This window comes from Salmo trutta, chromosome 24, assembly GCF_901001165.1.
Source record: "Salmo trutta chromosome 24, fSalTru1.1, whole genome shotgun sequence".
In the NCBI taxonomy this organism is placed as follows: Eukaryota; Metazoa; Chordata; class Actinopteri; order Salmoniformes; family Salmonidae; genus Salmo; species Salmo trutta.
In genome coordinates this window covers 46239197-46311285 of record NC_042980.1, presented here as the reverse complement: position 1 = coordinate 46311285, position 72089 = coordinate 46239197, and the positions used below count along the sequence as shown (strand labels likewise).

The window sequence follows — 72089 nt, the reverse complement described above, 5'->3', positions numbered from 1 at the left end:
TACTTTCTTTGTTTCTCTCTCTTTGAAATCCCCATTTTGGCGTAACACGCGCCATAGTGTGTTGGCCTGTTATACTAAGTCCTAATCAATAGCCTAGACTGTGTTTTGTGTATGTGTATTTTTATCATCATTTTAGCTTGCAAGTAAATAAATAATCAACTAAGATTGGTGTGGTAAACTCATTGGTGTAGCCCGGGTTCGTGCAGATTCCCGGATTATGCGTCGTTCAGACATGAGACTAGAGGTTGATTAACTTAGCGACTGTTGTAAAATCGATATTCTGATATTCTTTGAGTTAATTTGGGAAATAGAAACTCAATAAAACAAATTTTCCCATGGTGCCCCAGGTTAATGAGTTAATAATTGCTTAATTCATTTAGTCACGCAATTATAAAACGTTAATCATTTGATGAGCAACAGTCGTCACATTAACTAATACAACGTCACGACACACCTGTATTGCAAATCTGACCAATCCAAATGGCAGAGGATGTGCAACAGAGCTGATGCCTTTACACCAGGAACCATCGCCCAAGTTCTCTATAGGACATTCCCCTGACAATATACCAAACCATGACAATAACACACCTGGACTACTGTACAACAGTATGGCTTCCAACCCTACATCATACATTTTTATAGAAATGTTGTACAAAATAAGAATTTTACGAAGCTGAAAGATGGAAAGGTGAAAGATGTTCTCACCTGAATGAGGTACTTCCTCTTCTCTGCAGGTTCCAGGGGAGGCCCGCCCTCTAATTTACTCAATAAATGCTTTACCTGCCCCAGCTGCTCCTTGATCTTTTCTGACATCTTTGGCAGATATTTCTGACCAGGAGCAAACATACATCAAGTTAATAGGTACCAGACCACATGTTTTCCAGTGTGCACTGGGTGTAGGGAGAACAGATAAACATTGGGTATGTGGTTGGACTAACTTTGATGTGATTGACCAGGGCATTGCTGAGCTTGTTGGCTAGGCACTTGGTGGATGCCTTCTCCTCACGCAAGAGGGATCTATACATTGAAAGGGAGAGAAATATAACAAACAGTATTTGATCCCAAAAATTGGCCAACAGATTTTACGCCTAAAAATGGTATAACCGTTGGCCTACAATGGTCACGCCCCCACAGATCTAATTAACATAATAAAACCATAACATCAAAATCCATCTGTTTAAGCTAGAGATATGTGCTAAGCTAACGTATAGAATTGTTTTATGATCATTTAGCTATTTGCTTTTGAATGTTAAAAAGTAAATTTACAGAAAGGTAAGAGAAGAGAGGAGAGGGACTCTCATTCATCAACACTATATGGAACTACTCTCAAAGGATATCTGGAAAAATATACTTTTTTCATAAAATCCTGAAATCAATAGTTTGGGACCCTGAACATTTTCAGATGTGAAGCCATCAAAAACAAAGATGGGTGTTTACTTAACACATGACAAGAACACATTTTACCTGAAGTGCTCATGATTTCGGAAGAATTCCAACTCCTCCTCAATGGCACGAGTTATTGACATGTTTTCATCAATTTGCTTCTGACCACGACATTTCACAATGTCATAGCCCATATTGAGAAAGATGACTTTATTGTGGACAATTTCCAACACATTCTTCTCTGCTCCCGGGTCTATCAGGTCTGGCTTTGTCAGAATGGCTTGAAGACAACTGAAAAGCATTATGATAACTGCTAATATAAAAACCCTATAAAAAATACATTAATCTATATAATTTCTTTACCCAGAGTTCTTGTGCCTTCAGGATCCACTTCTTGTGCCATTTTCAGGGCCTCTGTTGTTGCTATGTCAACATTACATGGTACCACCACCAAAATAATGGTTCTCTTATTCTTTATGAATTTCGAAATGAGATTCTTGATCTAGTAAAAAAGGAAGAGGAATGTGACAAAACAGTCAGGATGCAAGCCATTGACCGAGTTATTTGATTAATCTACGAGAGGGTATCAGACTGCTTGTTACCGTGATTTCACCCTGTTTGGGGCACTCTGTTCTTCATGGTTCTGAAGCTCAACCTTCCTCAAAGTCAACACATTCAAAGTACCTTTCACCAGAATCAACCATCATAGCTACATGTACCTTGCTAGCAATTATGGTATAAAGTCTGTACACCTGGCTGAAACAATTGGATGAGGTTTTTCCTCCATGTTAATGCTAGATCTTCATATTATTCTAATCATTATTTTCACCATATTTATTTTATTTGTGCTGGGGAATGAGGGCTGCCCTGCGTAGAGCAGGCGCAGGATAAAATGGGCCGAGGAGACGCACTGGCGGCCAGATGCGCTGAGCAGGCACACTCCTTCCTGGCTGAGTGCCAACTCTAGCTCGGCAACGCTGCGGAGCCCATACCGACCGCACCGGACTGTGCGTGCGGATGGGCGAGATAGGGCGCATCACCCCGTAATGCATCGCCTGCTCAGTCATGCCCTCTCCGCCATTACCTCCTTCCGGAATCTCGCGTCAAGCTCCGTGCTTGACTCCATGATTGGCTCCTGTTTGCTCCACGGCTCTCTCCTGTACACCCGGGAAGTTAGGTCAGGGCTCCCCCTGACTTAGCCAAACTACCCGTATGCCCCCCCCAAATGTTTTGGGGGGGCTGCCTCTCCACCTTGCCTTTCGGTGCGTATAAAGCCTCGTAGTATCTCCTCTGGCGGGCGGCGATACTCTCCAGGTTGCCTCCATGGTCCTTTACCATCCAGGATTTCCTCCCAGGTCCAGGACTCCAGATAACTCTCCTGTTGCTCCCTTCCACGCTGCTTGGTCCTTCGTTGGTGGGTGATTCTGTCACGGCGGTTAGAAGGATCGGACCAAGTCGCAGCGTGTTCGTAGTTCCACATGTTTATTAAATGTGAAACTGAATGTAATACTTAATACTTGAAAACAGAAAACGAAAAACAGTGACGCAGAGAAGAAACTCAAAATATAATCACCCACAAAACAGGAAGAGAAATACCCCTAGTTAAATATGATCTCTAATCAGAGGCAATGAGGATAAGCTGCCTCCAAATAAAGATCAACCCAAACAATCCCAACATAGAAATAGAAAAACTAGAACTTAAACATAGAAATAATAAACATAGAACAACCCAAAACACCCCCTGTCATGCCCTGCCCTACTCTACTATAGAAAATGACATCTTACTAGGGTCAGGACGAGACTACCTTCATTGTAAAACAGTGTGTTTTATTCAAATATTTGGTGATGTGAATATATTTAGAATAGTTTATTTAAAAAAGATAACTTTTTAAATGTTTTGCTATTTAAATCAATCTGAAATTTACAGAGGAGGATGGTCCTCCCCTTCCTCCTCTGAGGAGCCTCCACAGGTTAATGTACAGTATAGAATAATAAGTCTGTGTGTTTGTGTGTGTGTTCGTTCCAATCTGACCTTGTTCAACGTGTCTCACAACGTCTGAGGGTTCGTCAAATTCATTGACTTTCCCTCCGTATGAGATGACAGCCTCCCATTTCACTGTCCTGTCTTTACAGAGTTTAAGTAGCAGTAGCAGTGGGCACCTGGTGACAATACCTGGAAACAAGGAAATACCAATGACAGATCATTATACTGTATTACAGAACAATCAATACAACAATCAATATGACAGTACAGTCAACACCGGGAAATGGATGTCATGGTAAATATATAACTTCTGCAGGCTACAGACAACAAGGGTGCTCTAATGTTCTGAAAGCATGTCAGACATTTACAGTGCCTGACTAAATGGTTAGAAAACTCATGTACAGTTAACATTTTCTGTAAAGTTTTGCTGTGGTTATCAAGTTAATTTGAAGGTTCTAAACATTTCAGTAATGTCTGTGTCTCTGTGGTCCTATTGTACTGTCTGTTTCCTGACCTCGTCTGTGAACAAGGATAGTGTGAAAACTTGCTTCAGGGTTGTTTACCTAGCCAGTGTCATCAATCGGCAAACTAGCCAAATGCCCAAATCATGTCTAAGTTACACAACCACTTTCAGAGACTTTGGGTGATTTTGGAATGACATTTAAAATGCTAATATTGATTTTAATTGTTTTTTGTATGTTCAGGAAACAATACAGAATCTCACCAGTCCCTCTGGGCAACGTCACCCCAGAAAGGGTCTCAAGCACAGAGCTTTTTCCTGAACACTGGTCTCCCACCACAGCAATGGCTGGCAGTGGTAGTTCCTTATCTATCCCTATGGATCTCATGTCGTCTACTAAGTCTATGAAGGGCCGGACCTTCTCCGCCAGCTGGTCTTGGAACATCCTGATGGGATGTCAGGGATACAAAACAATGCCATTATGAATGGTTAATTTGTTGATAGACATGCATGGCTAAATTTATTATTTTACACTGTTTTTAGAGTTAGTAGCTTACTATTATTTCAACTACATGGGATGAGAAAATGTATCCCCCAAAAATGTTAATACTACACCATGTCACACTATTTACTGCATAAAAAAATCACTGTATAAAGAATCACGCCTGCATATATAATCACCACTGTATAAATAATCACCATAGAATTCAGAATATAAGAATTATATTATTGTGGTACAGTGTTGTACTGCGTAGTACTACAAGTGTGCAATAACAAGTGGAAAATGGAGGCCTTCATCACTTCAAAACCGAAAACAGAAGTAATGTTGTCCCACCTCGGTCCATCTTCATAAGACATCTCTCCCGCTGAAATAAAAGAGAATGAAAGCTAAACCATTTTGATGAAAATACAGAATAACAGCAATGCATCTGTATTTTGAACTGAAGTTATTATAATCTAAATCATCACATCACTATAACATAAGAGGAGATACAGTCTCACATGCCCAGTTCAGAACTTACAATTTGCCAACTGTAATACACTGGGTATACCAAACATTAAGAACAACTTCCTACTGTTGAGTTGCTAGATGAGAATCTTGTAAAAATGAAAGTGTAGGGTAGTAACTGAATAAGTCAAATCCATTCATAATGTTAAAGATTAGACTAGACTATTAGATTAGAATGTCTTTATCCCCTAGATCAATGTCTATTGGATTATAACCTGGTACACTATATATACAAACGTTTGTGGACACCCCATCAAATTAGTGGATTTGGCTATTTCATTCACACCCATTGCTGACAGGTGTATAAAATCAAGCACACAGCCAAGTAATCTCCATAGACAAAACATTGGCAGAAGAATGGCCTTACTGAAGAGCTCAGTGACATTCAACGTGGCACTGTCATAAGATGCCACTTTTCCAACAAGTCAGTTCGTCAAATTTCAGCCCTGCTAAAGCTGCCCCGGTCAACTGTAAATGCTGTTTGGAGGAAATTATTCAATTACCTACTGTAATGTTTAATAAGACCGAACAATGCTATTTTTACCCTGAGAATTGTCCATTGTTATATGTTAGTATTTTTTGCTGATACAGGATTGTTTTATGTGACTTAGTCATAAGTCTGGGTGTACAGATAAGAGCCGTTTAGGTGTGTCCTCAGTATGTGACATCCTGTTTTCACAATCTACAGGAATGTAGATGGGTGGAAACATGCAGGAAGGAACAGATAATGGTGGCAACGTCAGCTATCTTAATAATCTGCACAGACAAGCTAAACCAGCTTTTACACAACGTGTTCCGTCCCTGTTTCCACCCATCTGCTAAACTGCCACGTAGACAAAATAGGTTGCACTTTTTCTATAAGATGAGAGAGACAACTCTGTTCATTGGGCTTTCCTAACAATGCACTGCTGATTGGTTGTTATTGATTGCTTCATTTTTGTAAATCTTATAATAAAGTTGTTTTGAAGAATACAGCCTCTGTCCTTTTGGTTAGAATTACCACGACAGTTGGTGACGAGGATGGGATGCTAACTCCGCTTGCTGATTGCTCCTGGGAGACAGAGGTTAAACTGTGTGCAGGGGCTCCGTTAGACATGGCTCAGGTTAGCCCACTCTGACTAAAACGGAGCAGAGAGGGACACGCCTCAGACCTTCCGGTAGTGTCTGTGAGTGGATACGTCATTCTGGTCAGACAAAATAAATTACAATAACAGCTGTAATTGTGAAAGTGAAAGCAACAACAGCTCAGCCCACGAAGTGTTAGCATTGGACCTCTATTGGACTATGGAGCAGTGGAAATGTGTTCTCTGGAGTGATGAATCACGCCTTGGCATCTAGCAGTCCGATGGACGAATCTGGGTTTAGCAGATGCCAGGAGAACGCTACCTGCCCCAATGTATAGTGCCAACTGTAAAGGTTGGTGGAGGAGGAATAATGGTCTGGGGCTGTTTTTCATGGTTCAGGCCCCTTAGTTCCAGTGAAGGGAAATCTTAACGCTACAGCATACAATTACTTTCTAGACGATTCTGTGTTTCCAAATTTGTAGCAAAGGTTTGGGGAAGGCTCTTTCCAGTTTCAGCATGACAATAACCTCGTGCACAAAGTGAGGTCCGTACAGAAATGGTTAGTCGAGATCAGTGTGGAAAAACTTGACTGGCCTTCACAGAACCCTGGATGCATCTTTTAGCTGTTAGGTTCTAAATAAACAGAGTTAAAACTGACGGACAACTAGGAAAAGCTAAAACCAACTTTATCCACCCAATGGGTCCAACACCTGAAAAGACCAAGATATGTTCCCACCAGCACCAGTATTTATACCCCCCTTTAGACGGAGTCTCCTTCTTCTCTCTAAACATTACATCTTTGTTGCGCTTGCTATATTCCCCAGCCACATCTTGCCAAGTGAATGGGTCTCTACAGAATGTGTAAACGGTACAGCCAAATGGTTACTTGCATAGTAGCAATATCTGAAATAGATTGTTTCAATATAAATATAATAATATACAGTATGTACAAGAACAGTATCAATAACGATATCAGTGATAGATGAGGTAGTTAAATGCATACAATCAGGGGTAAAGTGGCTAAGCAGCGGGATAAAACAAATAGTAGCAGCAATGCGTGTGTTTTAGGAGAGAGTCATTTGAATAGAGGCACTGCAGATAGTGATGATGACTGGTCCGTCTGAACCACGCATGAACAAGGGAATCTATAATCGAAGAGACTGTTTCTGTCCTGTCCTTGACTTTGATGCAGGGTATTTGATGTCCATAGCCTCTTCATCACAAAACTTCCTGATCTTCTCAAAAAGATACGTTTGTCTAGCTGTGTCCAGTCCAGGTGGTGCTTGTATAGGCAGACCATCTATGGCTCCAGAGCATCGAAGCTGAAAAACAGGAAATTACAACAACTAAACATCAGAAGACATTGCAACCTTGCACAACATCAATTCACCTCCCAAGTTTAGATAAGAAGAATAACCTCATACAATGCAATGAAAATGATATTCACCTGAAGTGCTGGTATTGCTTCATCTGTGGCAGCGGCCAGAAGTACAGAGTCAGGTATTGTTGCCAGCCATAGCTTTCCACCAGCACCGTACCATCCTCCAGTCCAACCAGCTGTGGGATGTTGACCCCTGTCACAGTGTTGTCCTTCACAGCACCAGCAACCTCAGACAAATTGCCAATCATGTTGGAGGTCAATTATATAATCAAAACATGTTGTTTCTGCTTTACATACCAAGTGTTGTGAACGATTCCTTGTAGATACGCCACACTGCTGCTTTTGTCACATGGGATGGCAGCAGCTTTCCACCAAAGTGTTTGTGTCCTGGGTGGCATCCTGGTAGTACTATTGCACTTTCCTCTACGTAGTTGTTGATGAAGTTCACAACTCGCTGCAAGTCCTCATGCTTCAGGTGTAACCTGTGATTGCTTGGGCCAGCTCTCTTTTTGATGGGAGGCATTAGAGCATTCTTCTTGTATGACTGGTGGAGGAGAGTCAGGCGTGTTCTACTGATGCTGAAAGACAAATTCCAGATACAAATATTTTTGCATTATTATACAATAGATAGCCGTAATCACCATCAGACACACCTGGCTAACTTGATGCGTCATCAGCTAGCTAGCTAACAGTAAGCTTTAACCTCTCTAGGGAAGGTGGGACGAAATCGTCCCACCTACGTAACAGCCAGTGGAATCCTGTGGTGCGTTATTCAAATACCTTAGAAATGCTATTACTTCAATTTCTCAAACATATGACTATTTTACACCATTTTAAAGACAAGACTCTCGTTAATCTTACCACACTGTCCGATTTCAAAAAGGCTTTACAGCGAAAGCAAAACATTAGATTATGTCAGCAGAGTACCCAGCCAGAAATAATCAGACACCCATTTTTCAAGCTAGCATATAATGTCACATAAACCCAAACCACAGCTAACTGTTTGAATGATGTCTGTGAGTATAACAGTATAAAAAATGCATGTATTGTCTAACATAATGTCCTAAGAGTGTCATCTGATGAAGATCATCGAAGGTTAGTGCATAATTTTAGCTGGTTTTCTGCTTTTGGTGACGTCTGTCCTTGTATTGAAAATGGCTGTGTGTAACGTTTTGTCTATGTACTGTCCGAACATAATCTAACTTTATGCTTTTGCCGTAAAGCCTTTTTGAAATCAGACAAAGTGGTTAGATTAAGGAGATGTTTATCTTTCATGGTGTAAAATAGTTGTATGTATGAGAAATTTGAATTATGACATTTTGTTGTTTTCAAATTTGGCGCTCTGATATTTCACTGGCTGTTGATAGTGTGTACCGCTAGCGTACCACGTTGCCCATAGAACTTAACCTGTTATGGCTAGGGGGAAGTATTTTCACGGCCGGATAAAAAACGTACCCGATTTAATCTGGTTATTACTACTGCCCAGAAACGAGAATATGCATATAATTATTGGCTTTGGATAGAAAACACCCTAAAGTTTCTAAAACTGTTTGAATGGTGTCTGTGAGTATAACAGAACTCATATGGCAGGCAAAAACCTGAGAAGATTCTGTACAGGAAGTGCCCTCTCTGACCATTCCTTGGGCTTCTTGACTTTTTTTATTGAAAACTTAGGATCTTTGCTGTAACGTGACACTTCCTACGGCTCCTGGCGCAGTTTGCTTCTGAGAATCCCCGTCTAACGCTGTTGGTTCCCAATCAATTTTGCCCAGGTAGCCTCTTAGATAATAATAACAGGTATTTATACGAAATATATGCAGTTTAACTTATAAGAATACGTGCATTTGACATATTACCTAAAAATCATTGTCCATCCGTTTTAGAATATCGATATCAAATTTTAATATCCAAACAATTCCCTGAAAAATACCTCTCCAAATCTAATATATTATTTTCACTAATTCACCTTCAGAAAGCTCCATTATGACGGTTTCACAGCTGATCTTTTAGCTGTTCGGGGCTGATAACTCTTCGGGGACTGTTGGCCTTGTGTCTGGAGTTGCGCTTTAGCCGGTCGTACAGAATAGCATATGTCGTGTCTCTAAGGAGAAATATTCTGTACTGAGTTTACAGAGCAGGGGTGCCGTTTTTTTTTATATCCGTTTTTCGGACGACATCCTGCAAAAAGGGTCATATAAAGTACCCACGAATGTCTAGAGACCCAAAAAAAACACAGGCTGGTGACTCGACATATTCTGTCTGCCTGTATTTCTTTTTAATTTCCTAGCACAGCTTGGGGGTGTGCATTGTAAATTTATATCCCGGGGTGGTGGGACCGTTAGTATATGCGCTGATTAGAAATAACATATGTTTTAAACTGTAGCAGGTTGTCTAGACAAGATTTATTCTGCCTGGGCTGTTTGACTTTTTAGCCTCCACATGAGATAAATACGCATTTGAAAGGCCTGTGTGGTAATAAAATCAAAAGTGCCAAGCCCAATTGAAGAGACGCACACAATCCTAAACAACATCCCTAGCCTTTTGGTTTCAAAAGCCACCCATGCAGAGACACACCCCCCACCCCATTTTGTTTTGAAACACACACACCTACAATCACGCACACGCACACACCCCACACGCCTTTCCAGAATCCATTTTTCTCCGGGCCATGCATGTGGATAGCTCGAAATAGTCCCTTCGTTAAAGGTGAGATACAGCTTTAAAACCATTTTATTTAATTCATAAAATTTAGTACAGACCTTTTTAAAAAAGCTTGTAATCACTTAAACATTTTTACTGTGCAATATTGAAACATGCAATAATGTTTTTTATGTACACTGCTCAAAAAAATAAAGGGAACACTAAAATAACACATGCTAGATCTGAATGAATGAAATCATCTTATTAAATACTTTTTTCTTTACATAGTTGAATGTGCTGACAACAAAATCACACAAAAATAATCAATGGAAATCCAATTTATCAACCCATGGAGGTCTGGATTTGGAGTCACACTCAAAATTAAAGTGGAAAACCACACTACAGGCTGATCCAACTTTGATGTAATGTCCTTAAAACAAGTAAAAATGAGGCTCAGTAGTGTGTGTGGCCTCCACGTGCCTGTATGACCTCCCTACAACGCCTGGGCATGCTCTTGATGAGGTGGCGGATGGTCTCCTGAGGTATCTCCTCCCAGACCTGGACTAAAGCATCCACCAACTCCTGGACAGTCTGTGGTGCAACGTGGCGTTGGTGGATGGAGCGAGACATGATGTCGCAGATGTGCTCAATTGGATTCAGGTCTGGGGAACGGGCGGGCCAGTCCAAAGCATCAATGCCTTCCTCTTGCAGGAACTGCTGACACACTCCAGCCACATGAGGTCTAGCATTGTCTTGCATTAGGAGGAACCCAGGGCCAACCGCACCAGCATATGGTCTCACAAGGAGTCTGAGGATCTCATCTCGGTACCTAATGGCAGTCAGGCTACCTCTGGCGAGCACATGGAGGGCTGTGCGGCCCCCCAAAGAAATGCCACCCCACACCATGACTGACCCACCGCCAAACCGGTCATGCTGGAGGATGTTGCAGGCAGCAGAACGTTCTCCACGGCGTCTCCAGACTGTCACGTCTGTCACATGTGCTCAGTGTGAACCTGCTTCCATCTGTGAAGAGCACAGGGCGCCAGTGGCGAATTTGCCAATCTAGGTGTTCTCTGGCAAATGCCAAACGTCCTGCACGGTGTTGGGATGTAAGCACAACCCCCACCTGTGGACGTCAGGCCCTCATACCACCCTCATGGAGTCTGTTTCTGACCGTTTGAGCAGACACATGCACATTTGTGGCCTGCTGGAGGTCATTTTGCAGGGCTCTGGCAGTGCTCCTCCTGCTCCTCCTTGCACAAAGGTGGACGTAGCGGTCCTGCTGCTGGGTTGTTGCCCTCCTACGGCCTCCTCCACATCTCCTGATGTACTGGCCTGTCTCCTGGTTGCGCCTCCATGCTCTGGACACTACGCTGACAGACACAGCAAACCTTCTTGCCACAGCTCGCATTGATGTGCCATCCTGGATGAGCTGCACTACCTGAGCCACTTGTGTGGGTTGTAGACTCCGTCTCATGCTACCACTAGAGTGAAAGCACCGCCAGCATTCAAAAGTGACCAAAACATCAGCCAGGAAGCATAGGAACTGAGAAGTGGTCTATGGTTACCACCTGCAGAACCACTCCTTTATTGGGGGTGTCTTGCTAATTGCCTATAATTTCCACCTGTTGTCTATTCCATTTGCACAACAGCATGTGACATTTATTGTCAATCAGTGTTGCTTCCTAAGTGGACAGTTTGATTTCACAGAAGTGTGATTGACTTGGAGATACATTGTGTTGTTTAACCTGTTGGGGATAGGGGGCAGTATTTGCACGGCCGGAAAAAAAACGTACCTGATTTAATCTGGTTACTACTCCTGCCCAGTAACTAGAATATGCATATAATTGTTTGATTTGGATAGAAAACACCCTAAAGTTTCTAAAACTGTTTGAATGGTGTCTGTGAGTATAACAGAACTCATATGGCAGGCCAAAACCTGAGAAGATTCCAAACAGGAAGTGCCCTCTGACCATTTCTTGGCCTTCTTTGTCATCTCTTTCCAAAACAGAGGATCTCTGCTGTAACGTGACACTTTCTAAGGCTCCCATAGGCTCTCAGAAGGCGCCAGAACGCTGAATGATGACTCTGCAGTTACTGGCTGAAAAACAGTAGCGCATTTGGTAAGTGGTCGATCTGAGAACAATGAGACGGGTGCGTGCGTGCACGTGAAGAGTCCATGTTACTTTTTCAGTCTTTGAGCGAAAACAACGACTCCCGGTCGGAATATTATCGCTATTTTACGAGAAAAATCGCATAAAAATTGATTTTAAACAGCGTTTGACATGCTTCGAAGTATGGTAATGGAATATTTTGAATTTTTTTGTCACGATATGCGCCGGCGCGTCACCCTTCGGATAGTGTCTTGAACGCACGAACAAAACGCCGCTATTTGGATATAACTATGGATTATTTGGAACCAAACCAACATTTGTTGTTGAAGTAGAAGTCCTGGGAGTGCATTCTGACGAAGAACAGCAAAGGTAATCCAATTTTTCTTATAGTAAATTTGATTTTGGTGAGTACCAAACTTGGTGGGTGTCAAAATAGCTAGCCTGTGATGGCCGGGTTATCTACTCAGAATATTGCAAAATGTGCTTTCACCGAAAAGCTATTTTAAAATCGGGCACCGCGATTGCATAAAGGAGTTCTGTATCTATAATTCTTAAAATAATTTATGTTTTTTGTGAACGTTTATCGTGAGTAATTTAATAAATTCACCGGAAGTGTTCGGTGGGAATGCTAGTTCTGAACGTCACATGCTAATGTAAAAAGCTGTTTTTTGATATAAATATGAACTTGATTGAACAAAACATGCATGTATTGCATAACATAATGTCCTAGGAGTGTCATCTGATGAAGATCATCAAAGGTTAGTGCTGCATTTAGCTGTGGTTTTGTTTTTTGTGACATTATATGCTAGCTTGAAAAAAGGGTGTCTGATTATTTCTGGCTGGGTACTCTGCTGACAGAATCTAATGTTTTGCTTTCGTTGTAAAGCCTTTTTGAAATCGGACAGTGTGGTTAGATTAAGATGGTGAGGAAATGACTTTCAAAGAACGACCAGGCATCCTCTACTGATGGGATGAGGTCAATATCCTTCCAGGATACCCGGGCCAGGTCTATTAGAAAGGCTTGCTCGCAGAAGTGTTTTAGGGAGCGTTTGACAGTGATGAGGGGTGGTCGTTTGACCGCGGACCCTTATTGGATGCAGGCAATGAGGCAGTGATCGCTGAGATCCTGATTGAAAACAGCAGAGGTGTATTTGGAGGGCAAGTTGGTCAGGATAATATCTATGAGGGTGCCCATGTTTATGGATTTAGGGTTGTACCTGGTGGGTTCCTTGATAATTTGTATGAGATTGAGGGTATCTAGCTTAGATTGTAGGACTGCCGGGGTGTTAAGCATATCCCAGTTTAGGTCACCTAACAGAATGAACTTTGAAGATAGATGGGGGGCAACCAATTCACATATGGTGTCCAGGGCACAGCTGGGAGCTGAGGGGGGTCTATGACAGGCAGCAACAGTGAGAGTCTTATTTCTGGAGAGATGATTTTTTAAAATTAGAACCTCAAATTGTTTAGGCATAGACCTGGAAAGTATGACAGAACTTTGCAAGCTATCTCTGCAGTAGATTGCAACTCCTCCCCCTTTGGCAGTTCTATCTTGATGGAAGATGAGGTAGTTAGTGATGGAAATCTCAGGATTTTTGGTGGCCTTCCTAAGCCAGGATTCAGACACGGCAAGGACATAGGGGTTGGCGGAGTATGCTAAAGCATGGATAAGGGGCAGTATTTTCACGGCCGGATGAAAATTGTACCCAAATTAAACTGCCTGCTACTCGGGCCCAGAAGGCAGGATATGCATATTATTTGTAGATTTGGATAGAAAACACTCTGAAGTTTCTAAAACTGTTTGAATGATGTCTGTGAGTATAACAGAACTCATATGCCAGGCAAAAACCTGAGAAAAATCCAACCAGGAATTGGGAAATCTGAGGCTTGTAGTTTTTCAAACCATTGCCTATCCAAACTACAGTGTCTGTGGGGTCATGTTGCATTTCCTAAGGCTTCCACTAGATGTCAACAGTCTTTAGAACCTTGTTTCATGCTTTTACTGTGAAAATGGAGCGAATAAGAGCTGTGGTAAACTGGTGTCCCAGGATAAGGCATGAGTTCAGTCACGCGCGCAGCCTTGGGAGCGAGCTGAGTTCATATTCATTCCTAAAGAGAACGGATTTGTCCGGTTGGAATGTTATTGAAGATTTATGTTAACTCTTGAAGTTCTCCGTCCTGTATGCGGGATCAACATCCAGCGTAAAATCATTTCGCCATATTCATAACCGAACAATAGAAAGAAAAAAAAATGTTTTTTTTTTCAAATATAGGACTATTTTATATCGTTTTATAGATACACCTCTCCTGAATCGAACCACGTTGTCCGATTTCAAAAAGGCTTTACAGCAAAAACAAAACATTAGATCATGTTAGAGGAGTATATCGTCAAAGTATTCACATAGCCATTTTCCGACCAACCACATGCATCACAAATAACCAAAAAACAGCTAAATGCAGCACTAACCTTTGAAAATCTTCACCAGATGACACTCCTAGGACATCATGTTACACAATACATGCATTCTTTTGTTCGATAAAGTTCATATTTATATTTAAAACAGCATTTTACATCGGCGCATGACGTTGACTAACTCAAATGCATCCGGTGAAACAGTGTTACAATTTACTAAATTACTATTCGAAAACATTTTTAAAATGTAATATTGTCATTCTAAGAATTATAGATTAACATCTCGTGAAAGCACCCGCAATGCCAGATTTAAAAATAACTTTACTGGGTAATCACACTTTGCGATAAAAGGGGATGCGATACTCAGAAAAATAGGCTACCGTTACAGGTCAGCGCCATCTTGGAACAATCGCATATCAAATCTACTCTTGTATACTATTGTAAATAATCCCTTACCTTTGATTATCTTCATCAGAAGGCACTTCCAGAAATCCCAGGTCCACAACAAATGTATTTTCGTTAGAAAAAGTTAATCATTTATGTCCCAATAGCTTCTTGTTGTTAGTGCATTCTGAAGGCTGCACCAAATGTACCGTCGTCCGCGGGACTTTTCTCTCACCAAAATGCAATTTTTTTTAATTTAAGTTCGTTCAAACATGTCAAACGTTGTATAACATAAATCTTTAGGGCCTTTTTCAACCAGAGCTCCAATAATATTCAAGGGGGACGGTTGCATTGTCTTTCAAAACGTTTCGAAAGGGGAGGGTAGCCAGGGGCGCCCGCATCATAATGGTAACGGCCCTCCCCATGTGACCAAGATCAACAGCCTCTCATTCTGTCAGTTTTCACAGTAGAAGACTCAAACCACTTTGTAAAGACTGGGGACATCTCGTGGAAGCAATAGGAAGGGCTCAATGAACCATAGCTCACGGTGTGATTTATAGGCAAAGTGATGAAGTTGAGTCCGCAATTCAGAATTCCACATCCTGTTACGATCTGTCTCGGGGTTTTGACTGCCATATGAGTTCTGTTATACTCACAGACACCATTCAAACAGTTTTATAAACGTTAGGGTGTTTTCTATCCACAATTATTAATTATATGCATATCCTAGCTTCTGAGCTTGAGTAGGAGGCCGTTTAAAATGAGCACGTATTTTTTTCAAAAATCGCTGTAGCGCCCTCTATCCTAGGTGACCGTCAAGAGGTTAAAAACAACCTACAGATTGATTCTATACATCGTTTGACATGTTTCCACAAACTGTAGTATAACTTTTTAGACTTTTCGCCTGGACTTAGTAAGCGCGCGCCTTGTGGATTTGGATAGTGAACCTAACGCGCGAACAAAATGGAGGTATTTGGACATAAAGATAAACTTTATCAAACATTTATTGTGGAGCTGGGATGCCTGGGAGTGAATTCTGATGAATATCATCAAAGGTAAGTGAATATTTATAATACTATTTCTTACTTTTATTGACTCCAAAATGGCGGGTTTCTGTTTGGCTTGTTGTTGGTGTCTGAGCGCAGTACTCAGATTATTGCAAAGTGTGCTTTCGCCGTGAAGCTTTTTTGAAATCTGACACAGCGGTTGCATTAAGGAGAAGTGTATCTATAAGTCTGTGCATAACACTTGTATCTTATCAAAGTTTATGATGAGTATTTCTGTAATATGTGTGCTCATTGTGCTCATTCACCGGAGGTTTTTGAGGGAAAACATTTCTGAACAATACGCGCCAATGTAAAATGCTGTTTTTGGGTATAAATATGAACTTTATCGAGCAAAACATAGATGTATTGTATAACATGAAGTCTTATGAGTGCCATCTGATGAAGACCATCAAAGCTTAGTGATTAATTTTATGAATTTCTGGTTTTTGTGACGCCTCTCCTTGCTTGGAAAATGGCTGTGTGGCTTTTCTTGTTTAGGCGGTGTCCTAACATAATCTAATCTTTTGCTTTCGCCGTAAAGCCTTTTTGAAATCGGACACTGTGGTTGGATTAAGGAGAATCTTATCTTTAAAATAGTGTATAATACTTGTATGTGTGAGAAATTTGAATTATGAGATTTTTGTTGTTTTGAATTTGGCGCTCTGATTTTTCACTGGCTGTTGTCAAAATCAATCCCGTTAACGGGATCCGAGGGGGAAGGGGTCTCTAAGAGGTTTTAACCACATATGAGGACACCGAGGTCCTCTGTCAAGACCTCTGTCATTTTTTCTAATTTGAAGATAATAATAATAATAATGCAAATATATATTTTGTACACAATAAAAAAAATCAATTCCAGTTCAACATCTAAATAGGCTATTTCTCCCAGCATTGATCAAAACTCAGAACGCATATATTATAGATCTGACTGAGTTCTATTACCGCCTGACTCTTTGCGAAAGAGTGGAATCATGAACAGTGGTTTGTGTGTTATGTTTGCCTGCATCCTGGATTGGCTCCTGGATTTGCTTTTTAACAGCACATTCACCACTCTCTCAAACGGTTGAAACGTGAAACGAACTGTCACAGCTCACAGTCGGCTCTGCTGACAGCGTATTTGCGAGATGCCGGACAAAAGGCCATTTAAAACTGTCTGCGTCTCCTGCCGTGTCTACAGACATCCCCAAAACAAACAAAAAACGACTCTTGAAAAATGAGCTGACAACTGATAAATAGTTGCTTATAGATATGCCAGTTAGTCAGATGACTAGCTTGCGGCAGAGACTTCTATTGCAGTAACATTGAAGGGCTCTGGATAGTATCACTTAGCCAGCTAGAAGGATGAAGTAAGAAGCTAATGTTAAACAGAGCCTACCTCAGCAGGAGCAAGAAATATGACACTAAGTTCTCATAATAACGCTTTTTTACAGAGCGTAGGCTACTGAGATAGACAGTCATGTGGCACTCAGCTGTGAGGCTGAGGCAGGCTGCAATGCATGCAGGAGGAAGCAGAGGAGATGGAAAGAGAAAGTAAGCAAGCAGAGAGAGTGGTTAGTACTGTGCATCCCAGACTTGGGGTAGGTGGCCATGTATGGGCCCCTGAGAAAATCTGTACTAATCTTATCAAACTTCTTAAAAAGAAGAGAGGTCCTGTGGAGATGTTCAAATTGAAACATATCTTCCCTATTGGCCGAAATGAAATGCTATCAACATGCAAACAATACAGTTCTAAAAATGTCCTACATTTTTATTTCGTCGCTGATCCTACATGTCAATGTGAATAATTCATCAGATTACCCCTTTCAGGAGTATAATATTACAATTGTATAGCTAATATGCTGTGTGTTTGTAGATGGACTGAGGTGAATGAACCTACAGCAGCCATGGCAATAATGGCTGGGGTCATTTTTAATTGTTTTTGCTGTTCTACAAATAGCATTTGAATGTGTTTTATTGAATAGAAAGGCAGTAAAACAATGTCCTTCCAGACCTCAGTAAAACTCAAACCCTGTTTACATCCCTGGTGAAATATAAGGTTTTCCATCTCTGCAGGTGATCTATCTTGTCAAGATCATGGATACAGGTCCCCCTCCCTTTGGTAATAGCTATATAGATAGCTGGATTCAAATTAAGCCTTTTTTATTTTGGCCCCAGAATACACACCATACAGCTCAGTGTAGATTTACAGCATTTCTGGATTGCAGTTCTCTTTTATTTATATCATTAGCAGACTTTTACAGTGCATTCAGAAAGTATTGAGACACTCTTGACTTTGTTACGTTACAGCCTTATTCTAAAATGGATGAAATTGTTTTTTTTCCACCTCATCAATCTTCACACAATACCCCATGATGACAAAGCAAAACTGTTTTTTAGAAACTTTTGCAAATGTGTTAAAAATTAAAAACACAAATATCACATTTACATTAGTATTCAGACACTTTACTCAGTACTTTGTTGAAGCACGTTTGTAAGCGATTACAGTCTCAAGTCTTCTTGGTATGACGCTACAAGCTTTGCACACCTCTATTTGGGGACTTTCTCCCATTCTTCTCTGCAGATCCCCTCTGTCAGGTTGTATGGGGAGCGTTGTTGTAAAGCTATTTTCAGGTCTCTCCAGAGATGTTCGATTGGAAACGATGTTAAAATGATCTTTGTTTTACAGACAAGCATCATGAAACCTCAAACACATTAATTCGAACACATTAACACATTAATACATTCATTTGACTTCGTAAAAAAAAATGTTTGGGGCAAAATGTACACAATTTCACTTCAATGTCCAAATGAAGACGTGGGGACACATTGTGGCTTCAAAATGCATCACTAAGCTAAGGACCCTGGGACTAAACTAAACACCTCCTTCTGCTACTTGGATCCTGGACTTATTGAAAGGGAACCTGACATCATCACCACACATTGTGCCCACAAAATGCATCACTAAGCTAAGGACCCTGGGACAAAACTAAACACCTCCTTCTGCAACTTGGATCCTGGACTTATTGAAGAGGAACCTGACATCATCACCACACATTGTGCCTTCAAAACACATCACTAAGCCAAGGACCCTGGGACTAAACAACTCCTTCTGCAATTTGGATCCTGGACTTCCTGACGGGCCGTCCCCAGGTGGTAAGGGTAGGTAACAACACATCAGCCACGCTGATCCTCAACACGTTTAATAAAACAGGCATCAAGTTATTAAAATGCCATCATATAATCATTCTCTACATTGATGCGCTCTGACCAATCAGAAAGTGGATACAACCTTTATTTCATTTGTCACTTTAAATAATATTAGCAACAATCTTCACATATTTCCTCAGTACATTTTGAGATAAAAACATAAAAACATACCACATTGCAGATATGTGATGATACAACATTCACATTTTATTTGAATCCCAATTTTGACAAAATGTAGAGATGCCCATCATATAAAATGTTCTGTATGCTGATCAAATGTAGGTATATTTATTGCAGGCTTTGTTGGCTACATCTCAGAATTTCTGCATTGACAAATGGTCAACCACCGTCTACTAATCAAGGCGATCCGCTCGCAACCTTTTACATTTACAGTAGGATTTCCGGCCGACCTCTGGTTCTTCCTGTAGGATTTCACTGGGGTCGTCTGTAAAGCATCTCACTGATCTTAGCCGATCTTATACATTTGTTGAATATAAATATACAAAATATAGCTTATTTTACTTAGTATCTAAAATAAATTGCAATTGGCCATTACTGCCCTTTCCAAAAATCTGGTTATACTTCTTTTAACCGGTTTCTTTTTTTTGCCAACATCTCAGAATTTTGTAACTGACAAGACATCACCCTCTCAGAGGCTGCTGATTTTGTCATTGGCCAGTATAAGGCGATCTGCTTGGGCCAGCAACTTTGCACGATACTGTCCGATCTCTGAATCCTCCTGTAGGATGTTATCAGTGTCATCTCTGTGTAGCAGATCCAGCATTTCACTGCACACAATCTTGGCTGACTGCTTCAGGATGAAGTAACGAATCAGCATGGGCACCTGGTCAGCCAGTCTTTGCACCACAATCTGTGAGAGAGGTGAGGTGGGATGGAGAGTGAGGGCTAGAAGTGATGAGATGGCCACAAGGCAACCAAAAGATTACCAAATGACAACAAAGGCTCAGCAAGGTGAACATATAGACTTCAGAGTTGGATTGGTCTGCAAAATGCAATATACCATAATGCAACCCTGCCACAACAATGTATGTTTGAAAAATTTGTCATCTGATCATCCCATTGATGATATCATGGATTCATTGTACAGGCTGGAGCAGAGCTATGTAATGTACAATACCGTTCAAAAGTTTGGGGTCACTAGAAATGTCCTTGTTTTTTATTTTTTTTGTCCATTAAAATAACATCAAGGTGATCAGAAATACAGTGTAGACATTGTTAATGTTGTAAATGACTATTGTAGCTGGAAATATCTACATAGGTGTATAGAGGCCCATTATCAGCAACTATCCCTCCTGTGTTCCAATGGCAAGTTGTGTAAGCTAATCCAAATTTATAATTTAAAAGGCTAATTGATCATTAGAAAACCCTTTTGCAATGATGTTAGCACAGCTGAAAACTGTTGTCCTGATTAAAGAAGCAATAAAACTGGCCTTCTTTAGACTAGTTGAGTATCTGGAGCTTCAGCATTTGTGGGTTTGAGTCCACAAATTTGTGGAAGTCCCTGATGAGAAAGTGTGTGACTTTGTTGATAAGCACACTACATAACATGCCAGTTTTATGTGAGCTGCAGGTTAAGTTAATTAGATTTTATTTCTGGAACACTCTATACATACTGCACAGTAGATGTGTTGTGTTGTACCTCATAGTATGCCTTGAGCAGCCCAGGGTACTTGCTCCTGGTGTCCTTATCTGAGCCTGCTGCTGTTTCCCCCTCCTTCGGAATATGTTTGTTGAAGATTTCATCCTGTGTGTAGACCTGCATCTCCATCTGAAACTGCTCCATGATCCTCTCCTTCACTATGGTTGACTGATTTTCCTGGATTGTTTCAATTTTTTTCTGAGTTTAAACAAAGATTAAGATTCCATGAGGACAAAGAACCTTAGATGCAGGGAGGCAGTGAAATACTGTTACTGTTTCAGATAAAAGTTCAGTCCGACATGCTCTAAGTATCGTATGATGTTTTATTTTGAACATTTCAGGGTACAATCCTACATTGGACAACCTGTAAATTGGAATTCTTCATAAAAATATGTGATTTTTAAGTGCTACTTTGCCTCATTTTCCTGCCTTCTTGCTAGTGCCACTAACTAAGATTTCCATTTCAGCCTAAAATCACAGAATAGAGAATTGTATGATTATCATGTCAGAGCGCTTAACAGTTTACAATTGTCATTACCTTTGAGACCTGATGAAGATAAGGATAATTCTTAAAGCCCTCTCTGGACAAATGATCAAATTGCTTCTGCACCATGTCTGAAAAACCAAAACAAATGTATTTGGTAAAGAGATGTTAAAAGAAACAAATGTATTTGGTAAAGAGATGTTAAAAGAGACAAATGTATTTGGTAAATATATTTCACAAAACGTTTTTATTTAAAGGGATAGTACAGCCAAATTACAAGTCAATAGTCCCAATATTATAATTTGTTTGTGCTTCATGTACATGTTCAAGTAACTCAATTGAGCTACACAATCAATTTGTTTGGATATGAAGCGTGAAAAATGGAAACAGGTAAATTAAACCAAAGCATGGATTGATGTCACACCTTGTCCATAGACTGCTTACAGGGTAAGGAAACCAATATGTCATTTTGTAATTTTATTGAACTATTCCTTCAACATGTCCTATTTAGTTAAAGTTAATGTCACATGCACAAGTACAATGAAATGACATTCTTGCAAACTCTAAACCCAACAATGAAACCCTAAAAATAACGTAAGGTAGAACAAAAACACTAGATAAATAAGAACTCAAGTAAGCGATATAGAGGGACAGTTCCAGCGTCAGTAGCTATATACAGGGACAGTTCCAGCGTCAGTAGCTATATACAGGGACAGTTCCAGGGTCAGTAGCTATATACAGGGACAGTTCCAGCGTCAGTAGCTATATACATAGGGACAGTACCAGCGTCAGTAGCAATGCCCCAGAAAACCCTGTTCCTTTCCCTTTGGTGAGGTGTATTTCTATAACATGTACACTAATAATCAGGAAGCAAGTACAGGGAGTGAATATAATAAATAAACAAACATGAAAGAAAACAAGAAACATGGGTAGCGTACAGAACAGAAACATTAACGCCTGAGGAAAGACCCAAAGGGAGTGACAGATATAGGGGAGGTAATCAGGAAAGTGATGGAGTCCAGGTGAGTCTCATGAGGCGCAGGTGTGCGTAACGATGGTGGCAGGTGTGCGTGGTAATGAATAAACTGGTGCCAACAAGCGCCAGAGGGGGAGAGATGGAGTAGACATGAGAAGGGGTATTGGTCACTTACCTCTGATTTTCTGAAGTGTCATCATAGCTGGATTCTTAAGTTCAGCCACTAGTTTCTGAACAACATGTTGAAATACCCTGTAGTTAGTGAATCCTGGAAGCTCACTTCCCCTGTGCTTCTGATCATATTCATCCACCACTTGTTGCACTACTTCATGGTCTAAATTCAGGAAAACAATGTTAATAATTCATTGAAGATTATAATCACTGTTGTATGACATAACTATTAGCAGTATAATAATTATATCAGTAAATATTAGGGATATTTAGAAACATAAATATTTATTGGTTATACATGGAATTATGATGAGCAATACCTGGGCTATTCAGATTGTACCTACAATGTGATTTGGCATATTTGAGACATTCCATCCACTCTGTAAATTCCTTTCGCATGAGCTCAAATAGATTTTCCTCAACGATAATATCCCCTTTGGACAGTTGGGTAATCTGCTCATTGAAGTCTGTTATGACCTGAAGAAGGAAACATAACAATAAAAGATACCTGTTAAATGTTTAATATTTAGTCCTTTTAGATTACTGTTTAATGAAATGGCTCCACAAGACCCATCCATCCTTATGTCCTCTACAGATATTAAACAAGAACTATCTTACAGTGGCGTGTCCAAGTGTTTTTGTAAGATCAGCTGTCAAGGTAAAGTATTGTTTAACCTGGTGACAAACATAATCAGCTGGATTTTAAGGAAGGAGAGTGGAGAAAGTGGGAGTGTTAAGTGGGAGTGTGGAGAAAATGTTAATGCTGTTTAATTTATCTTTCTGGACAGTGCGTCTACTCTTACACCTGTGTTGCAAATCTGACCAATCCAAAAGGTAGAGGATTTGCAACAGAGTTGATGCCTTTACACCAAGTACCATTACCAAAATTCTCTATAGGACATTCTCCTGACAATATACCAAACCATGACAATAACACACCTGGACTACTGTACAACAGTATGGCTTCCAACCCTACATCATACATGTATATAGAAATGTTGTACAAAATAAGAAGTTTACGAAGCTGAAAGATGGAAAGGTGAAAGATGTTCTCACCTGAATGAGGTACTTCCTCTTCTCTGCAGGTTCCAGGGGAGGCCCGCCCTCTAATTTACTCAATAAATGCTTTACCTCCCCCAGCTGCTCCTTTATCTTCGTTGACATCTTGGGCAGATATTTCTGACCAGGAGCAAACACACAACAAGCTAATAGGTACCAGACCACATGTTTTCCAGTGTGTACTGGGTGTAGGGAGAACAGATAACTGTAGGGTATGTGGTTGGACTAACTTTGATATGTTTGACCAGGGCATTGCTAAGCTTGGTGGCTAGGCACTTGGTGGTTGCCTTCTCCTCATGCAAGAGGGATCTTTACATTGAAAGGGAGAGAAATATAACAAACACAGTATTTCATCCCAAAAATTGGCCAACAGATTTTACACCTAAAAATGGTATAACCGTTGGCCTACAATGGTCACGCCCCCACAGATATCGAATTAACATAATAAAACAATAACATCAAAATCAATCTGTTTAAGCTAGAGATATGTGCTAAGCTAACGTATGGAATTGTTTTATGATCATACCGAGGATCATTTAGCTATTTGATTTTGAATGTTAAAAAGTACAATACGCAGAAATGTAAGAGAAGAGAGGGGAGGGACTCTCATTCATCAACACTCTATGGAACTACTCTCAAAGGATATCTGGAAAAATATACTTTTTTCATAAAATCCTGAAATCAATAGTTTGGGACCCTGAACATTTTCAGATGTGAAGCCATCAAAATCAAAGTTCATTTAACACATGACAAGAACACATTTTACCTGAAGTGCTCGTGATTTCGGAAGAATTCCAACTCCTCTTCAATCGCACGAGTTATTGACATGTTTTCATCAATTTGCTTCTGACCACGACATTTCACAATGACATAGCCCATATTGAGAATGATGACTTTGTTGTGGACAATTTCCAACACATTCTTCTCTGCTCCAGGGTCTATCAGATCTGGCTTTGTCAGAATGGCTTGAAGACCAATGAAAAGCATTATGATAACTGCTAATATAAAAACCCTATAAAAAATACATTCATCTATATAATTTCTTTACCCAGAGTTCTTGTGCCTTCAGGATCCACTTCTTGTGCCATTTTCAGGGCCTCTGTTGTTGCTATGTCAACATTACATGGTACCACCACCAAAATAATGGTTCTCTTCTCCTTTATGAATTTCCTAATGAGATGATTGATCTAGCAAAAAAGGAAGAAGAATGTGACAAAGCAGTCAGGATGCAAGCCTTTGACCGAGTTATTTGATTAATCTACCGCTTGTTACCATGATATCGCCCTGTCTGGGGCACTCTGTTCTTTATGGTTCTGAAGCTCAACCTTCCTTAATGTCAACACATGCAAAGTACCTTTCACCTTTTATCAACCATCATAGCTACATGTACCTTGCTAGCAATTATGGTATAAAGTCTGTACACCTGGCTGAAACAATTAATCGTTAGTGAATCATTCGATGAGAACCAAGAGTCATGAGAACCTAACAATGTACTGGACAAAGTCCAAAAGCTATACACACTAACGTTAGACTTACTTGGGCTCCAATGTCATCTGGTTGTCCTTTCACAGCAACCCTGGTGATCCCTGGTAAGTCAATCAGACTGAGGTCACACACCGTGGAGGATGTGATCTTTAGAGTGATCAGGTCTTCACATATCCCCACTCCCTTTCCAGCTAACGCATTCTGAGCTGTTAAATCAATGGGAAAATATTGATGAAATAACAGATGTGTCTATTATTTGTTTGTTTGTCTGTCTTATACCCCCGACAGAACTCTTCTTATTATAATATATATTCTATAGTTGTTTATGGTAAATACCATACATACTTTTCCACATTAAATTGTAATAGATACGTCAATGTCAGTAGCAGTATGTGCTGTTTAAGATAAGGGAGGACAGTATATTAATTTATGAGCATGGCCTTATTTCTATTACAGCATATAGGATGACTGTCATTCATATTCCATTCACCCAGCTCAATGTAACATCGATAGGTTTAGGCTACTACATCATACTAAAATGTTTCCTATACCCATCATGAGGTTGCTACGACCTAGCCTATGAATGAAAGTTTACAATGCAGGTGCAAAAGTTGAGAGAATTTTTAGTAATCAAGGTGACAGACACTGACACATTCAATACCACCTTGAACACTCTTGCCTGCATCTAGTTGATCTAGGTTGTAATCATTAGTCCAACAGTTGCAAACCAGAGTTTCTATTGGACAATTTCAGGTATGTTTATCCTTGTTTTGTTTCCGTTTGCGTCCGTTTAAGAAACATTTTTCTACAGAATTGGTGGAATGAATACACCCCCGATCACAGTTCACTTTCATAGCAGCCACATACAAACAGCATGATCCCTTTGATCACTGTATAGCTAATTCCTTCTCCCACCTACGCACTCCCCTCATCTCACCTTTTCCCTTGTGGACTTCAGTGCACAACACATCAGCTGTCTGTGATCAAACGAAAAAACCTTCCAAGCCAAACCTTCATATCAGCGCTACCCACAGCCGACATCATTGTCACCATATTATATCATCATAGTCAACATAGCTACAGTGTTCAGTCAGCAGTAAGCAGTTTAGCAGTTACACCGGTGGGCCCCAGTGGCTAACAATTTATAAAACCTAAAAACTTACCTTGACTTGGAAGAGTTCCTTCGTTGGATAGCCATAGCCAGCTAGCTAACATAGCATCCCTCGCTGTTTGAGCTTGGTGTTTGAGTAGGCTAAACTAGCTAGCTAATTTCGCAAGCTAAGTAAGTGAAAGTTAAAGAAATATGAAATATAGCTAGCTCTCTCTCTCTCCTGCTTCTCCTTTATAATATATATTTTTTATTTGGGTAACCTCTCTATTTGGGTAACCTACACACCACATGTTATGTATTGCGGTGCTAGCTAGCTGTAGCTTATGCTTTCTGTAATAGATTCGTTCTCTGATCCTTTGATTGGGTGGACATAGGGCTATATTTAGCATAGTTTTATTTAAAATATAACTTTTTAAATTTTTTGCTATTTAAATGTTTATGAAATTCACTGAGGAGGATGGTCCTCCCCTTCCTCCTCTGAGGAGCCTCCACAGTTTAATGTACAGTATAGAATAATATGTCTGTGTGTTTGTGTGTGTGTTCGTTCCCATCTGACCTTGTTCAACGTGTCTCACAACTTCTGAAGGTTCGTCAAATTCATTGACTTTCCCTCCGTATGAGATGACAGCCTCCCATTTCACTGTCCTGTCTTTACAGAGTTGAAGTAGCAGTGGGCACCTGGTGACAATACCTGGAAACAAGGAAATACCAATGATAGATCATTATACTATATTACAGAACAAACAATACAACAATCAATATGACAGTACAGTCAACAATGGAGAGGGACATGAATTTCATGATATATATTTAACTTCTGCAGGCTACAGACAACAAGGTTGCTCTAATATTCTGAAAGCACGTCAGACATTTACAGTGTCTGACTAAATGGTTAGAAAACTCATGTACAGTTAACATTTTCTGTAAAGTTTTGCTGTGGTTACCAGGTTAATTTGAAGATTCTAAACATTTCAATAATGTCCGTGTCTCTGTGGTCCTATTGTACTGTCTGTTTCCTGACCTCGTCTATGGACTTTGGGTGATTTGGGCATGACATTTAAAACATTTAAAATATTCAGGAAACAATACAGAATCTCACCAGTCCCTCTGGGCAGCGCCACCCCAGAAAGGGTCTCAAGCACAGAGCTCTTTCCTGAACTCTGGTCTCCCACCACAGCAATGGTTGGCAGTGGCAGCTCCTTATCTATCCCTATGGATCTCATGTCGTCTACTAAGTCTATGAAGGGCCGGACCTTCTCCGCCAGCTGTTCTTGGAACATACTGAGGGTATGTCAGGGGTACAAAACAATGCCATTATGAATGGTTAATTTGTTGATAGACATGCATGGCTAAATTCATTATTTTACACAGTTTTTATAGTTAGTAGCAAACTATCATTTGAACTACATGGGATGAGAAAATGTATGTCCCAAAAATGTTAACACTTCACCATGTGTAACAAAATGTCACACTATTTACTGCATAAATAATCACCACTGCATAAATAATCACCACTGTATAAATAAACCTCATCACCATAAAATTCTGAATATTAGGATTTTAGTATTGTGGCACAGTGTAGTACAAAGTAGTACTGCAAGTCTGCAATAAGATGTGGAAAATGGAGGCCTTCATCATTTCAAAACCGAAAACTGAATTAATGTTGTCCCACCTCGGTCCATCGTCATAAGACATGTCTCTCTTCCGCTGAAATAAAAGAGAATGAAAGCTAAACCATTTAGATGAAAATACACAATAACAGCAATGCATCAGTATTTTGAGCGAAAGTTATAATAAGCTAAATAACATAACATAACTATAACATAAGAGGAGATACAGTCTCACGTGCCCAGTTCGAAAGCTTAGAATTTGCCAACTGTAATACACTGAGTATACCAATCATTAGGAACACCTTTCTAATATTAAGTTGATAGAAACATTAAGAACACCTTTCTGAATAATTTACTGAATGATATACTGAATTGATATACTGAATGATATACTGCTTTCCCAGGAACCGGCCCAGATCCCTGTGATTTTACTGAATGATATACTGCTCTCCCAGGAACAGGCCCAGATCACTGTGATTTGACTGAATGATATACTGCTCTCCCAGGAACTGGCCCAGATCCCTGTGATTTGACTGAATGATATACTGCTCTCCCAGGAACTGGCCCAGATCCCTGTGATTTGACTGAATGATATACTGCTCTCCCAGGAACAGGCCCAGATCCCTGTGATTTGACTGAATGATATACTGCTCTCCCAGGAACAGGCCCAGATCCCTGTGATTTGCGGGAAGAGAAGGTGGAGAAAAAGGGGCCAAAGGGCGGGGCTGCCTTCTGAGAATTCGTAGGCGATCGAATAAACCCCCACTTCCCTCCATTCTGCTAGCAAACGTGCAATCTTTTGGAAAATAAAATAGATGACCTACGTGGAAGATTAAATTACCAATGGGACATTCAAAACTGCAATATCTTATGCTTCACGAGTCGTGGCTGAACGACGACACTATCAACATACAGCTGGCTGGTTATACGCTGTACCGGCAGGATAGAACAGCGGTGTCTGGTAAGACAAGGTGTGGCGGACTATGTATTTTTGTAAATAACAGCTGGTGCACGATATCTAAGGATGTCTCGAGCTATTGCTCGCCTGAGGTAGAGTATCTCATGATAAGCTGTAGACCACACTATCTACCTAGAGAGTTTTCATCTTTATTTTTCGTAGCTGTTTACATACCACCATAGACAGAGGCTGGCACTAAGACCACATTGAATGAGCTGTATTCCGCCATAAGAAAACAAGAAAACGCTCACCCAGAGGCTGCGCTCCTGGTAGCCCGGGACTTTAACGCAGGGAAACTTAAGTCCGTTTTACCAAATTTCTATCAGCATGTTAAATGTGCAACCAGAGGGAAAAAGCTCTGGACCACCTTTACTCCACACACAGAGAAGCATACAAAGCTCTCCCTCACCCTCCATTTGGCAAATCTGACCGTAATTCTATCCTCCTGATTCCTGCTCGATCAATATAAAAGTGGACAGATGAAGTAGATGCTAAGCTACAGGACCGTTTTGCTAGCACAGACTGGAATATGTTCTGGAATTCCTCCGATGGCATTGAGGAGTACACCACATCAGTTATTGTCTGCATCAATGACGTCGTCCCCACAGTGACCGTACATACTCCAATCAGAAGCCATAGATTAACAGGCAACATCCTCATTGAGCTAAACGTTAGAGCTGCTGCTTTCAAGGAGCGGGACTCTAACCTGGAAGCTTACAAGAAATCCCGCTATGCCCTCCGACGAACCATCAAACAGGCAAAGTGTCATTACAGGACCAAGATTGAATCGTACTACACCGGCTCTGACGCTCGTCGGATGAGGTAGGGCTTCCAAACCATTACCGACTACAAAGGGAAGCACAGACAAGATTTGCCCAGTGACACGAGGCTACCAGATGAGCTAAACTACTTCTATGCTCGCTTCGAGGCAAATAACACTGAAACATGCATGAGAGCACCAGCTGTTCCGGAAGACTGTGTGATCATGCTCTCCGCAGCCGATGTGAGTAAGACCTTTAAACAGGTCAACATTCACAAGGCCGCAGGGCCAGGTGGATTACCAGGACGTGTACTCCGAGCATGCGCTGACCAACTGATCAACTGTCTTCACTGATATTTTCAACCTCTCCCTGTCCGAGTCTGTAATACCAACATGTCTTAAGCAGACCACCATAGTCCCTGTGCCCAAGAACACTAAGGTAACCTGTCTAAATGACTACCGACCTGTAGCACTCACGTCTGTAGCCATGAAGTGCTTTGAAAGGTTGGTCATGGCTCACATCAACACTATTTCCCAGAAACCCTACACCCACCCCAATTTGCATACCGCCCCAACAGATCCACAGATGATGCAATCTATATTTCACTCCACATTGCCCTTTCCCACCTGGACAAAAGGAAATAGCTATCTGAGAACGCTATTGATTGACTACAGCTCAGCGTTCAATAACATAGTGCCCTCAAAGCTAATCAATAAGCTAAGGACCCTGGGACTAAACACCTCCCTCTTCAACTGGATCCTGCACTTTCTGACGGGCCGCCCCCAGGTGGTAAGTGTAGGTAACAACACATCCGCCACGCTGATCCTCAACACAGGGGTCCCTCAGGGGTGCGTGCTCAGTCCTCTCCTGTACTCCCTGTTCAGTCATGACTGCATGGCCAGGCACTCCAAAACCAATGTTAAGATTGCTGATGACACAACAGTGGTAGGCCTGATCACCGACAACAACGAGACAGCCTATAGGGAGGAGGTCAGAGACCTGGCCGTGTGGTGCCAGGCAAACAAACTCTCCCTCAACGTGATCAAGACAAAGGAGATGATTGTGGACAACAGGAAAAAGATGACCGAGCACGCCCCCATTCTTATCGACGGGGCTGTAGTGGAGCAGGTTGAGAGCTTCAAGATCCTTGGTGTCCACATCACCAACAAACTACTATGGTCCATGCATACCAAGACAGTCGTGAAGAGGGCACGACAAAACCTATTCCCCCTCAGGACACTGAAAATATTTGGCATGGGTCCTCAGATCCTCAAATGGTTCTACAGCTGCACAATCGAGAGCCACCTGACTGGTTGCATCACAGCCTGGTATGCCAAATGTTTGGCCTGCGACCGTAAGGCACTACAGAGGGTAGTGCGAACGGTCCAGTACATCACTGGGGCCAAGCTTCCTGAAATCCAGGACCTCTAAACCAGGCGGTGTCAGAGGAAGGCCCTAACAATTGTCAAAGACTGCAGCCACCCTAGTCATAGACTGTTCTCTCTGCTACCGCACGGTAAGCGGTACCGGAGCACCAATTCTAGGTCCAAGAGGCTTCTAAACAGCTTCTACCCCCAAGCAATAAGACTCCTGAACATCTAATCAAATAGCTACCCTGACTATTTGCATTGCCCCCCACGTCACTCTTTTACAACGCTGCTACTCTCTGTTGTTATCATCTATGCATAGTCACTTTAATAACTCTACCTACATGTACATTTTACCTCAACTAACCGGTGCCACTACACATTGACTCAGTACCGGCACCCCCCTGTATATAGTCTCACTATTGTTATTTTACTGCTGCTCTTTAATTACTTGTTACTTTTATTTCTAATTCTTATCTGTATTTTTTCTAACTGCATTGTTGGTTAGGCGCTCGTAAGTACACATTTCACTGTAACCTGTTGTATTCGGCACATGTGACTCAGAAAATTTGATTTAATTTGAATACTTTGTAGAAGCACCTTTGGCAGCGATTACATTTGTCTTTCTGGATAAGTCTCTAAGAGCTTTCCACACCTGGATTGCGCAACATTTGCCCATTTTTCTTTCCAAAATCCTTCACGCTCTGTCAAATTCATTGTTGATCATTTTTGATAACCATTTTCAGGTCTTGCCATAGATTTTTGTCAAAACTGTAACTCGTCCACACAGGGTTCATTCATTGTCTTCTTGGTAAACAACTCCAGTGTCGATTTGGCTTTATGTTTTAGGTTTTTGCTCTGCTGAAAGGTGAATTAATCTTCCAGTGTCTTGTGTAAATTAGACTAGTTTGATACAGTATCAGACCATTTCTTACCAGAATATGTTACTTTACTTTAAGTTTGACTTGCTTTCCAGGTTACCCACTTGCTCATTTTGTAAATATATATTATGTTCTGGAACCATTACATGCATCCAACTTATTGTTATTTAATTATTAGAGATATACAAATGTTTTTTGCACCCACCAATGCATCATGTCCTCAATGGTCATGTGAGATGAAATGTGTTATTTTTGGGAAGTGTTTGACCTGACAAAGATTTGTTTCGGATCGACGAAACGTTGTCAATAAAGCGGTGAATTGGGAACAGTGTGCGAGCCTTCTTGTTCAATACTAGTATTCTTTATTAGCCCAGCACCTATGTTTTTAAGGATGTGCGTATGACCACAAACTTTTCTATAGATAGAAATGGGACTAAACCAGGTTTTCCTCTTGGATTTTGCTTGTGCTTAGTTCTATTCCGTTTCTTTTTTATCCTGAAAAACTCCCCAGTCCTTATCGATGACAAGCATACACATAACATGATGCAGCCACCACTATACTTAAAAATGATTGGTACTCAGTAATGTGTTGTACTGTATTGGATTGGCAAGACTGCTCATTTACATATGCCCTTGACCTTCAACTAAAGGGGATACTGATTTGCTATTAAACACAAGGGAATTATGGACTATCATTAAAGGTGTATAGCTCCATATATTACAATTACTACCTACATTTAATATAAATATGTTTTTAGTGGTGGTGGGGGAGGGGGGGTATAATTGAGTGGATTTGGGCCATTGCTCGTTCGATTCTGGCACTAAAATGGCAGCTTTGGCTCAGTTCAAGCTGCCAAATTTGGGCCGAATGACTCGGGCCTAGTCTGTGCCATCATTCATTTCAGCTGCCAGACCTGGGACAGCAGTTTTAGATCTGTCATGCCGGAATCAGTCCAGATGTGGGCCAGATGTTTGTACTAACTGGGCTGGTTTAAATAACATTTAAACTAGGGGTGTGCCAACATGGCCACACTCGTAATCATATCCGTAAATTGACAGTTCATAGTCGGATTCGATCGGATGATAGTCGTGATTGGAAAAAAATGACGTTGTTTATATGCCTAAATAGAGGCAAAATACCTCCCTGCACATTCTCACTGCAAAAAAGCTGCAGATTAGGAGCAACGCGCGCAGGGGAGTGTGTCCTCAATTTGCAGCGGGCAGACAAATTTGCTTTCACTTTGCACATCAGCGTTTCGTATTTTTTTCCATACCCTTGCCCCAGTTGTTAGATATTATGCACATTGATAGATTGATAGCAAACGTCCTCGCCATGTGATTTATCATAGTAGCAGGCAGCAGAAATCTAAATGATCTGAGTCTGACAGAAAGCATGCGAGGAAAATTGATTGGGTGAAATTATGGAGAACTACAGCTTCGTGCTATATCCAGTCAGAGCAGCGGGAACAACGTACAGCCCGCCCTTCTCTTTAGACAGGCAGTTAAATTATTAAGACCACCTAACACATTACTGACTGGCATGAGAAAGATGCTTGCTGGCACCTGAATATTTTGTTTGGGGGGGATCACGGATAATTACAAAAAATACTCTGATCTTAATCGTATCCGGAAAATTGCCTATATCCGTTACGATACTCGTTTTGATCGGCTACTTGGCACACCCCTAACTTAAACAATCACCTGAGAGGAACTTTTTCTGAACACACGATGAACCGAACTTTATATTGAACCCCTGAACAAACTTTATTCATGTAAACTGAACCGAGAAAGAAGATATCTCATTGCAATGAATTTCCCTTTTGTGTGACACTGTGTCTGTGTAAACATGGTGGAAGTAACTAAGTATTGTTAAAGACTGTTAGTCTAAATTACATATCACGATTAATACTGTCATTGCATTGCACCCATTCGTATGCGAACAGATAGCCTAGCCACTGGCAACCCCTGGTGACCTTACTAAGGTAGCCTCTCTTTAATTGCTCCTGTTTGCACATATAAGAATTTCCCACTCTTCCAAAATCCAGTTAAAGTGTCATATCTGCAGATGAGTCCATAATAGGCTGACCACACCGCTCGCGTCACGTTACAAAATACATTTTGAAATCTGTGATATTCAATAAATGCACACACACTGCTCGCGCGGCCAACGAGCTAAAATAGAAGTCAGTTCTATTTCTTACGCCAATCACGCTGCAAGTCCTGCCTCTCCCATCTTCTCATTGGTTATATCCACGTGGGTGATTGAAAGACGAACTGTTTTGCCATTCGTCATGGTAATACTATGAAAGTTTAGATGCCAATCACCATATAAGTTCAAAGATGAAAAAGCCTGGAAGGAGGAGAGATGACTAGAAACGATTAGGTTGACCGTTTTACGTGTGGATTAATTGTAGGAGTAGAGGACCTTGTGCATTTCAGGTAAAATAACAACTCAATGTTTATATCCCAGGACAAATTAGCTAGCAACAGCAAGCTAGCTAAACAGGACAAATTAGCTAGCAAGTGCAAGCTAACTAGCTAAATTGCCATACATGTTTAATGCTTTTCGACCTGTCCCCAAATTAATGTCATTGGTTCAGAATTTGTTTTGATATTTTAACCTGCGTGTCTTGATCGTGTTTTGTGTAGGGGGACAAAGCACGATGGCGCTCGCGCGCAGCCGGTTTGGGTTCCGTGTAAGTCCCTGACTACAAAATAAATTTAAAAATCGATGTTATTCAATTAATGCACCCACACTGCTTGCGCGCGACAATGAGCATCTGCGTTGCCAAGGGCTAAAATAGAAGTCAGTTCTATTAATAATGCAGATCATGCTGCAAGTCCTGCCTCTCCCATCTCCTCATTGGTGAGTCACATTTGTCGGCTTTAGGCCTATGTTACTTAGTTGATAATGCAAGTTCTAGGCCTACTGTTGATCTGGCCTATAGGCTCGCTCTGAGTTCTATGCTTTAATTTCTTCAGCCAATGGATCACAGTGTATCAATGTGACCATATGCCAGAGGCTGGTGCTCATGCCGTAGTTCAATTTAAACTTTTAGATTTTATCATTTTACTTCAGATTTGTATGATTAACCACCTAACAATGATTTTGAGAAAGGGAAATGTTCAGTTTGAAATGAAACTGCTCCACGAAAATGAGAATATAAAAGGAATCATCACTGGCACGCAGATTGGCACAAATAGTAGGATAAATTGTAAGCTTCCCCAAACTTCAAACTCACAAGTTGCTTATTACACCTGTAAAAAATATTGTGAACGTGCAAGTGCGTGCACACATAGGAAATCCAGTGAAAAACAGTCCGTCCATGGAAATCAAAGGCCCGTCCAACCGATTGGTTCTGGCGCCGACCCTGGTTAATTCTATCAAGACACGAGGAACACGTATGACTATGACAGCTAGAGCGTACCTGATTGGTTGGGCTAAGCATGAATAGTCATTGAAAATAGTAAAAACATCTCCTACTGGATTTCCAGTAAGGTGAGAAGAGAAAATGATGGTTAATGAAGCTATTGTGTAATCCAATTTAGTCTGAATAATTTTGAAAGGCAAAATATTGTGGTTTTGCAACATTGCGATGTTGACGCATGGTTATTTTTCATACATTTTTAACCTATAGCATTAATTGACACAAACATGAACTGATGGCTGATAGTACATTTGTTGAAAGTAAGTAGTGTTACAAACCAGAAAAATTGAGGTAAAACAGATATTCTCCACTTCTTACCAGCTGTTAGTTCTGTCCCAAGTCTGTGTTACTCCCTCCCTGCTGACAGATATAAAAGTACCGGTACTTCTGTTATCGGTCTATTTAATTTTGACTCATTTACCCCAGAAATGAAATTACAGTTGCTAATGGTAGAGGACATATATAAGTTGGTTGTCATAAAATATGGTGTCTCTAGCTCTATCGATCTCTTGAGTAATTAGGAAAAAAGCTATGTGTTACTTTTGTCCTGGTACTCCCCTAGCTCCTTTTCTAATGTATTGAGTCTAGTAAATAAAACCTTTTAGACTTCAATAATCCAACCACTTGTTCAAGGCAACAAAATATTCACTTAGAGCTCAACGACCTTTCAGAATGAGAATACAGTAACTGAATGTTGACTGAGACTACTGTTGATACAAGTATTGAAGGTAAAACTTCTTAATGACAACTATGGTAGAATTAATTCAAGGTTAAACAATTTAATGATTACTATGGTAGAGCTAATTCAAGGTTAAACTATTTAATGATTACTATGGAAGAGAAAATAAAGGTTAAACTATTTAATGATAACTATGGTAGAGTTAATTCAAGGGTCCTCAAAAAATAAATGATGCCCCTACTTCATTAATTTGGATAGGATAACTAAATTAATTACGATAAATTAGATACATTAATTACTCCTGTAATTACTTCATAAATGATCTTGAATAGCCAGGGGCACAACTTTGTTTTATGTTTTTTTATCCAATCGGATAAACACTCCAAACAGACTACCGACCGGTCGGAGGAGTCCGCATTTTCCTGAAGCACACCGTTGCCTAGTTTTGTATCACATTCCAATGATGGGCTCCCGAGTAGCGCAGTGGTCCAAGGCACTGCATTTCAGTGCAAGAGGAGTCACTGCAGTCCCTGGTTCGAATACAGTCTACATAACATCCGGCCGTGATCATGAGTCCAATAGGGTGGCGCACAATTGGCCCAGCGTCGTCCGCGGTAGGCCGTCATTGTAAATATGATTTAGTTCATAAATGACTTGCCTAGTTAATTGAAGGTTAAATAAAAAAACATTTTAAAAACAAAAACAAAAATGCTCTGCCTCTGTCCATTGCCAAAGACCCACAACACAGCCAAGGTCCCAAATGTTGTTCAGGAATATGGAGTATTGATTGAGAAAAGTGGGTAAGACTCACTATAACATGCATTGACCGATCAAAACCTAATATAGACGTGACTATAATAACAAGGCTTATAAAAGGGCAATGGGTTTCACTGAATTTCAGACAGACATAAAATGTTCTGCATCGTATCACTGTCATAACATCGTAGTACAGCCACTATTATGCTGCGTTATATGGTATCAGGCTGTGGGTGTGTCATAAGATGTCATAAGGCTAGAAAATACAGCAATATCTTTGTCATATCACGATCATTACATATTTATGTCAGATTATGACATGTGTTATGAACCCTTATGACATGTTCAAAGAAATTGTTACCAAAAATGTTGGTAAACAATTTCCCCAATGACCAATAATCAAATGTACAGTGTTGGACCATATGTCAGAGCTCACAATGTATTACAGAGCTGCGATTATTCTAAAGAAGAACACACACATTTAAAAACAGCCCCCGCCTTTAACCTCTCAGCTTTCTTGTTCAGAAAAAAAAAATAAAAAAAATAAAAAAAGATAAATATTCAATACTTTGATTTAAATACTAGCTAACAAAAACGTTAGCTGACATGGGCTAGTTGATCTGGACATTTCTGACTAGTCATAAATAGCTCTCTAAGGTATAAAATGACTGACATGACAAGAGGAAAACTGGTGATGCACTACCCAGTATTATTCTACTATTACAACTTTCAAGAATAAGTTGAAAGCCGGACTGAGTTAATAAAATAAATACACTCCTCCGCCGACCGCGCCCCACAGTTTGGAAACCACCAGTGGTGGAAAAAGTACCCAATTGTCCTACTTGAGTAAAAGTTTAGATACCTTAATAGAAAGTTACTAAAGTAAAAGTAAGTCACCCAGTAAAATACTACCTGAGAAATAGTCTAAAAGTATTTGGTTCTATATATACTTAAGTATCAAAAGTAAATGTAATTGCTAAAATGTACTAAAGATTCAAAAGTAAAAGTAGAAGTATGAATAATTAAAAATTCCTCATTTTAAGCAAATCAGACGGTACATGTTTCTTGTTTTTAAAATGTATGGATAGCCAGGGGCACACTCCAACACTCAGACATCATTTACAAAATATGCATTTGTGTTTAGTGAGTCCCCCATATCAGAGGAGGTAAGGATGGCCGCGTGTTGTCTTGATAAGTACGTGAATTTGACCACTTTCTTTTTGCAATTTTCCTGTCCTGTTAAGCATTCAAAATGTAACATGTACTTTTGGGTGTCAGGGAAAATGTATGGAGTAAAAAGTACATTATTTTCTTTAGGAATGTAGTGAAGTAAAAGTAAAAGTTGTCAAAAATATAAATATTAAAGTAAAGTACAGATACCCCCATTAAACGACTTAAATAACAATAGTTTAAAGTACTACTTAAGTACTTTACATCACTGGAAACTCCTGGAATAAATGTGGTCCATTATTACAGTTTCAATTTGGTTTTAGTCCTTTCGATGTAGATTGAGGAAACCTTAGATTATAACACCACCACTTCCAATGGAACTGTACAGAGCTAACGATCTAATCCTGGGGTCTTAAACTTTTTCAGCTCAAGAACCAAATTAGAAATTGACCGTCATCCCATGAACCAAATCATCCTCCAATGACTCAAATTAGGAAGAAATAGTGTGCGATTATATATTTAATTTAATATCTTCTGACTCACCTCTCACTCGCTCACTGCCCGCTTTTGGGTCCCGACCTATAGTTTAAGAAACCCTGATCTTGTCCATTTAAATGCACACTTACTTTGAAATCGTTGACACTTTCAGACAAGCAGGTTGTGTGTTGAGCCAGGGTCACAGAGCAGTATAGGTCTACAGCTTGAGTCTATCACCTTTCATGGAAACAAAATGAAAGTGAAACATTTTGATTGTCCATTCTGGGAAATCATACCATTATTCTGCATCTGTTACACAGTGCATAATTAAAGTTCAGATACAACCTCATTGGTTCTTAAGGGTCACATGATTTCTCAGAAAGTAAAATGAAATCAAGGTTGTTTCTACTACAGATAGATACAAAAATAAAGCAGATGAAATCCCACTGTGGATGGAATTTACTTTACAATTGGGGAATACTTATACTGTACAGTATAAGGGGGATTGTGGATTGTGTCCCCATGAAATGGGCTATCTCCTCAGTGATATTAACAGGACACAATTGTGTAGAGTTTACACAAATATTAGCGTTTTAGCTGTCATTGCAGGACTTTGACTGTGAGAAATCATCTCACTACACAGCCTGTTGTGCATATTGAACATACAGATTGGGACTATACAGTCTAAACTAGAGATTGTGCACCTATGAAATGGGTATCAGCCTACTCAGTGACACTCAGAACTATGTACAGTTTACACACATATTAGCGTCTTCGCTCCAATTGTGCCCCACCGTACACTTCACTTCCCTTCATTGAATAACGCTCTGTTGTTTCATCGCCCCCAACTGAAAAGCCTTTCTACATTTAGATTTTGAGGCATAGAGAAAGTTAAGATATCAGACAGGGGAGGTGATATAAATAAAAAAGAGAGACTTCCTACAATCAACAGAAGATCAAGAAATATCAGCGAGACACAGAGGACTACCAGCTCAACCAGGGGTACGCATGGGAAGGCTCAAGGACGGGAACGCCGAGAGGCCAAAGTAGGGATGCACCACTGACCCTGGACGCAGATATGCAGCAGCGGGAAGACATGGAAACGTAGACACAGAGGCATCCACTGAGAGCTAATTCCCTACTGACAGCGACTTCAGCTACCATCACACACAGACTGTTTTGCCCGAAAGCAGCACAACAAGGCTCCACGAAAGAAAATAAACAATGTAGGAGAGGCAAACGGTCCAAGAGGGGACCAGGAACACAGGCCATGGACACGGAGCTATAGCAGGATGCGGTAATTAACCTCTCCAAAAAATAGCTTACTGACGCGCAAGTCTGTCTTATCTAAGGGCCTCTCTTTTGTACCTACATGTACAGACAAACAATGTGATACGAAAGTAGATCTGTTTAAATTATTTTGCAAGATTAAATGTATATAGAAAAGAAACGGACAGAAGTACTCTATTACAGGGGGAGAGCTTCCACACTGAGCCATTAAAACAGGACTTTCAAGAAGCCAGTTCTTCAGACTGCGCTGTATATGCCACTCCAGAGAGGACTACCTAGAAAAAGCAGCGGAGATGCGCAATAGGTTTCTGAGAAGAGGCTACTCTCCATAAAGTGTGGATGAAGCTTTTAATTTGGCATCGGGAAAACACGAGATGAACTGCTACAAAAAAGACCCACTAGATTTAAAGAACACTGTGTAATGTTCAAAACCACATATACTTTGACCTCGCGAAAAGAGGGAGATACTGTCAAGAAACACTGGCATGTTGTATCATCGGGCCCAGCTTTGCCAGCTGAATTTAAGAATCCACCACTTATTGCATATAGGAGAGGTCGCAATTTACGCGATAAATTGGTCCATGCCAACTGCCAGCCACAAAAGATAGGCTCTTTTACGCCCTCTTCCGAATGGTAGCTATAAATGCAGAGGTTGCGCACAGTGCATCAAGAGTGAATATTTCTACCACCCACATACAGGAAAACGGTTCAAAATAAATGACATAATTACGTGCTTCACCACCCATGTTATCTACATTATTATTAAATGTCCATGGGGGCTGTGCTATGGAGGTAAAACCTCTTGTTCTCTCAACATAATTCTACCTTTAGATTTTGTGGCGTAGAGAAAGTCAAGATATCAGACAGGGGAGGTGATATTAATAATAATCTGAGCAAAAGAGAATGTTTTGGGATTTTCACCCTCCAGACATTTTTTCCTAAAGATCTTAATGATGAAATGCCTATATATGTTATGTTGTAAATGTGAACATGAATTATGCGCCTATTTCCGATTACTCTGACGTTTTTCTCTTCTCTGTACCCAATGATTTATGCAAACTTGCTTGGTAGGTCGATGTCCTCATTGTGGTTTAACAGACGTGTTTAATACGTTTTATGTACACACTTTATTATAATGTTGATGAAATGCATATTGTTATATTTGGTAGCACTTGTTTTCCCTCGACTCCAACCCCATTCGATGCGTGGAACTGATGTATGTGGGGCTAGGTCTATATAAGGGTGCTCATTTAAAAAACTCACAAAAGCTCTGACGAAGGCCAAACATAAAGCTTATTAAAGAGCAGTGATACTATCAAGAGCAGTGATACCATCAAGAGCAGTGATACTATCAAGAGCAGTGATACTATCAAGAGCAGTGATACTTTGAAGAGCAGTGATACTATCAAGAGCAGTGATACTATCAAGAGCAGTGATACTATCAAGAGCAGTGATACTATCAAGAGCAGTGATACTTTGAAGAGCAGTGATACCATCAAGTGTAGTGATACTTTCAAGAGCAGTGATACTATCAAGAGCAGTGATACTATCAAGAGCAGTGATACTATCAAGTGCAGTGATACCATCAAGAGCAGTGATACTATCAAGAGCAGTGATACTATCAAGAGCAGTGATACTATCAAGAGCAGTGATACTTTGAAGAGCAGTGATACCATCAAGTGTAGTGATACTTTCAAGAGCAGTGATACTATCAAGAGCAGTGATACCATCAAGAGCAGTGATACTATCAAGTGCAGTGATACCATCAAGAGCAGTGATACCATCAAGAGCAGTGATACCATCAAGAGCAGTGTGTGGTTTCTTTTTTTTCTCATTTCAACCGTTACCATGCACCTGCAAAAAAGATAGCTAAAATGTGCGAGTGCCTTTTGAATTTTGAACTACCTTTTAATGTGAAAGCTTACAAGACCGTCATGCTTGATTGGCTTACAAGACCATCATGCTTGATTGGCTTACAAGACCATCATGCTTGATTGGCTTACAAGACCATCATACTTGATTGAGTGATTTGTCTTGTAGTAATGTGGTGCCTGTATTTCCTTAAACTTTTTTATTTAGCAATATATTTTTTGGGTCAGTAGGTGCCCAACATAACAGGTGGTGGTGTGTTGGACACAGTCACTCATATACAGAGGTCTAGAGCCTGACTGCATTCCTGATTTATGTAACCGTTAGCTTACCTGTGTAATATTGACATAAGCTCAAAAACATTTACTTTGCAAACAGCTCTGGTGGACATTCCTGCACTCGGCATACCAATTGCACGCTCCCTCAACTTAAGACATCTGTGGTATTGTGTTGTGTGACAAAACTGCACATTTTAGACTGGGATTTTATTGTTCCCAGCACAAGGTGCACCTGTGTAATGATCATGCTGTTTAACCAGCTTCTTGACATGTCACACCACATCTTCACTTCGCTGATCCTCAACACTGGGGCCTCACAAGGGTGTGTGCTCAGCCCCCTCCTGTACTCCCTGTTCACCCACGCCTGAGTGGCCATGCACGCCTCCAACTCAATCATCAAGTTTGCAGATGACAACAGTAGTGGGCTTGATTACCAGCAACGACGAGACAGCCTGCAAGGAGGAGGTGAGGGCACTCGGAGTGTGGTGTCAGGAACACAACCTCTCACTCAACATCAACAAAACAAAGGAGATGATCGTGGACTTCAGGAAACAGCAGAGGGAGCACCAACCTATCCACATCGATGGGACAGTAGTGGAGAAGGTGTAAAGTTTTAAGTTCCTTGACGTACACATCACGGACAAACTGAAATGGTCCACCCACAAAGACAGCGTGGTGAAGAAGGTGCAACAGCGCCTCTTCAACCTCAGGAGGCTGAAGAAATTTGGCTTGTCACCTAAATCCCTCACACACTTTAACAGGTGCAAAATTGAGAGCATCATGTCGGGCTGTATCACCGCCTGGTACGGCAACTGCACCGCCCTCAACCGCAAGGTTCTCCAGAGGGTACGCATCACCAGGGGCAAACTACCTGCCCTCCAGGACACCTACAGCACCCGATGTCACAGGAAGGCCAAAAAGATCACCAAGGACAAGAACCACCCGAGCCACTACCTGTTCACCCCGCTGTCATCCAGAAGGCGAGGTCAGTACAGGTGCATCAAAGTTGGGACCGAGAGACTGAAAACAGCTTCTATCTCAAGGCCATCAGACTGCTAAACAGCCATCACTAGCACATTAGAGAGGCTGCTGCCAACATACAGACTCAAATCACTGGCCACTTTAATAAAGGTATCACTAGTCACTTTAAATAATGACGCTTTAATACAGTTTTTTACAATCACTTTGGCACTAATTTCGGAACCTTGATGTCATTTTTCAAAACTCTAGACACAAAACTCACAATCAATGATCAAAATGCAAATTCTTCAAAACTCTTAACACTTTTTCCAATTGCTTGGATACAATACACATAAAGCTAAGATCATTTGTTTATTGAACTAAAATCACCAGTTCAAAATGACACAACTTATGAACATCAAAGTATTACCATTTCAAAATGCAATTCACACATTACATCTGAGATGACTGTCTATTAATTTCATTACAATGATCTAACTATCAATTAATACAACTGCTCAAAATGATAAGTAACTGTTGCATTAGTCTTAATTCATAGTTTTATGGAAACTGACAAACAATATTCCATGTTTAGATCATGAAAGTTTCAGGATAACGAGATCCATTGACACCAATTACCGTGGAACATGAACCAATTGGACTATATTATCAATGGATGTAATATTTCATCATCATTCTTTATCAGACACTGTTTCTATGGTCCCATGTACCACTTTTCCAGACCATGTTTTCAGATTTGACATTACTGTACACTCACTGGCCACTTTATTATGTACACCTATCTAGTACACCCTTTTGCCTCCACAACAGCCTGAATTATTCACGGTGTTGTACGTTAAGAGATGCCCTTCTGCACACCACTGTTTTAAACAGCTGTTATTTGAGCATTTGTGGCCTTTCTGTTAGATTGAATGAGTCTGGACATTCTCCTCTGACCTCTCTCATTAACAATGTGTTTTTGGCCCCAGAACTGCCGCTCACTGAATGTGTTGTGTTTATCGCACCGTTCTCTGTAAACTCTAGAGACTGTAGTGCATAAAAGTCCCAGGAAGGCAGCTGTTTCTGAGATGCTGGAATCACCATGTGTGGCATCAACAATCACACCACGGTCAAAGTTGCTTAGATTACGCATCTTGCCCGTTCTAATGTTTGGTCGAACAACAACTAAAGCTCTCTACTCTATATACTCTATATATTGAGTTGCAGGCAGTTGTCATTGTGTGGGATAATGTCAGGTTCCACCATGCTCAAATGGTGCAAGCATGGTTTCAGGCCCATCCACAATTTACCACCCTGTACTTACCCTCATACTCTCCTTTCCTAAAACCCCATTGAGGAGTTTTTCTCCACATGGAGGTGGAAGGTATATGATAGGCGCCTTCACGAACAAGCCGCCCTTCTCCAGGCCATGGATGACGCATGCAATGACATCACGTCAGACCAGTGTCAGGCTGGATTCGTCATGCCCGAAGATTCTTTCCAAGATGTTTGGCTAATGAAAACATTCATTGTGATGTGGATGAGAACCTGTCACCAAATCCACAAGACAGGGTTGAGGGAAATATAGAAGTACAGTAATCAATTCTTTGTTTTGCTTTTTACAGCCAGGTGAGGAACACTGCAGTTGATGTTTTACTGTAGTTTTTTTTTCTTTTTTTGTAGCTAATTATTTTTGCTTTGATTCAAAGAAACCTTTGAGTGATTTTATTGTATTTCATCAATGCATTTCAGATTTTGTTCAATGATTCCACTGTGTCTGTTGTATTCTCTTTACTAGTCCTTTTACAGTAATGTATTTACGTGTAGTACCATAATGAAACATGTATCACATATTTTGTACTACAATATTTAATCATTGAACGAACAACTACACAGTGAAACTATCGGTATCTTGTGTGTGGGTGATCTAAATGAATGTTCCTATGGTATTTCATGATAAATGAGTTATTTGAACCAATGATTCTGTAAGGTCAAGGTTCCTTTAAAGATATGAATGCACAATGCAATGTTTTGAACATTGGACGGCCTGTGTTACAAGTGATGACCGTTTTGAGTTTTGTGTCTAGAGTTTTGAAAAAGGACCACAAGGTTCTGAAATTTGTGCCAAAGGGATTGTAAAAAACTGCAACGTTTACATATCCTACATTACTCATCTCATATGTATATACTGTATTTCATACCATCTATTTGTCACGTCCTGACCAGTATAGAGGATATTTTGTTATTGTAGTTTGGTCAGGACGTGGCAGAGGGTAGTTGATTTATGTATTACGGGGTTTTTTGGTCACTGGTCTATGTTTGTATTTCTATGTGTATGTTCTAGGGTAGTTTTCTATGTGTAGGTTGGGTGCTGGACTCTCAATTGGAGGCAGGTGTTTCTAGTTGCCTCTGATTGGGAGTCCTATAAATAGGTGTGTGTTTTGTTTGTCACTTGTGGGTAGTTGTTTGAGAGCACTGCTTTTGTTGAGCCTGCGTCTCTGTTCCTGTCGTTAGTTTGTTTATTGTTTTCTGTGGTGTTCTCATTGTTATAATAAATATGTTGAGCACACAACCCGCTGCGCCTTGGTCCCATTCTCTCTTCCACGACAGTTGTGACACTATTGCATCTTGCCTATGCCGCACGGCCATCGCTCATTAATATATTTATATGTACATATTCTTTTTCCATCCCTTTACATTTGTGTGTATTAGGTAGTTGTTGTGATTTGTTAGATTACTTGTTAGATATTACTGCACTGTCAGAACTAGATTCACAAGCATTTCGTTACACTCGCATGAACATCTGCGAACCATGTTTATGTGACAAAAAAGATTTGATTTGAGGTGGATGGATTATCTTGGCAAAGGAGAAATGCTCATCAACAAGGATGTACATATTTTAGAGAAAAAAGTTTTTTGTGCGTATGGAAGATTACTGAGATCTTTTATTTCAGCTATTGGAACATCGGACCAACACTTTACATGTTGCGTTTATATTTTTGTTCAGTATAGATAGAGAGGTCTATAGAGCCTGTCTGCATTCCTGATTTCTTCCACCATTAGCTAATCTGTGTAATATTGACATGAACTCAAAAGCACTTTGTCCTGTTTTATGAATTGCTGTGGTGATCAATGGGCAGTTCATTACCTCTATCAGATGAAAGTGGAGATTAAAGTTTGTATTTGTATTTATTTTTGCAGTAAAGATGGTGATGCTACTATTATACACATTTACAATAGGACTATAGATACACAAATGCATACATCCTAATGATGTATAGATCCTGTATATTACTTTAATAGCAGGACACTGTAAAGTCTATTATTCAACTGAAGAGTATGAATTCGGCTGTTTGAGAAGCTTTGAATCCCAAGCAACCTGCCCACACATTGTTTGAAGTACAATATACCAACATAGCTGCTGTAGTAGGTCAAAGTTGTGTGCTGGAAAACCTTGGTAAAGCATTGGGTAGAGAAGGCATTCGGCTTCAGACTCTCTACTTCTAACTTAGTCATTTTAAATTTTTTCAATTTCCATGGTTTTTGGACCTGCTGATTTGTCCTTGTCTTTTGGCTTGCTCCTCAAGAAATGCTGGCGACCTTGACAGAAGCCAAACGTGAGTTGGCTTGGGGTGTGGTTTGATTTGGGTGTTTCTTGAATCCCAAGTGCCAGGTCTCTCTCCATTCAGAGACATCAGTCTCTAGCCTGTCTGTCAGAGTGCCAGGTCTCTCTCCATTCAGAGACATCAGTCTCTAGCCTGTCTGTCAGAGTGCCAGGTCTCTCTCTGCATTTAGAGACATCAGTATCAAGCCTGTCTGTCAGAGTGCCAGGTCTCTCTCCATTCAGAGACATCAGTATCTAGCCTGTCTGTCAGAGTGCCAGGTCTCTCTCCATTCAGAGACATCAATCTCTAGCCTGTCTGTCAGAGTGCCTGGTCTCTCTCCATTCAGAGACATCAATCTCTAGCCTGTCTGTCAGAGTGCCAGGTCTCTCTCCATTCAGAGACATCAGTCTCTAGCCTGTCTGTCAGAGTGCCAGGTCTCTCTCCATTCAGAGACATCAGTCTCTAGCCTGTCTGTCAGAGTGCCTGGTCTCTCTCTGCATTTAGAGACATCAGTATCAAGCCTGTCTGTCAGAGTGCCAGGTCCCTCTCCATTTAGAGACATCAGGTTTAAGCTCGTTAGTCAGTCTGAACTTCATCACATCATCTTGTAAGTCTCCATGTGCTGGCTACATACATGTTTCTGTGAACACACACACAGTCACTGTTCTATTACCAATGGCAGTTACTATGTTGAAGTTTGAACAAGTCAGATAAAACCTACCCAATTATGGTCTCCCCATCGACGACCGTTGGTGAGCAGGCAAGAGGTGAGGCTGGAGGTGAGGTTTTTACAAGAGCCCCATTGATGGGCATATCAGTGTAGATCAGCTCCTGGCCCCTCATTAAAGATATCGGTTGGTCACAAACACACAAATGATGCTGATGATTGCCCCCTTGCTGGTTCTCTCTATGCTGCATGTTTGGCTGCAAACTTGACATCTCTCGAACAATTACATCAGGCAATATTATGAGGCGGTGACTGAGAGGTCCTGTGACTGGGAGGTACAATAGACACGTGGTTAATTGCTTTTTGTTGTAAAGAAAGAACTATGCTTTTTGCTAATGCACTTCACAACCAAAATGACTCTACTAGATGTATCTGCTTGGCTGGGAATTAGCTACTAGTTTATCAAACCAGGGATGTTTCAACACAACCTTTCAAATATACATAACCAGATACATAACCATCAGTCTATGGTCTAGCTACCAGTATACTCACCACCACCGCACTGTGGACCAATGATCTCCAACCACCTATTCATGATAGGGTCCAAACCGTAGTTGGTCAATATGTATAGGGCTTTTCATTTGGGGGCGATGAAACAACAGAGCTCCTTTCAGTGAAGGGAAGTGAAGTGTACGGTGGGGCACAATAAGAGCTAAGATACTAATATGTGTGTAAACTGTACATAGTTCTGTGAGTGTCACTGAGTAGGTTGATACCCATTTCATAGGTGCACAATCTCTAGTTTAGACTGTATAGTCCCAATCTGTATGTTCAATATGCAAAACAGGCTGTGTAGTGAGCTGATTTCTCACAGTCAAAGTCCTGCAATGACAGCTAAAACGCTAATATTTGTGTAAACTCTACACAATTGTGTCCTGTGAATGTCACTGAGGAGATAGCCCATTTCATGGGGACACAATCCATAGGTTAGGCTATGCAGTATAATTATTCCCCCATTGTAAAGTAAATTCCATCCACAGTGGGATTTCATCTGTTTTTTTTTGTATCTATCTGTAGTAGAAACAACCTTGATTTCATTTTACTTTCTGAGAAATCATGTGACCCTTAAGAACCAAGGAGGTTGTATCTGAACTTTAATTATGCACTGTGTAACAGATGCAGAATAACGGTATGATTTCCCAGAATGGAGACAATCAAAACGTTTCACTTTCATTTTGTTTCCATGAAAGGTGATAGAATCAAGCTGTAGACCTATACTGCTCTGTGACCCTGGCTCAACACGCAACTTGCTTGTCCGAAAGTGTCAACGATTTCAAAGTAAGTGTGCATTTAGAGAACATCCCTGGTCATCCCTTCTGCCTCTGATATGGGGGACTCACTAAACACAAATGCATATTTTGTAAATGATGTCTGAGTGTTGGAGTGTGCCCCTGGCTATCCATACATTTTAAAAACAAGAAACATGTACCGTCTGCTTTGCTTAAAATGAGGAATTTTTTATTATTCATACTTCTACTTTTATTTTTGAATCTTTAGTACATTTTAGCAATTACATTTACTTTTGATACTTAAGTATATATAGAACCAAATACTTTTAGACTATTTCTCAGGTAGTATTTTACTGGGTGACTTACTTTTACTTTAGTAACTTTCTATTAAGGTATCTAAACTTTTACTCAAGTAGGACAATTGGGTACTTTTTCCACCACTGGTGGTTTCCAAACTGTGGGGCGCGGTCGGCGGAGGAGTGTATTTATTTTATTAACTCAGTCCGGCTTTCAACTTATTCTTGAAAGTTGTAATAGTAGAATAATACTGGGTAGTGCATCACCAGTTTTCCTCTTGTCATGTCAGTCATTTTATACCTTAGAGAGCTATTTATGACTAGTCAGAAATGTCCAGATCAACTAGCCCATGTCAGCTAACGTTTTTATTAGCTAGTATTTAAATCAAAGTATTGAATATTTATCTTTTTTTATTTTTTTTATTTTTTTTTTCTGAACAAGAAAGCTGAGAGGTTAAAGGCGGGGGCTGTTTTTAAATGTGTGTGTTCTTCTTTAGAATAATCGCAGCTCTGTAATACATTGTGAGCTCTGACATATGGTCCAACATTGTACATTTGATTATTGGTCATTGGGGAAATTGTTTACCAACATTTTTGGTAACAATTTCTTTGAACATGTCATAAGGGTTCATAACACATGTCATAATCTGACATAAATATGTAATGATCGTGCTATGACAAAGATATTGCTGTATTTTCTAGCCTTATGACATCTTATGACACACCCACAGCCTGATACCATATAACGCAGCATAATAGTGGCTGTACTACGATGTTATGACAGTGATACGATGCAGAACATTTTACGTCTGTCTGAAATTCAGTGAAACCCATTGCCCTTTTATAAGCCTTGTTATTATAGTCACGTCTATATTAGGTTTTGATCGGTCAATGCATGTTATAGTGAGTCTTACCCACTTTTCTCAATCAATACTCCATATTCCTGAACAACATTTGGGACCTTGGCTGTGTTGTGGGTCTTTGGCAATGGACAGAGGCAGAGCATTTTTGTTTTTGTTTTTAAAATGTTTTTTTATTTAACCTTCAATTAACTAGGCAAGTCATTTATGAACTAAATCATATTTACAATGACGGCCTACCGCGGACGACGCTGGGCCAATTGTGCGCCACCCTATTGGACTCATGATCACGGCCGGATGTTATGTAGACTGTATTCGAACCAGGGACTGCAGTGACTCCTCTTGCACTGAAATGCAGTGCCTTGGACCACTGCGCTACTCGGGAGCCCATCATTGGAATGTGATACAAAACTAGGCAACGGTGTGCTTCAGGAAAATGCGGACTCCTCCGACCGGTCGGTAGTCTGTTTGGAGTGTTTATCCGATTGGATAAAAAAACATAAAACAAAGTTGTGCCCCTGGCTATTCAAGATCATTTATGAAGTAATTACAGGAGTAATTAATGTATCTAATTTATCGTAATTAATTTGGTTATCCTATCCAAATTAATGAAGTAGGGGCATCATTTATTTTTTGAGGACCCTTGAATTAACTCTACCATAGTTATCATTAAATAGTTTAACCTTTATTTTCTCTTCCATAGTAATCATTAAATAGTTTAACCTTGAATTAGCTCTACCATAGTAATCATTAAATTGTTTAACCTTGAATTAATTCTACCATAGTTGTCATTAAGAAGTTTTACCTTCAATACTTGTATCAACAGTAGTCTCAGTCAACATTCAGTTACTGTATTCTCATTCTGAAAGGTCGTTGAGCTCTAAGTGAATATTTTGTTGCCTTGAACAAGTGGTTGGATTATTGAAGTCTAAAAGGTTTTATTTACTAGACTCAATACATTAGAAAAGGAGCTAGGGGAGTACCAGGACAAAAGTAACACATAGCTTTTTTCCTAATTACTCAAGAGATCGATAGAGCTAGAGACACCATATTTTATGACAACCAACTTATATATGTCCTCTACCATTAGCAACTGTAATTTCATTTCTGGGGTAAATGAGTCAAAATTAAATAGACCGATAACAGAAGTACCGGTACTTTTATATCTGTCAGCAGGGAGGGAGTAACACAGACTTGGGACAGAACTAACAGCTGGTAAGAAGTGGAGAATATCTGTTTTACCTCAATTTTTCTGGTTTGTAACACTACTTACTTTCAACAAATGTACTATCAGCCATCAGTTCATGTTTGTGTCAATTAATGCTATAGGTTAAAAATGTATGAAAAATAACCATGCGTCAACATCGCAATGTTGCAAAACCACAATATTTTGCCTTTCAAAATTATTCAGACTAAATTGGATTACACAATAGCTTCATTAACCATCATTTTCTCTTCTCACCTTACTGGAAATCCAGTAGGAGATGTTTTTACTATTTTCAATGACTATTCATGCTTAGCCCAACCAATCAGGTACGCTCTAGCTGTCATAGTCATACGTGTTCCTCGTGTCTTGATAGAATTAACCAGGGTCGGCGCCAGAACCAATCGGTTGGACGGGCCTTTGATTTCCATGGACGGACTGTTTTTCACTGGATTTCCTATGTGTGCACGCACTTGCACGTTCACAATATTTTTTACAGGTGTAATAAGCAACTTGTGAGTTTGAAGTTTGGGGAAGCTTACAATTTATCCTACTATTTGTGCCAATCTGCGTGCCAGTGATGATTCCTTTTATATTCTCATTTTCGTGGAGCAGTTTCATTTCAAACTGAACATTTCCCTTTCTCAAAATCATTGTTAGGTGGTTAATCATACAAATCTGAAGTAAAATGATAAAATCTAAAAGTTTAAATTGAACTACGGCATGAGCACCAGCCTCTGGCATATGGTCACATTGATACACTGTGATCCATTGGCTGAAGAAATTAAAGCATAGAACTCAGAGCGAGCCTATAGGCCAGATCAACAGTAGGCCTAGAACTTGCATTATCAACTAAGTAACATAGGCCTAAAGCCGACAAATGTGACTCACCAATGAGGAGATGGGAGAGGCAGGACTTGCAGCATGATCTGCATTATTAATAGAACTGACTTCTATTTTAGCCCTTGGCAACGCAGATGCTCATTGTCGCGCGCAAGCAGTGTGGGTGCATTAATTGAATAACATCGATTTTTAAATTTATTTTGTAGTCAGGGACTTACACGGAACCCAAACCGGCTGCGCGCGAGCGCCATCGTGCTTTGTCCCCCTACACAAAACACGATCAAGACACGCAGGTTAAAATATCAAAACAAATTCTGAACCAATGACATTAATTTGGGGACAGGTCGAAAAGCATTAAACATGTATGGCAATTTAGCTAGTTAGCTTGCACTTGCTAGCTAATTTGTCCTGTTTAGCTAGCTTGCTGTTGCTAGCTAATTTGTCCTGGGATATAAACATTGAGTTGTTATTTTACCTGAAATGCACAAGGTCCTCTACTCCTACAATTAATCCACACGTAAAACGGTCAACCTAATCGTTTCTAGTCATCTCTCCTCCTTCCAGGCTTTTTCATCTTTGAACTTATATGGTGATTGGCATCTAAACTTTCATAGTATTACCATGACGAATGGCAAAACAGTTCGTCTTTCAATCACCCACGTGGATATAACCAATGAGAACCAATGAGAGGCAGGACTTGCAGCGTGATTGGCGTAAGAAATAGAACTGACTTCTATTTTAGCTCGTTGGCCGCGCGAGCAGTGTGTGTGCATTTATTGAATATCACAGATTTCAAAATGTATTTTGTAACGTGACGCGAGCGGTGTGGTCAGCCTATTATGGACTCATCTGCAGATATGACACTTTAACTGGATTTTGGAAGAGTGGGAAATTCTTATTTGTGCAAACAGGAGCAATTAAAGAGAGGCTACCTTAGTAAGGTCACCAGGGGTTGCCAGTGGCTAGGCTATCTGTTCGCATACGAATGGGTGCAATGCAATGACAGTATTAATCGTGATATGTAATTTAGACTAACAGTCTTTAACAATACTTAGTTACTTCCACCATGTTTACACAGACACAGTGTCACACAAAAGGGAAATTCATTGCAATGAGATATCTTCTTTCTCGGTTCAGTTTACATGAATAAAGTTTGTTCAGGGGTTCAATATAAAGTTCGGTTCATCGTGTGTTCAGAAAAAGTTCCTCTCAGGTGATTGTTTAAGTTAGGGGTGTGCCAAGTAGCCGATCAAAACGAGTATCGTAACGGATATAGGCAATTTTCCGGATACGATTAAGATCAGAGTATTTTTTGTAATTATCCGTGATCCCCCCCAAACAAAATATTCAGGTGCCAGCAAGCATCTTTCTCATGCCAGTCAGTAATGTGTTAGGTGGTCTTAATAATTTAACTGCCTGTCTAAAGAGAAGGGCGGGCTGTACGTTGTTCCCGCTGCTCTGACTGGATATAGCACGAAGCTGTAGTTCTCCATAATTTCACCCAATCAATTTTCCTCGCATGCTTTCTGTCAGACTCAGATCATTTAGATTTCTGCTGCCTGCTACTATGATAAATCACATGGCGAGGACGTTTGCTATCAATCTATCAATGTGCATAATATCTAACAACTGGGGCAAGGGTATGGAAAAAAATACGAAACGCTGATGTGCAAAGTGAAAGCAAATTTGTCTGCCCGCTGCAAATTGAGGACACACTCCCCTGCGCGCGTTGCTCCTAATCTGCAGCTTTTTTGCAGTGAGAATGTGCAGGGAGGTATTTTGCCTCTATTTAGGCATATAAACAACGTCATTTTTTTCCAATCACGACTATCATCCGATCGAATCCGACTATGAACTGTCAATTTACGGATATGATTACGAGTGTGGCCATGTTGGCACACCCCTAGTTTAAATGTTATTTAAACCAGCCCAGTTAGTACAAACATCTGGCCCACATCTGGACTGATTCCGGCATGACAGATCTAAAACTGCTGTCCCAGGTCTGGCAGCTGAAATGAATGATGGCACAGACTAGGCCCGAGTCATTCGGCCCAAATTTGGCAGCTTGAACTGAGCCAAAGCTGCCATTTTAGTGCCAGAATCGAACGAGCAATGGCCCAAATCCACTCAATTATACCCCCCCTCCCCCACCACCACTAAAAACATATTTATATTAAATGTAGGTAGTAATTGTAATATATGGAGCTATACACCTTTAATGATAGTCCATAATTCCCTTGTGTTTAATAGCAAATCAGTATCCCCTTTAGTTGAAGGTCAAGGGCATATGTAAATGAGCAGTCTTGCAAATCCAATACAGTACAACACATTACTGAGTACCAATCATTTTTAAGTATAGTGGTGGCTGCATCATGTTATGTGTATGCTTGTAATCGTTAAGGACTGGGGAGTTTTTCAGGATAAAAAAGAAACGGAATAGAACTAAGCACAAGCAAAATCCAAGAGGAAAACCTGGTTTAGTCCCATTTCTATCTATAGAAAAGTTTGTGGTCATACGCACATCCTTAAAAACATAGGTGCTGGGCTAATAAAGAATACTAGTATTGAACAAGAAGGCTCGCACACTGTTCCCAATTCACCGCTTTATTGACAACGTTTCGTCGATCCGAAACAAATCTTTGTCAGGTCAAACACTTCCCAAAAATAACACATTTCATCTCACATGACCATTGAGGACATGACGCATTGGTGGGTGCAAAAAACATTTGTATATCTCTAATAATTAAATAACAATAAGTTGGATGCATGTAATGGTTCCAGAACATAATATATATTTACAAAATGAGCAAGTGGGTAACCTGGAAAGCAAGTCAAACTTAAAGTAAAGTAACATATTCTGGTAAGAAATGGTCTGATACTGTATCAAACTAGTCTAATTTACACAAGACACTGGAAGATTAATTCACCTTTCAGCAGAGCAAAAACCTAAAACATAAAGCCAAATCGACACTGGAGTTGTTTACCAAGAAGACAATGAATGAACCCTGTGTGGACGAGTTACAGTTTTGACAAAAATCTATGGCAAGACCTGAAAATGGTTATCAAAAATGATCAACATTGAATTTGACAGAGCGTGAAGGATTTTGGAAAGAAAAATGGGCAAATGTTGCGCAGTCCAGGTGTGGAAAGCTCTTAGAGACTTATCCAGAAAGACAAATGTAATCGCTGCCAAAGGTGCTTCTACAAAGTATGTGCCGAATACAACAGGTTACAGTGAAATGTGTACTTACGAGCGCCTAACCAACAATGCAGTTAGAAAAAATACAGATAAGAATTAGAAATAAAAGTAACAAGTAATTAAAGAGCAGCAGTAAAATAACAATAGTGAGACTATATACAGGGGGGTGCCGGTACTGAGTCAATGTGTAGTGGCACCGGTTAGTTGAGGTAAAATGTACATGTAGGTAGAGTTATTAAAGTGACTATGCATAGATGATAACAACAGAGAGTAGCAGCGTTGTAAAAGAGTGGGGTGGGGGGCAATGCAAATAGTCTGGGTAGCTATTTGATTAGATGTTCAGGAGTCTTATGGCTTGGGGGTATAAGCTGTTTAGAAGCCTCTTGGACCTAGAATTGGTGCTCCGGTACCGCTTACCGTGCGGTAGCAGAGAGAACAGTCTATGACTAGGGTGGCTGCAGTCTTTGACAATTGTTAGGGCCTTCCTCTGACACCGCCTGGTTTAGAGGTCCTGGATTTCAGGAAGCTTGGCCCCAGTGATGTACTGGACCGTTCGCACTACCCTCTGTAGTGCCTTACGGTCGCAGGCCAAACATTTGGCATACCAGGCTGTGATGCAACCAGTCAGGTGGCTCTCGATTGTGCAGCTGTAGAACCATTTGAGGATCTGAGGACCCATGCCAAATATTTTCAGTGTCCTGAGGGGGAATAGGTTTTGTCGTGCCCTCTTCACGACTGTCTTGGTATGCTTGGACCATATTAGTTTGTTGGTGATGTGGACACCAAGGATCTTGAAGCTCTCAACCTGCTCCACTACAGCCCCGTCGATAAGAATGGGGGCGTGCTCGGTCATCTTTTTCCTGTTGTCCACAATCATCTCCTTTGTCTTGATCACGTTGAGGGAGAGTTTGTTTGCCTGGCACCACACGGCCAGGTGTCTGACCTCCTCCCTATAGGCTGTCTCGTCGTTGTCGGTGATCAGGCCTACCACTGTTTTGTCATCAGCAATCTTAACGTTGGTTTTGGAGTGCCTGGCCATGCAGTCATGACTGAACAGGGAGTACAGGAGAGGACTGAGCACGCACCCCTGAGGGACCCCTGTGTTGAGGATCAGCGTGGCGGATGTGTTGTTACCTACACTTACTACCTGGGGGCGGCCCGTCAGAAAGTGCAGGATCCAGTTGCAGAGGGAGGTGTTTAGTCCCAGGGTCCTTAGCTTATTGATTAGCTTTGAGGGCACTATGTTATTGAACGCTGAGCTGTAGTCAATCAATAGCGTTCTCAGATAGCTGTTCCTTTTGTCCAGGTGGGAAAGGGCAATGTGGAGTGAAATATAGATTGCATCATCTGTGGATCTGTTGGGGCGGTATGCAAATTGGGGTGGGTGTAGGGTTTCTGGGAAGTGGTGTTGATGTGAGCCATGACCAACCTTTCAAATCAGCTACAGACGTGAGTGCTACAGGTCGGTAGTCATTTAGACAGGTTACCTTAGTGTTCTTGGGCACAGGGACTATGGTGGTCTGCTTAAGACATGTTGGTATTACAGACTCGGACAGGGAGAGGTTGAAAATATCAGTGAAGACAGTTGATCAGTTGGTCAGCGCATGCTCGGAGTACACGTCCTGGTAATCCACCTGGCCCTGCTGCCTTGTGAATGTTGACCTGTTTAAAGGTCTTACTCACATCGGCTGCGGAGAGCATGATCACACAGTCTTCCGGAACAGCTGGTTCTCTCATGCATGTTTCAGTGTTATTTGCCTCGAAGCGAGCATAGAAGTAGTTTAGCTCGTCTGGTAGCCTCGTGTCACTGGGCAAATCTTGTCTGTGCTTCCCTTTGTAGTCGGTAATGGTTTGGAAGCCCTACCTCATCCGACGAGCGTCAGAGCCGGTGTAGTACGAATCAATCTTGGTCCTGTAATGACACTTTGCCTGTTTGATGGTTCGTCGGAGGGCATAGCGGGATTTCTTATAAGCTTCCAGGTTAGAGTCCCGCTCCTTGAAAGCAGCAGCTCTAATGTTTAGCTCAAAGCGGATGTTGCCTGTTAATCTTTGGCTTCTGATTGGAGTATATACGGTCACTGTGGGGACGACGTCATTGATGCAGACAATAACTGATGTGGTGTACTCCTCAATGCCATCGGAGGAATTCCAGAACATATTCCAGTCTGTGCTAGCAAAACAGTCCTGTAGCTTAGCATCTACTTCATCTGTCCACTTTTATATTGATCGAGCAGGAATCAGGAGGATAGAATTACGGTCAGATTTGCCAAATGGAGGGTGAGGGAGAGCTTTGTATGCTTCTCTGTGTGTGGAGTAAAGGTGGTCCAGATCTTTTTCCCTCTGGTTGCACATTTAACATGCTGATAGAAATTTGGTAAAACGAACTTAAGTTTCCCTGCGTTAAAGTCCCCGGCTACCAGGAGCGCAGCCTCTGGGTGAGCGTTTTCTTGTTTTCTTATGGCGGAATACAGCTCATTCAATGTGGTCTTAGTGCCAGCCTCTGTCTATGGTGGTATGTAAACAGCTACGAAAAATACAGATGAAAACTCTCTATGTAGATAGTGTGGTCTACAGCTTATCATGAGATACTCTACCTCAGGCGAGCAATAGCTCGAGACATCCTTAGATATCGTGCACCAGCTGTTATTTACAAAAATACATAGTCCGCCACCCCTTGTCTTACCAGACACCGCTGTTCTATCCTGCCGGTACAGCGTATAACCAGCCAGCTGTATGTTGATAGTGTCGTCGTTCAGCCACGACTCGTGAAGCATAAGATATTGCAGTTTTGAATGTCCCATTGGGAATTTAATCTTCCAAGTAGGTCATCTATTTTATTTTCCAAAAGATTGCACGTTTGCTAGCAGAATGGAAGGAAGTGGGGGTTTATTCGATCGCCTACGAATTCTCAGAAGGCAGCCCCGCCCTTTGGCCCCTTTTTCTCCACCTTCTCTTCCCGCAAATCACAGGGATCTGGGCCTGTTCCTGGGAGAGCAGTATATCATTCAGTCAAATCACAGGGATCTGGGCCTGTTCCTGGGAGAGCAGTATATCATTCAGTCAAATCACAGGGATCTGGGCCTGTTCCTGGGAGAGCAGTATATCATTCAGTCAAATCACAGGGATCTGGGCCAGTTCCTGGGAGAGCAGTATATCATTCAGTGAAAATCACAGTGATCTGGGCCTGTTCCTGGGAGAGCAGTATATCATTCAATGAAAATCACAGGGATCTGGGCCTGTTCCTGGGAGAGCAGTATATCATTCAGTCAAATCACAGTGATCTGGGCCTGTTCCTGGGAGAGCAGTATATCATTCAGTAAAATCACAGGGATCTGGGCCGGTTCCTGGGAAAGCAGTATATCATTCAGTATATCAATTCAGTATATCATTCAGTAAATTATTCAGAAAGGTGTTCTTAATGTTTCTATCAACTTAATATTAGAAAGGTGTTTCTAATTATTGGTATACTCAGTGTATTACAGTTGGCAAATTCTAAGCTTTCGAACTGGGCACGTGAGACTGTATCTCCTCTTATGTTATAGTTATGTTATGTTATTTAGCTTCTTATAACTTTCGCTCAAAATACTGATGCATTGCTGTTATTGTGTATTTTCATCTAAATGGTTTAGCTTTCATTCTCTTTTATTTCAGCGGAAGAGAGACATGTCTTATGACGATGGACCGAGGTGGGACAACATTACTTCAGTTTTCGGTTTTGAAATGATGAAGGCCTCCATTTTCCACATCTTATTGCAGACTTGCAGTACTACTTTGTACTACACTGTACCACAATACTAAAATCCTAATATTCAGAATTTTATGGTGATGGGGTTTATTTATACAGTGGTGATTATTTATGCAGTGGTGATTATTTATGCAGTAAATAGTGTGACATTTTGTTACACATGGTGAAGTGTTAACATTTTTGGGACATACATTTTCTCATCCCATGTAGTTCAAATGATAGTTTGCTACTAACTATAAAAACTGTGTAAAATAATGAATTTAGCCATGCATGTCTATCAACAAATTAACCATTCATAATGGCATTGTTTTGTACCCCTGACATACCCTCAGTATGTTCCAAGACCAGCTGGCGGAGAAGGTCCGGCCCTTCATAGACTTAATAGATTACATGAGATCCATAGGGATAGATAAGGAGCTGCCACTGCCAACCATTGCTGTGGTGGGAGACCAGAGTTCAGGAAAGAGCTCTGTGCTTGAGACCCTTTCTGGGGTGGCGCTGCCCAGAGGGACTGGTGAGATTCTGTATTGTTTCCTGAATATTTTAAATGTTTTAAATGTCATGCCCAAATCACCCAAAGTCCATAGACGAGGTCAGGAAACAGACAGTACAATAGGACCACAGAGACACGGACATTACTGAAATGTTTAGAACCTTCAAATTAACTTTATAACCACAGCAAAACTTTACAGAAAATGTTAACTGTACATGAGTTTTCTAACCATTTAGTCAGGCACTGTAAATGTCTGACATGCTTTCAGAGCATTAGAGCAACCTTGTTGTCTATAGCCTGCAGAAGTTATATATTTATCATAAAATTCATGTCCCGGTCCGTTGTTGACTGTACTGTCATATTGATTGTTGTGTTGATTGTTCTGTAATACAGTATAATGATCTGTCATTGGTACTTCCTTGTTTCCAGGTATTGTCACCAGGTGCCCACTGCTACTTCAACTCTGTAATGACAGGACAGTGAAATGGGAGGCTGTCATCTCATACGGAGGGAAATTCAGAAATGAATTTGACGACCCCTCAGAAGTCGTGAGACATGTTGAACAAGGTCAGATGGGAACGAACACACACACACACACAGACACACACAGACATATTATTCTATACTGTACATTAACCAGTGGAGGCTCCTCAGAGGAGGAGGGGAGGACCATCCTCCTTAGTGAATAAAACAAAATGTAAAAGGATTAAAAATATATATATTTTTAATAAAATTATACTAAATATATTTACATCACCAAATAATTGAATAATACACACTGCTTTGCAATGAAACCCTACAGTAGCCTCAACAGCACTCTGTAGGGTAGAACCATGGCGTAGCCAGAGGACAGCTAGTTTCCATCTTCTTCTGGGTATATTGACTTCAATACAAAATCTTGGAGGCTCGTGGTTCTCCCTGCCTTCCATAGACTTACACAGAAAGTATGACAACTTCTGGAGGACGTCCTCCAACCTATCAGAGCTCTTGCAACATGAACTGAGATGTTAGCCACCCAATCAAAGGATCAGAGAACGAATCTATTACAGAAAGCATAAGCTACAGCTAGCTAGAACTGCAATATATAACATTTGGTGAGTAGGTTACCCAAATAGAGAGAAAGACAAAAAAAGACCAAAAAAAAGAAAATTAAAGACACTTTCAGTTACTGAGCTAGCGAAGTTTGCTAGCTAGTTTAGCCTACTCAGACACCAGGCTCAAACAGAGAGGGATGCTATGTTAGCTAGCTGGCTATGGCTATCAAACAAAGGAACTCTTCCAAGTCAAGGTAACATTTAGGTTTTATAAGTTGTTAGCCACTGGGGCCCGCCGTTGTAACTGCTAAACTGCTTGCTGCTGACTGAACACATGATTGTAGCAGGTTTACTAACGTGTTAGTTCTAGTAGCTATGTTGACTATGATGATATAATATGGTGACAATGATGTAGCCTGTGTGTAGCGCTGATATGAAGGTTTGACTTGGAAAGGTTTTTTCATCTGGTCACAGACAGCTGATGTGTTGTGCACTGAAGTCCATAAGGGAAAACGTGAGATGAGGGGAGTGCGTAGGTGGGAGAAGGAATTAGCTATACAATGATCAAAGGGATCATGCTGTTTGTATTTGACTGCTATGAAAGTGAACTGTGATTGAGTGTGAACAGGGCTGTATTCATTCCACCAATTCTGTAGATGTTTTTTTTCTTAAACGGAAGCAAACGGAACGAAACAGGGATAAACATACCTGAATTTGCCCAATAGAAACTCTCGTTTAAAACAGACTAATTGAATGTATTGAATGTGTCAGTGTCTGTCACCTTGATTACTAAAAATTCTCTCAACTTTTGCACCTGCATTGTAAACTTTCATTCATAGGCTAGGTCGTAGCAACCTCATGATGGGTATAGGAAACATTTTAGTATGATGTAGTAGCCTAAACCTATCGATGTTACATTGAGCTGGGTGAATGGAATATGAATGACAGTCATCCTATACGCTGTAATAGAAATAAGGCCATGATCATAAGAAATATGTTGTTCTCCCTTATCTTAAACGATACCGACCGCCATTGACATATCCATTATCATTTATTGTGGAAAAGTTTGTATGGTATTTACCATAGAGAACTACAGAATATATATTATATTATAAGAAGATTTCTGTCGGGGTATGAGACAGACAAACAAGCAATTAAAAACCACATCTGTTATTTCAGCAATATTTTCCCATTGATTTAACAGCTCAGAACTCGTTAGCTGGAAAGGGAGTGGGGATATGTGAAGACCTGATCACTCTAAAGATCACATCCTCCACGGTGTGTGACCTCAGTCTGATTGACTTACCAGGGATCACCAGGGTGGCTGTGAAAGGACAACCAGATGACATTGGAGCCCAAGTAAGTCTAACGTCAGTGTGTATAGCTTTTGTACTTTGTCCAGTACACTGCTTGTTTATCTCATGACTCTTGTCTCTCATCTTATGATTCACTAATGATGAATTGTTTAGCCAGGTGTACAGACTTGTTACCATAATTGCTAGCAAGGTACACATAGCTATGATGGTTGATTCTGGTGAAAGGTACTTTGAATGTGTTGACTTTGAGGAAGGTTGAGCTTCAGAACCATAAAGAACAGAGTGCATCACACAGGGCGAAATCACGGTAACAAGCAGTCTGATACCATCTCGTAGATTAATCAAATAACTCGGTCAAAGGCTTGCATCCTGACTGCTTCGTCACATTCCTCTTCCTTTTTTACTAGATCAATCATCTCATTAGGAAATTCATAAAGGAGAAGAGAACCATTATTTTGGTGGTGGTACCATGTAATGTTGACATAGCAACAACAGAGGCCCTGAAAATGGCACAAGAAATGGATCCTGAAGGCACAAGAACTCTGGGTAAAGACATTATATAGATGAATGTATTTTTATAGGGTTTTTATATTAGCAGTTATCATAATGCTTTTCATTTGTCTTCCAGCCATTCTGACAAAGCCAGACCTGATAGACCCGGGAGCAGAGAAGAATGTGTTGGAAATTGTCCACAACAAAGTAATCTTTCTCAATATGGGCTATGTCATTGTGAAATGTCGTGGTCAGAAGCAAATTGATGAAAACGTGTCAATAACTCGTGCGATTGAGGAGGAGTTGGAATTCTTCCAAAATCACGAGCACTTCAGGTAAAATATGTTCTTGTCATGTGTTAAGTAAACTTGCATCTTTGTTTTTGATGGCTTCACATCTGAAAAATGTCAGTGCCTCAAACTGTTGATTTCAGGATTTTATGAATATAATTTTTTTCCCACATATCCTTTGAGAGTACTTCCATATAGTATTCATGAATGGTCTTTCCTTATGAGTCCCTCCCCTCTCTTCTCTTACATTTCTGCGTATTGTAGTTTTTAACATTCAAAAGCAAATGGCTAAATGATCCTTGGTATAATCATAATAAAACAATTCAATATGTTAGCTTAGCACATATCTCTAGCTTAAACAGAGGGATTTTGATGTTTTTTTGTTTGTATTATGTTAATTAGATATCCGTGGGGGAGTGACCATTGGAGGCCAAGGGTTAACTGACATTTTCTCTCCTTTTCAATGTATAGATCCCTCTTGCGTGAGGAGAAGGCATCCACCAAATGCCTAGCCAACAAGCTCAGCAATGCCCTGGTCAATCACATCAAAGTTAGTCCAACCACATACCCAATGTTTATCTGTTCTCCCTACACCCAGTGCACACTGGAAAACATGTGGTCTGGTACCTATTAACTTGTTGTATGTTTGCTCCTGGTCAGAAATCCTTGCCCCAGATGTCAGAGAAGATAAAGGAGCAGATGGGGGAGGTAAAGCATTTATTGAGTAAATTAGAGGGCGGGCCTCCCCTGGAACCTGCAGAGAAGAGGAAGTACCTCATTCAGGTGAGTACATCTTTCACCTTTCCATCTTTCAGCTTCGTAAAATTCTTATTTTGTACAACATTTCTATAAACATGTATGATGTAGGGTTGGAAGCCATACTGTTGTACAGTAGTCCAGGTGTGTTATTGTCATGGTTTGGTATATTGTCAGGAGAATGTCCTATAGAGAATTTTGGTAATGGTACTTGGTGTAAAGGCATCAACTCTGTTGCAAATCCTCTACCTTTTGGATTGGTCAGATTTGCAACACAGGTGTAAGATAGACACACAGTCCAGAAAGATAAATTAAACAGCATTAACATTTTCTCCACACTCCCACTTCCTCCACTCTCCTTCCTTAATATCCAAATGATTATGTTTGTCACCAGGTTAAACAATACTTTACCTTGACAGCTGATTTTACAAAAACACTTGTACACACCACTGTAAGATAGTTCTTGTTTATTATTGGACTTAATGACTTAATGATGGATGGGTCTTGTGGAGCCATTTCATTAAACAGTAATCAAAAATGACTAAATATTAAACATTTAAACAGGTATGTTTTATTGTTATGTTTCCTTCTTCAGGTCATAACAGACTTCAATGAGCAGATTACCCAACTGTCCAAAGGGGATATTATCGTTGAGGAAAATCTATTTGTGCTTATGCGAAAGGAATTTGCAGAGTGGATGAAATGTCTGCAAAATGACAAATCTAATTGTAGGTACAATTTTGAATACCCTGGGTATTGCTCATCTCAATACCATGTCTAACCAATAAATATTTATGTTTCCAAATATCTCTAATATTTACTGATATAATTAATATACTACTAATAGTTTAGTCAAACAACAGTGATTATAATCTCCAATAAATTATCAACATTGTTTTCCTGAATTTAGACCACAAAGTAGTGCAACAAGTGGTGGATGAATATGATCAGAAGCACAGGGGAAGTGAGCTGCCAGGATTCAGTAACTACAGGGTATTTCAACATGTTGTTCAGAAACTAGTGGCTGAACTTAAGAATCCAGCTATGACGACACTACAGACAATCAGAGGTAAGGGACCAAAAGCCCTTGTCACGTCTACTCCCGCTCCTACTCTCTGGCGCTCGCTGTTGCCAGTTTAATCATTATTACGCACACCTGCCACCATCGTTACACACCTTATTGTTTCTGTTTTGTGTTTCATGTCTGTATTCTACTCGTGTATCTTGTTTTGTTTCATTTTAGGTAATTCATTAAATTCACTCCCTGTACTTGCTTCCAGATTTATTAGCGTACACGTTACAGCCCTAGGATCAATGTGATTTTCCCAAAGCCCTTTTATTGAACATCATGCATGGGTCTCTATGGTACTAATGACAAGACAAACATGCCTATTATATTAAGCAGTAAGCACCCAAGAAAGCAGGTATTGGTGAATCACACCCCCACCCACATCATCAGGGCTGAAGTGGAGCGGGTCGAGAGCATTAAGATCCTCGGTGTCCAAATCACTAATGAGTTAAAATGGTCCACACGTGCGCACAGTCGTGAAGAAGGCGAGACAGCGCCTCTTCCCCCTCATGAGGTTGAAAAGCTTTGTCATGTGCCCTCAAATCCTCAGAGTTCTACAGCTGCACCATTGAGATCATCTTGACTAACTGCATCACTGCTTGGTATGGCAAAAGCACCACCCTCGATTATATGGCTTTACAGAGGGTGCTGCGGACAGCCCAGTACATCACTTGGGCCGAGCTCCCTGCCATCCAGGACATCTATATAAGCCACCCAAGCCATAGAATGTTCTCTCTGCTTCTGCATGACAAACGGCTTCTGAACAGCTTCTATCAACAAGCCATGAGACTGCTAACTAGCTAACAAAATGTCTACCGGACTATCTGACTTGACCCCTTTATTTATTTGTATCTTTGCAATGTCTCAATGCACACTGTCAGAACTCTACAGACACACACACACACGGTCATTCCAACACACACACACACACACACACACACACACACACACACACACACACACACACACACACACACACACACACACACACACACACACACACACTTCATTTGGTCAACCACATAACATCTACACACATTTATACTGACTCTAAACACACACAAGCACACGCAATCATCATATACTGAGATGCTACTCTGTTTATCATATGTCCTGATACCTAGTCAACTTACCCCTATACATACAGTATCTAACCATACCACTTCAGTTTCCCTGCACATTGTACATATGGTACTGGAACTGACCCTGGAACTGTTCATGCATATAGCTACTGACCCTGGAACTGTCCCTGTATATAGCTACTGACCCTGGAACTGTCCCTGTATATAGCTACTGACCCTGGAACTGTCAATGTATATAGCTACTGACCCGGGAACTGTCCCTGTATATAGCTACTGACCCTGGAACTGTCCCTGTATATAGCTACTGACCCTGGAACTGTCAATGTATATAGCTACTGACCCGGGAACTGTCCCTGTATATAGCTACTGACCCTGGAACTGTCCCAATATATATCTACTGACCCTGGAACTGTCCCTGTATATAGCTACTGACCCTGGAACTGTCCCTGTATATAGCTACTGACCCTGGAACTGTCCCTGTATATAGCTACTGACCCTGGAACTGTCCCAATATATATCTACTGACCCTGGAACTGTCCCTGTATATAGCTACTGACCCTGGAACTGTCCCAATATATATCTACTGACCCTGGAACTGTTCCTGTATATATCTACTGACCCTGGAACTGTTCATGTATATCGCTTACTTACTTACTTGTGTTCTTATTTCTCTAGTGGTTTTTTTAATCTTATTTTTAGGGCTTCATTTTTGGGTTTAGAGGTTGTAAGAATGGTATTTCATTGTACTTGTGCATGTGACATTGACTTTAATTAACTAAATAGGACATGTTGAAGGAATAGTTCAATAAAATTACAAAATTACATATTGGTTTCCTTACCCTGTAAGCAGTCTATGGACAATGTGTGGCATCAATCCACGCTTTGGTTTAATTTACCTGGACACTGTTTCCATTTTTCACGCTTCATGTCCAAATGATCCTGATGTATCTCAAATTGATTGTGTAGCTCAATTAAGTTACCCAATGATTGTTTGGACATGAAGCATAAACAAATTATAATATTTGGACCATTGACTTGTAATTTGGCTGTAATAGCCCTTTAAATAAAAACATTTTGTGGAATATCTATTTACCAAATACATTTGTCTCTTTTAACATCTCTTACCAAATACATTTGTTTTGGTTTTTCAGACATGGTGCAGAAGCAATTTGATCATTTGTCCAAAGAGTGCTTTAAGAATTATCCTTATCTTCATCAGGTCTCAAAGGTAATGACAATTGTAAACTGTTAAGCGCTCTGAAATGATAATCATTCAATTCTCTATTCTGTGATTTTAGGCTGAAATGGAAATCTTAGTTAGTGGCACGAGCAAGAAGGCAGGAAAACATGAAGCAAAGTAGCACATAAAAATCACAATATATTTTTAAGAAGAATTCCAATTTACAGGTTGTCCATTGTAGGATTGTACCCTGAAATGTTCAAAATAAAACACCTTAAGATACTTAGAGCATATCGAAATGAACTTTTATCTGAAACAGTAACAGTATTTCACTGCCTCCCTGCATCCAAGATTCTTTATGTCCTCATGGAATCTTAATCTTTGTTTAAACTCAGAGAAACATTGAAACAATCCAGGAACAGCAGTCAAACATAGTGAAGGAGAGGATCGTGGAGCAGTTTGAGATGGAGATGCAGGTCTACACACAGGATGAAATCTTCAACAAAATTATTCTGGAGGAGGGGGAAATAGCAGAAGACAAAGATAAGGACACCAGGAGCAAGTACCCTGGGCTGCTCAAGGCATACTATGAGGTACAACACAACACATCTACTGTGCAGTATGTATAGAGTGTTCCAGAAATAAAATCGAATTAACTTAACCTGCAGCTCACATAAAACTGGCATGTTATATAGCATGCTTATTGACAAACTCACACACTTTCTCATCAGGGCCTTCCACAAATTTGTGTAGATCTCAACGTGTATGTATGGACTACATCTAGCCTGGTTCTCCACCCCAGAGACATATTAGAGATTGGACAATGAGGTTGCTGCATCAAATCAAATCACATGTATTCATCACAAAGTTCACAACTGGTATAAAAGGTGAAGCAAAATGCTAATGTGCTAGCTCTCTCAACAATGCAGCACCGTGCTGATGTATCTTGCGTTATAGGGAAATAGTGCACGCTCTAGAATGCTCTTCAAGCCAATCAGTAACGAGTATTCAACAATGCCATGGTATAATCAATAATAACATTATGATGCATTTACATTACACAGTATAATCAACAATGTCCATATGGCAGCCATGTTGGCAATATTGACCAATAGCAGTTCATGGCATTTTTTTTTTTAAACAATTCTGTGTAACTGAAAGTCTAGAATTAGAATCTACATACTTGTCATGACTGGATAAATGGAATGCTTAAAGGCGGTAACATGGCGTCCGTTCTAAAAGTTGGCCGAACTCTATATACATGATATAGCTCTGCTCCAGCCTGTACAATGAATCCATGACATCATCAATGGGATGATCAGATCTCTCATTAATGCTTTTTGACAAATGTTTCAAACATACATTGTTGTGGCAGGGTTGCTTTGTGGTATATTGCATTTTGGTTGCCTTGTGGCCATTTTCACGTTGGGCCCTTACTCTCCATCCCACCTCACCTCTCTCACAGATTGTGGTGCAAAGACTGGCTGACCAGGTGCCCATGATGATCTGTTACTTCATCCTGAAGCAGTCAGCCAAGATTGTGTGCAGTGAAATGCTGGATCTGCTACACAGAGATGACACTGATAACATCCTACAGGAGGATTCAGAGATCGGACAGTATCGTGCAAAGTTGCTGGCCCAAGCGGATCGCCTTATACTGGCCAATGACAAAATCAGCAGCGTCTGAGAGTGTGATGTCTTGTCAGTTACAAAATTCTGAGATGTTGCAAAAAAAGAAACAGGTTTATAGTAGTATAACCAGATTTTTGGAAAGGGGAATAATGGCCAAATGCTATATATTTTAAATAATGTGTAAAATAAGCTATATTTTGTATATTTTTATTCAACAAATGTATAAGATCGGCTAAGATCAGTGAGATGCTGCACAGACGACCCCAGTGAAATCCTACAGGAAGAACCAGAGGTCGGCCGGAAACGTAAAAGGTTGCTGGACCAAGCGGATCGCCTTGGACTGGCCAATGACAAGATTAGTAGACTGTGGTTGACCATTTGCCAATGCAGAAATTCTGAGATGTAGCCAACAAAGCCTGCAATAAATATACCTACATTTGATCAGCATACAGAACATTTTATATGATGGGCATCTCTACATTTTGTCAAAATTGGGATTCAAATAAAATGTGATTGTTGTATCATCACATATCTGCAATGTGGTGTGTTATGTTTTCATCTCAAAATGTTCTGAGGAAATATGTGAAGATGGTTGATAATATTACTGAAAGTGACAAATGAAATGAAGGTTGTACCCATTTTCTGATTGGTCAGAGCGCATCAATGTAGAGAATAATTTTACGATGGCATTATAAAAACGTGATGCCTGTTTTATTAAACGTGCTGAGGATCAGGGTCGAGGATGTGTTGTTACCTACCCTTACCACCTGGGGACGGCCCTTCAGGATGTCCAGGATCCAAGTTGCAGAAGGAGGTGTTTAGTTCCATGGTCCTTAGCTTAGTGATTTGTTTTGAAGGCACAATGTGTGGTGATGATGTCAGGTTCCTCTTTAAAACTGGAATGATTAGTTATACATGATGTTTAAGGTGATTTGTTTAGTACTTTTATTAAATTAATGAGATCAAGACCTCATCAAAAGAGATATTAAACAGAGAAGACCGTAGCAGCCCCAGGACATTCTCCCAATCTTCTCTGCAGATCTCCTCTGTCAGGTTGGATGGGGAGCGTTGCTGCACAGCTATTTTCTCCCTACACTGCCCCACGTCTTCATTTGGACATTGAAGTGAAATTGTGTACATTTGGCCCCAAACATTTTTTTAATGAAGTCAAATGAATGTATTGTGTTCGAGGTTTCATGATGCTTGTCTGTAAACTGAAGTAGATCATTTTAAGATTGGGAACAATCTAACATCTCTGGAGAGACCTGAAAATAGCTGTGCTGCAACGCTCCCAATCCAACCTGACAGAGGAGATCTGCAGAGAAGATTGGGAGAATAGAGGTGTGCCAAGCTTGTAGCGTCATACCCGAGAAGACTTGAGGCTGTAATCGCTTCCAAACGTGCTTCAACGAAGTACTGAGTAAAGTGTCTGAATACTAATGTAATGTAAATGGGATATTTGTGTTTTTAATTTTGAACACATTTGCAAAAGTTTCTAAACAGTTTTGCTTTGTCATCATGGGGTATTGTGTGAAGATTGATGAGGGGGAAAAAAACTATTTAATCCATTTTAGAATAAGGCTGTAACGTAACAAAGTCAAGAGTGTCTCAGTACTTTCTGAATGCACTGTAAAAGTCTGCTAATGATATAAATACCAGAGAAAACTGCAATCCAGATATGCTGTAAATCTACACTGAGCTGTATGGTGTGTATTCTGGGGCCAGTCTAAAAAAGGCTTAATTTGAATCCAGCTGTCTCTATAGCTGTTACCAGAGGGATGGGGACCTGTATCCATGATCTTGACCAGATAGATCACCTGCAGAGATGGAAAACCTTATATTTCACCAGGGATGTAAACAGGGTTTGAGTTTTACTGAGGTCTGGAAGGACATTGTTTTACTGCTTTTCTATTCAATAAAACACATTCAAATGCTATTTGTAGAACAGCAAAAACAATTAAAAATGACCCCAGCCATTATTGCCATGGCTGCTGCAGGTTCATTCACCTCAGTCCATCTACAAACACACAGCATATTAGCTATACAATTGTAATGTTATACTCCTGAAAGGGGTAATCTGATGAATTATTCACATTGACATGTAGGATCAGCGACGAAATAAAAATGTAGGACATTTTTAGAACTGTATTGTTTGCATGTTGATAGCATTTCATTTCGGCCAATAGGGAAGATATGTTTCAATTTGAACATCTCCACAGGACCTCTCTTCTTTTTAAGAAGTTTGATAAGATTAGTACAGATTTTCTCAGGGGCCCATACATGGCCACCTACCCCAAGTCTGGGATGCACAGTACTAACCACTCTCTCTGCTTGCTTACTTTCTCTTTCCATCTCCTCTGCTTCCTCCTGCATGCATTGCAGCCTGCCTCAGCCTCACAGCTGAGTGCCACATGACTGTCTATCTCAGTAGCCTACGCTCTGTAAAAAAACGTTACTATGAGAAATTAGTGTCATATTTTTTGCTCCTGCTGAGGTAGGCTCTGTTTAACATTAGCTTCTTACTTCATCCTTCTAGCTGGCTAAGTGATACTATCCAGAGCCCTTCAATGTTACTGCAATAGAAGTCTCTGCCGCCAGCTAGTCACCTGACTGACTGGCATATCTACATTTTACTTTTTTTTCATTTAATTTTTTACATTTTAGTCATTTAGCAGACGCTCTTATCCAGAGTGACTTACACCAGTGAATGCATACATTTCATTTCATACAAGAGTCATTTTTTGTTTGTTTGGGGGATGTCTGTAGACACGGCAGGAGACGCGGACGGTGTTAAATGGCCTTTTGACCGGCATCTCACAAATACGCTGTCAGCAGAGCCGACTGTGAGCTGTGACAGTTCGTTTCACGTTTCAACCATTTGAGAGAGTGGTGATTGTGCTGTTAAAAAGCAAGTCCAGGAGGCAATCAAGGATGCAGGCAAACATAACGCACAAACCACTGTTCATGATTCCACTCTTTCGCAAAGAGGCAGGCGGTAATAGAACTCAGTCAGATCTATAATATCTGCGTTCTGAGTTTTGATCAATGCCGGGAGAAATAGCCTATTTAGATGTTGAACTGTAATTGATTTTCTTTATTGTGTACAAAATAAATACTGTATTTTTATTATTATCTGCAATTTAGAAAAAATGACAGAGGTCTTGACTAGAGGTCGACCGATTATGATTTTTCAAAGCCGATACTGATACCGATTTTTCGAGGGCCACAAATAAGCCTATACCGATTAATCGCCCGATTTTGATATCTATTTATATTTGTAATAATGACAATTACAACAACACTGAATTAACACTTTTATTTTAACTTAATATAATACATAAATATAATATATTTAGTCTCAAATAAATAATGAAACATTCAATTTGGTTTAAATAATGCAAAAACACAGTGTTGGAGAAGAAAGTAAAAGTGCAATATGTGCAATGTAAAAAAGCTAACATTTAAATTCCTTGCTCAGAGCATGAGAACATATGAAAGCTGGTGGTTCCTTTTAACATGAGTCTTCAATAATCCCAGTTAAGAAGTTTTAGGCTGTCGTTATTATAGGAATTATAGGACTATTTCTCTCTATACCATTTGTATTTCGTATACAGTACCTTTGACTATTGGATGTTCTTATAGGCACTATAGTATTGCCAGCCTAATCTCGGGAGTTGATAGGCTCGAAGTCATAAACAGTGCTGTGCTTCATGCATTGCAAAGAGCTGCTGGCAAACGCAGGAAAGTGCTGTTTGAATGAATGCTTACGAGCCTGCTGCTGCCTACCACCGCTCAGTCAGACTGCTCTATCAAATATCAAATCATAGACTTATTTATAATATAATAAACCCACAGAAATACGAGCCTTCGATCATTAATATGGTCTAATCCGGAAACTATCATTTCGAAAAAACAAAACATTTATTCTTTCAGTGTAATTTGGAACCGTTCCATATTTGATTGAACGGGTTGCAACCCAAGTCTAAATATTACTGTTACATTGCACAACCTTCAATGTTATGTCATAAATATGTAAAATTCTGGCAAATTAATTACGGTCTTTGTTAGGAAGAAATGGTCTTCACACAGTTCGCAACGAGCCTGGCAGCCCAAACTGCTGCATATACCCTGACGCTGTTTGAACTGAATGCAAGAGAAGTGACACAATTTCCCTAGTTAATATTGCCTGCTAACATGAATTTCTTTTAACTAAATGTGCAGGTTTAAAAAAATATACTTGTGTATTGATTTTAAGAAAGGCATTGATGTTTATGGTAAGGTACATTGGTGCAACGACTGTGTTTTTTTCGCGAAAGATAAAACCATTTTTTTTATTTTTGCCTGTTTTGCTTTTGACATATCAGTTTGCAAACAATGCAAACACATATTTATTGAAAAATAAAGCCACACAAACATGGTCTCTTTTTTGCTTCCTTGAGTAAGGCAGCTCCAAAATGCAGGTGTTTCAGCCTAGCTCAGTTCTTTCTGTGGTGGAGGGGCAGCCAGTGTAAAATACAGAGCGTAGGGGTTTGCAATCTTCTCT

General features: G+C 40.4%; 2 protein-coding genes across 10 annotated transcripts; one reads left to right on the top strand and one right to left on the bottom strand.

Moving 5' to 3' along the window:
- Positions 1-19131: 19131 nt before the first annotated feature.
- LOC115161397 (interferon-induced GTP-binding protein Mx) lies at positions 19132-38364 on the bottom strand. Of its 6 annotated transcripts, none has more exons than XM_029712351.1 (15): positions 38247-38364; positions 35294-35375; positions 27683-27717; positions 27110-27291; positions 26567-26701; positions 24951-25105; positions 24463-24601; positions 24181-24379; positions 23645-23723; positions 23412-23534; positions 22676-22832; positions 22360-22518; positions 21263-21339; positions 20725-20922; positions 19132-19935 (listed from the first exon to the last, which is right to left on the bottom strand). In XM_029712351.1, exons 3-15 carry the CDS (start codon positions 27703-27705, stop codon positions 19714-19716), a joined length of 1848 nt encoding a protein of 615 aa, XP_029568211.1. In that variant the 5' UTR covers positions 27706-27717; positions 35294-35375; positions 38247-38364; the 3' UTR covers positions 19132-19713. The 6 variants fall into 6 exon arrangements, with proteins under 6 accessions (XP_029568211.1, XP_029568210.1, XP_029568214.1 ...); XM_029712350.1 differs by having other exon boundaries at positions 35334-35375; XM_029712354.1 differs by having other exon boundaries at positions 35334-35372.
- Positions 38365-48012: 9648 nt separating this feature from the next.
- On the top strand, positions 48013-68084 carry LOC115161392 (interferon-induced GTP-binding protein MxA-like). 4 transcript variants are annotated; one of them, XM_029712343.1, is made up of 14 exons: positions 48013-48104; positions 58109-58143; positions 58535-58716; positions 59125-59262; positions 60934-61088; positions 61453-61591; positions 61674-61872; positions 62299-62377; positions 62488-62610; positions 63179-63311; positions 63494-63652; positions 65886-65962; positions 66310-66507; positions 67380-68084. In XM_029712343.1, exons 2-14 carry the CDS (start codon positions 58121-58123, stop codon positions 67599-67601), a joined length of 1827 nt encoding a protein of 608 aa, XP_029568203.1. In that variant the 5' UTR covers positions 48013-48104; positions 58109-58120; the 3' UTR covers positions 67602-68084. The 4 variants fall into 4 exon arrangements, with proteins under 4 accessions (XP_029568203.1, XP_029568205.1, XP_029568204.1 ...); XM_029712345.1 differs by lacking the exon at positions 48013-48104 and adding an exon at positions 49465-50426; XM_029712344.1 differs by lacking the exon at positions 48013-48104 and adding an exon at positions 50448-50466.
- The last annotated feature ends 4005 nt before the right edge of the window (positions 68085-72089 follow it).

What these genes read in the sequence shown, in the direction of transcription:
- LOC115161397 (XM_029712351.1), bottom strand. Translation starts at nt 27,705, where the DNA reads ATGTCTTATGACGATGGACCGAG. An exon ending in CAGATGACATTGGAGCCCAA is followed by an intron (nt 24,602 to 24,950) that starts GTAAGTCTAACG and finishes CTTTTTTGCTAG; the next exon opens with ATCAATCATCTCATTAGGAA. An exon ending in GTACAATCTGAATAGCCCAG is followed by an intron (nt 22,519 to 22,675) that starts GTATTGCTCATC and finishes TCCTGAATTTAG; the next exon opens with ACCATGAAGTAGTGCAACAA.
- LOC115161392 (XM_029712342.1), top strand. Translation starts at nt 50,724, where the DNA reads ATGCTTAGCCCAACCAATCAGGTACGCTCTAGCTGTCATAGTCATACG. An exon ending in CAAAATCACGAGCACTTCAG is followed by an intron (nt 61,873 to 62,298) that starts GTAAAATATGTT and finishes TTCAATGTATAG; the next exon opens with ATCCCTCTTGCGTGAGGAGA. An exon ending in CCCTGGTCAATCACATCAAA is followed by an intron (nt 62,378 to 62,487) that starts GTTAGTCCAACC and finishes GCTCCTGGTCAG; the next exon opens with AAATCCTTGCCCCAGATGTC.